Here is a 72089-nt window from a genome sequence, read left to right on the forward strand (position 1 = left end):
CTCATTCTCGTCCATCCTTGTGGTCGTACTCGTATCAGGACAGCAACCTATCCAGATGTTAGTTTCAATTATTTTATGGTCTGGTCGGGGTCCTTGTCCTGGCTTATTCAGACTTGTGTTTTCAGTCTAGTAGAGGCTTCACAGAGTGGTGGAATACGATATTTGAAGTGTTGTATTGTCTTATCTTGTTTACATATTTTGGATTATAAGTTTTCATTGAACACTGTAATATTTTCTGCACTTTAATTTATGTATTGATTATGCTTATGATTACATGCTAAGGGGTCTCTTAGGACTTGATGGTTCAAGATGCCTATTGCGGTCAGGGTCTCGGCTCATGTCGTGACATGCATATGTAGTTCTAAAAGAAGTTTTTGATCGCAATTGACCTCAGCACATGCAGAAGCTACTGCATGATACTATACTTCAGTGGAGGAGCGTGCAATAGTCCGTTGTTTCTTGGAATACCAGCTAGTAGGATTTGCACCGAGGTGAATGACAGATATTGGCCTAAACTGACAATTAAACACTCCACCTTACATTATGATCATCTAAACTCCTTCCAAATTTATGTGACTGTCAAAACCCAAACCGAGGCCTTGGTCGTGACGACCATCCCGAACCATGAAGGCCTGGACACCCTTCTAACTTGAAATCATATACACCATTCATACATAAATAAGGAAATGTAGAAATTTCAACAAAACGGAATCATGGTAATAATTCTGTTATAATTTCGATGATAGAAAATGACAATCCAAAACCATCTAACAATATCTAAAACCATCTGTGAAATCTCTACTATATGATCACTAACACAATTTGAAAACTGGGACAAGGCCACCAGTAGACCAAAACTATAACTAATAATAATTGTCTGAAAGTAAACAGGCTTTCTGAAATATAGAAGGCTCACCAACTGGACACTGCAAATCCATCTGATGAAATCTACTACTTATTAGACCCCTAGACTGAGCCTCAAAACCTGAGAGGTAGGGGGAGGGGGGTCAATACAGTTGTACTGGTACACAAAGTAATCCAAAATAAAGCGTTTATATAAATAAAATAATGGAGAGCAATTTTTCAAAACATCATACATAAAATAGTTGTCAAAATACATGGGCACTTTTCTGAAAAATCATAAATCATTCTTGACAATACAGTTTCTGATCTTCGTATTAGTTCTGACCTAGGTGGTACACCCCTACAAGTCTAAAATCCCACGAGCTATATGGAATCCACCATTGACTCGGTAGGGAAGCCCCCAACCCAAGTGTTCCGCAACGGTTAGAGTGTCTAAGTCTAATATGCCATAGGGCACTAGGCCAGCGTATAATAATATATCCGGATCAACAAATCACGGTTTTGGGCAATGAGTTGTCTGAAACTCGTGCCTTCTTCGGGGGACCACCTAACATCTCTTTGTGACCAATTTTTTTATCCATTTCTAACATATATCATTCTGAAATCTTAAGTCATGAAAATTTGGTTTCTAAGCTTGTCTGAGTCTATTATGGGATTGTCTATTTTGGTATCATCATAACAAGACTTGGAAGTTGAAATTCTAAACCATAATGCATTAAGCATAATTCCTTCATTAAAACTCAATTCAGACCACCAACATTTCAATTAGTATAAGAGATATCACGTTCCGAAACATAAGTCAAAACTATGCAAGAATCCTTCAAACATATGGGGATCTTGTGCTTTTGGCAAAATCATGCACTCTTTCATTATATGAATATTTTCAACATTTATCAACACAACTACCCTCCCTTTTGAAATTCAAATCTTAATCCAATCAAAACATAATTCAAGACATTTTAAACCATGTTTTTCAACGATTCATTCAAAACAATCTATATCATATGATAAGTAAAGGAAAATCAAAACAAGAGAGGGATTTTACATAAGTCATGCTCTCAATTAAATCATCAACCTTAAAACACAAGCATACATATATATACAATTTAGAATCAATGTGGGGGAAGGTCAAAAGACCAAAGCAATACCGTCAAGATTTCTAAAACATGAATGTATTCATAAATCTGAAAACCCCTTTCTTTAAATCATGATTTCTATGCCCATGAGATTTTAGGAAAACCCCGCGTACCTTAATCTCGCAAGATAATAGGTGATTCTTGAAGCTTACGTATTGGGGACTCCAAATCTTCAATCGCTTTTGAAAATCCATGGTTGAATCTGGATCTATATGGGTTTTTAGTTTGAAACCCTTGGGAGTGTTCTTGGATGAATTTGATGTAAGTGGGTTTATTATGGTGTATTTGGGATTAAATCCCGTGTTTAAGTTGATATGGTTTGGAAAATACCCAAAACACCCTTAAAAATTCGAGACAAAAATTGAAATTGGCCCAAGGCATCCCCAAGGCACCGCCTTGGGTTGAGAACCGCGATAGTCAAGGCGTCGCCTCTCCTATCTCCTTGCTCACTCCCAGGTGAGGTGATCAGCGAGGTACCCGGGCTAATTTCCCTGGCTCACTATTTTGTCAACCTAAAATTTCCCTTAAGCTCATCTAAAAATTTCGGAACTCACCCGAGACGTACTCTTGACTTGCCTCATCGTAATGCAATAAAAATTTCAAGAAATGGAGGTCGGGAAGGTTGAAAATAAATTCCCTGAAGATTGAAAGCTAAAAATGATTCTAAGTCCCCTTTTACACTTAGAAAATTTTCAAGCTTTTAACTCAACAAAAACACTACTACGATATAACACATGAAGGATTTTACGGGGTGTTACATTATCCCTCCTTGGGATCATTCGTCCCCGAATGATGATGTGGAAACACTGAAAAGAACAGTTTTTGCGCATACTAAGGCATAAGAAAGAATAAGACAAGTATTGTACCTTTTATTTCGTCACTTGCCGGATCAAATATTTGGGTCTCTATCTCTCATGTCATCTTCTGATTCCCAAGTTGCTTCTTTAACTTTCTGATTCCTACACAACACTTTAACTGAGGCTATCTCTTTTCTCCTCAATTTTCTAACTTGACGATCTAAGATTGTTATAGGCTCTTCTTTATAAGATATGGAGTCTGTTACCTTGACCTCCTCTATAGGCAATACTAAAGAATGGTCTCCAATACATTTCTTCAACATGGACACATGGAATATCAGATGAATGGAACTCAAACTAACAAGCAACTCTAACTCATACACAATTGCACCTACCTTTCTCAAAATCTGATATGGTCCTATATAGCGAGGACTCAACTTAACTTTCTTCCTGAATCGCATGACATGGGAGAAACTTTTAGAAATACCCAATCACCAACCTCGAATTCCAACTCCCTTCTTCTAACATTGGCATAGGATTTTTGTCTACTCTGAGCTGTCTTAAGTCGTTCTCTAATAAGTTTCACATCTTCCATTGCCTGATGAACAAGATTAGGCCCAAACATATGTGTCTCGCCCAATTCATACCACCCTATAAGTGACCTATATCTTCTTCATACAGTGCTTCAAAAGGATCCATCTTGATACTAGCATGGTAACTATTATTATATGCAAACTCTATTAGTGGAAAGTGATCCACCTAACTATGTTGAAATCAATTACACAGGCTCTCAACATGTCCTCAAAGGTCTGAATGGTGAGCTTAGCTTGCCCATCCGTCTGATGGTGAAATGCAGTACTTAGGTTCACTTGGGTCCTAAACCCCTCTGAAAAGACCTGCAAAACTGTGAAGAAAATTGTGTACCTCCATCAGATATGATGGATACCGGTGCTCTATGTAAACAAACTATCTCTTCAATGTACAGTTTAGCATAGTCATCTCCCGAATAGTTAGTCCTAACAGGCAGAAAGTGGGCTGACTTAGTCAGCTGATCAACAATCACCCAAATAGAATCATTCTGGTTTCAGGACCTTAAAAGTCCCATAATGAAGTCTATATTGATCATCTCTCACTTCCACAAAGGCAAAGCTATCTCTTGAGAAGAACCACCTGGCCTCATATGTTCCACTTTAAGTTGTTGACAATTCAAACACTTGGCAACATAGTTAGCCACATCACGCTTCATATTATTCCACCAATAAATGGTGTTCAAATCATGATACATTTTTATAGAGCCTGGGTGAACAACATACCTCGAAGTATGAGCTTCATCAAGGATTATCTTCCTCAGACCATCTATATCTGGCACACACAATCTACCCTGGTACCTCAAAATACCATCACCACCAATCTTAAACGACATCTCCTTTTTCTGACCCACATCATTCTTAATTTGCATCAAGATGGGATCTTCAGTCTGCTTTTCTTTAACTTCTGCACAAAGGGATTATTTATCTATCTCATGCATGACCACCCCTCCATCTTTGGAATCTAAGAGTCGCACTCCAAGGTTTGCAAGTCGGTGAATATCCCTCAATATTTCTCTCTTCCCTTCCTCAACATGAGAAAGACTTCCCATAGACAATCTGCTGAGGGCGTTGGCTATAATACTTGCCTTACTCGGATGTTAGTGTAGGCTTATGTCATAATCCTTCAAAAGCTCCATCCAACATCTCTGCCTGAGGTTTAATTCCTTCTGTGAGAAAACATACTGCAAACTTTTATGGTCAGTGAAAATATCAACATGCACCACATAAAGATAATGCCGCCAAATTCTCAGCGCAAACACCACAGCTGCTAGTTCCAAGTCATGGGTAAGGTAATTGCACTCATGCGCTTTCAACTGCCTAGATGCATAAGCCACCACTTTACCATGCTGCATAAGAACACACCTAAGTCCCCCTCGGGATGCATCACAATATACAAAAAAACCTTCTGTACCTTCTGGAAGAGTCAGCACAGGTGCAATAGTCAATTTGTTTTTCAACTTCTCAAAACTATTCTCTCAAGAGCCTGACCACACAAATTTCACTTTTTTCTGAGTCAACTTAGTAAGTGGAGCATCTATGGAAGAAAAACTCTCTACAAATCTTCTGTAATACCCTGCCAAACCCAAGAAGCTCCAAATGTCAGTTGGAGTCGTGGGTCTGGGCATTTTCTCACTGCCTCAATCTTTTAGGGATCAACCTTAATTCCCTCACTAGACATAATATGCCCCAAGAAAGAAATAACATTCAACCAGAATTCATATTTGGAGAATTTTTCATACAACTTATGATCCTTGAGAGTCTGAAGGATAATTCAGAGATGATTGGCATGGTCCTCTTCACTCTTAGAATAGACCAAAATGTCATCAATAAAAACTATGAAAAACAGATCTAGAAATTGATGGAAGACCCTATTCATTAGATCCATAAAAGCTGCAGGGGCGTTAGTCAACCCAAAGTACATGACTAAGAATCCATAATGACCATATCTAGTTTAGAAAGTTGTTTTGGGAATATCCGACTCTTTAACTTTTAACTGATGGTATCCCGAACGAAGGTCTATCTTTGAAAAACATTTAGCACCCTGGATTTGATCAAATAGATCATCAATCCTAGGCAGAGGATACTTATTTTTAATGGTGACCTTATTCAGCTGGCGGTAATCTATGCACATACACAGGGAGCCATCTTTCTTTCGCACGAAAAGTACAGGCACACCTAGAGAGAAACACTATGATAGATAAAACCTTTATCCAGAAGATCTTCTAACTGCTCTTTCAAATCTTTCAACTCTGCTGGAGGCATTCTATATGGCAGAATAGAGATGGGACGGGTATCTGGCAATAAATCAATGCCGAAATCTATCTCCCTATCAGGTAGTATTCTAGGAGATCATCAGGAAAGACTTCTGGAAACCCATTTACCATAGGGACTAACTAAAGAGGTGGACTCTCAACATTAGAATCTTTCACTCGAATCAGATGATATAGACAACCCTTGGAAATGAGCTTACGAGCTCTAAGATAAGATATAAAGTTCCCTCTAGGTGATAAAAAATGCCCCTCCCATTCTACCACTGGTTCATTAGGAAAGGAAAAAGCAACCTTTTGGGTTATACAGTCTAGTGTGGCATAACATGAATGGAGCTAGTCCACCCGATTCAGCAATCACATCGGGCTTAAACCTAAAACCAACAACCACATAAGGGGTCACATAGGATAAGGTAGACCCGGGATCTAGTAACACATAAACATCATGAGAAAATATTTGCAACATACCAGTGACTACATCAGGTAAGGCCTCTGCCTCCTGATAGTTGGACAAAACATACAGCCGGTTGCGACCACTCCCGACAGCTGAAGTGGCACCTTTTTAAGGCGGTGGTGGTGCGAAAGAATTTACCTGTGAATTAGCTCCACGAACATTCCTCCTAGTAGAGGGACAATCTCTCTGAAAATGACCCAACTGACCACATGAATAACACACCTGCCTTCCCAACTGACACCTCCCTGGGTATTGCTTTTCGCATGTCTCAAACTATGAAAAAGGACGGTACTGTTGAGCCACACTGCCCTATGACTTAGTATCCTGAGCTCTGGGACTATGACTAGTCTGATAAATTTAAGATCATCTATCAACTGGGGGTCTGGGTGCTGGGGCGCTAGCTGCAGACTGCACGTTACTCTAAAACTTCTTATTTAGCCAATTATTTCCCCAATTACCGCTCTGTGGCTGACCGTGGTTCTGATCTACTATTCTGGCTCTTTTTGCCTGTCTTTCCTTCTCTTTAGCTTTAACAATTTTCTTTTTCTTCTCTTCTACCTACTGCATGTGGACTGACAGCCTAGCAAAATCCATATCCCTATTTAGCATCTCCCCTTAGTATTCAAGCGCTAGATTATCTGAAAGGCCGAATGCAAATTTCCTCATCCGGGCTCTCATATTACCTGTCATTTCTGGTACATAACGAGCCAGTTGGTTAAACTTCAGAGTGTACTCCTGGACACTCATTTTCCCCTATTTAAGATTCATGAATTCTTCTGCTTTGGCTTTCCTCAACTCTAGAGGAAAGAATTGATCAAGAAAAGCTTCCACAAATTCGCCCCAAACTGTGGGCTCAACACTCTCACCCTTCACATTTTCCTACTCATTATACCATTGGTTCGCTACATCTTTAAGCTGGTACGCTGCTAACTCAACTCCTTCCACCTGATCCATATGCATTATTCTGAAAATCTTCTTCATTTTGTCTATGAACTCCTGGGGTCCTCTTCTATCTTAGTGCCAAAAAATTTGGGCGGGTTCATTCTCATGAACTGGCCCACCCTAGTAGCCTCAGAAGTAATAGATGCAGACCCAATATCTTCCAACCTCTGAGTCTATGCAGCTACCAGTTATGCAAGCATGTGAATGGACTATCTGAATTCTTCTTTCGATATGTCCCTCTAAGAAGACTGGGGAAGATTAACATTTGCTCTTGAAGCTCGAAGAGGACTAGTCGGGACTGGAGGTACTCCCGGAGTAGGAACAGGTTTTGGAGCATGCGCTCTATTATGGGTATACATCCCATGGGTGTGGCGGACTTCATCATCTTGAATATCCTAGTTGTTGGGACAACGAGGAGGCATGACTATTTTCTGAAATACAATAGAACACTGATTAGGGGACAATTCTAATTCAGACTCTAAAACATGAACGAAATCACAAAGAGGGGAAAAACTTTCCTAAACACCTAGTAGCCTCCTACTTATAAGTGTGGCGCGCTACACACCCATACTCTACCCAACGTGATTTCGCAGACACCTTGAGATCATGAATCATGCTTTGATACCAAGTTTGTCATGACCCGAACTGAGGCCCTAGCCATGATGAGCATCCCGAACCATAAAGGCCCGGACACCCTTTTAACTTGAAATCATATACACCATTCATACACAAATAAGGAAATGCGGAAATTTCAACAAAATGGAATCATTGTCATAATTCTGTTATAAATTCGATGATAGAAAATAACAATCCAAAACCATCTAACAATATCTAGAAACCGTCTGAAAAATCTCTACTATATGATCACTAACACAATCTGAAAACTGGGACAAGGCCCCAGTAGAACAAAACCATAACTAATAATAATTGTCTGAAAGTAAACAGGCCTTCTGAAATATTGAAGGCTCACCAACTGGACACTGCAACTCTGTTTGATGAAATCTACTACTTATCTGGATACCTAGACTGAGACTCAGAACCTAAGAAGTAGGGGTAGGGGGTCAATACAGCTGTATTAGTACGCAAAGTAATCCAAAATAAAGATTTTATATAAATAAAATAATGGAGAGCAATTTGTCAAAACTTCATAGATAAAATAGTTTCCAAAACACATGTGCACCTTTCTGAAAAATCATAAATCATTCTTGACAATGCAGTTTCTGATCTTCGTATTAATTCTGCGTTAGGTGGTACACCTCTACAAGTCTAAAATCCCACGGGTTGTATGGAATCCACCATTGACTCGGAGGGGAAGCTCACAAACCAAGTATGCCACAATGGTTGGAGTTTCTAAGTCTAATACACCACAGGGCACTAGGCCAACATATAATAATATATTCGGATTGGCAAATCACGGTTTTGGGCAATGAGTTGTCTGAAACTCGTGCCTTCTTCGAGGGAACACCTAACATCTCTTTGTGACCAATTTTTTATTCCATTTCTAACACATATCATTCTGAAATCTTAAGTCATGAAAATCTTCTTTCTAAGCTTGTCTGAGTCTATTATGGCATTGTCTATTTTGGTATCGTCATAACAAGACTTGCAAGTTGAAATTCTAAGACAATGCATTAAGCATAATCCTTTCATTAAAACTCAATTCATACCACCAACATTTCAATTAGTATAAGAGATTTCATGTTCCAAAACATAAGTCAAAACTATGCAAGAATCCTTCAAACATATAGTGGTCATGTGCTTTTGGCAAAATCATGCACTCTTTCATTATATGAATATTTTCAACATTTATCAACACAACTACACTCCCTTTTGAAATCCAAATCTTAATCCAATCAAAACACAATTCAAGACATTTTAAACCACGTTTTTCAAGGATTCATTTAAAACAATCTATAGCATATGATAAGTAAAGGAAAATAAAAACAAGAGAGGGATTTTACATAAGTCAGGCCCTCAATTAAATCATCAACCTTAAAACACAATCATACATATACATATAATTTAGAATCAATGTGGGGGAAGGTCAAAAGACCAAAGCAATACCATCAAGATTTCTAAAACATAAATGTATTCATAAATCTGAAAACCCCTTTCTTTAAATCATGATTTCTATGCCCATGAGATTTTAGAAAAACCCGCGTACCTTAATCTCGCAAGATAATAGGTGATTCTTGAATCTTACGGATTGGGGATTCCAAATCTTCAATCGCTTTTGAAAAATCATGGTTGAATCTGGATCTATTTGGGTTTTTAGTTTGAAACCCTTGGGAGTGTTCTTGGATGAATTTGATGTGAGTGGGTTTATTATGGTGTATTTGGGATTAAATCCCGTGTTTAAGTTGATAAGGGGTTGGAAAATACCCAAAACACGTTTAAAAATTTGGGACAAAAACTGAAATTGGCCCAAGGCGATCCCCAAAGTGCTGTCCTGGGTTGAGAACCGCGAGAGCCAAGGCGTCGCCTCACCTATCACCTTGCTCACTCCCAGGTGAGGCGATCAGCGAGGCGCCACGGGATAATCGCCCCGGCTCACTATTTCATCAACTCAAACTTGCCCTTAAGCTCGTCTAAAAACTCTAAAACTCAGCTGAGACGTACTCTTTACTTGCCCCATCGTAACGCAACAAAAATTTCAAGAAACGGAGGTTAGGAAGGTCGGAAATAAATTCCCTAAAGATTGAAAGCTAAAAATGATTCTAAGTCCCCTTTTACACTTAGAAAATTTTCAATATTTTAACTCAACAAGCACACTACTACGATATAACACATGAAGGATTTTACAGGGTGTTACAGTGACACATCAGCATCGGGTGTTGACAAGTCACAATATGGATGAGTTGAGGTGTCTAGATGTACATTCTCGAAGTTGAAGTATTTAGCGGTCAGCTGAGGACCAAGTTAGTTAAGTTGTCCGTTCTTCGTATTATGCTTATAATAATGGTAGTCAGTATTTGAAAATGCCAATTTGGGAATGAAGGAAGAGGGAACATAACTGAACATGGATTTCAGTTGTCACAAAGTTTCAATTATAACTTATTGATTGAGGATCAGCATGTGTTGTTTATATATGTTGAAAACAGTCATATATTTGCCTGGAACCCTTAAGATCAAAAGTTTGATGGGGCACTAGTTCAGAAGTTTGATGTTAGTAGCATTTTAGGATAAGATAATCTGGCGATTTACTAATACCTCGAACCAAACATGACACGGTTTTAATCTCAAATTTTATGCTGGAACCAAACATGACACGGGTTTAATCTCAAATTTTATGCTGAAATCCTTATACTTATCTGGCGTATCAAACGACCCCATGTGACCAAATAAGAATCCCTCTTAATAAGGCTTTAATTTCTACTTTCTGTGACTGTGTAGTCTGATTAGGTAAGAGTCCTATTTGGTCTGATTGGTAAAGGTGTTAAAAAGGGAGAAAACTTATGTCTTTTCCCTTTAATCAATGGACATAATTAGTGAAATCTGGTGTATAAATAATTAATAATGTACTCACACTACTTTTCCTAATGCAATTTATAATAACATCAAATCATGTGAAGATTAAAGTAGTGCCTCTGTCCTGCACTATGTAGGACATTGTGTTCTATATAATCCAACTACGTATTATTAAAGTTGGTCATTTTTTTTTCACAATCTTCTTGATTAATAAAAATAATTTTATCCTTCACCTTTTTAATAGCTTTATGGCAAAGGAGTCTGGATTAATGAAACCCGAAAACGATACTGAACACCGGACCAAAGTCGGAAAAGAAAGAAATCAATAGGTATCATTCAAGGTAAGGTACAAGTGTTTTAATCTTGAAAATGGAAAAAAAACTTCCCCTTTATTGGGTACGAATAAATCTTAATTAGTTGAGCTTGAAACTAATCGATAAATAGAAAAGGAAAGGAAACAAAATAAGTAGGTACATGATACAAGAATAATCACGGATATGGGCTTATGAGAGTGCTCGTTGGACCCGAGACTTGGTGTGTGCAATTGAAGAGACAAATAGGACCTAATTATGCACCAAAAACCGTCCATACACTACACTTGGACTACACTCCATAGGCGCCTTTTGTCTTCCCTTCATTAAGGGCTTTTTGGATATTTCACTTATATTGTAATAAGTCTATAAATAGGATAGTATTAGGTCTTTATTTCTTTAGTTGTTAAATGAGATTGTAAGACTAACTTATAACACCATTCTTCTCTCATTGAGAGTGTAACACCTAAGTTTTAGGGCTTGGAAAATCCACCAAAACTGAAATGAGGGTGATGCTAGTGTGGAATCACTAGTATTGCAAAACATTGTTAGAAACCTTGGTGCTTAAGTGGTTAACACCCTATTGTGTCATTGTAAGAGTCTTGGTGTTACTATTACATGTATTAAAGGTCTTAGTGTTTAACATACACTTTGGTTCTTAGTTTTTGTAAGAGTTGATGTCTCACTGCCTATCTTTATCTTCTTGTAATCGTTTGTAGTGTTTCTTTCTTGTTTAGTGAAAACCATTTGGTTATTTTTATCCTTGTTTGGTTCTTCATCTTTTTGTTGTAGTTGTTACTATTTTGGTGTTATTAAACCTTGTTCATCTTGTCATTGTGTTGTATTCTCAGTTTGTGACTTGTGGTCGAGAGTGTGTTGTGGCGCTCTCGGTTTCCTCTTGTGTTTTGAGTCTTGTTTTCGTGTTTTGGGTTGATTCCGTTATCATTTGGTATCAAAGCAAGGCTGGGTTTTTTCCTACACTACCAATCTTGGGCTCTCTTAGTCGAAAAATCCAAAAAAAAAAAAATAGTTGAAGTGTTCTTGTTCTTGGCCGAAACATCTTTGTTGTTGTTGTTGTGTTTGGCCGAGGATATTGTTTAGAATTAGGTGTTTTTTTTTGTCTTAGTAGTTTCTTGTGTTAGTTTCTTGTTCACTAACACTTGTTGAGTCAAAGTCCAAGATTTGAGCTCTTGACAAGATTGTTGTTGAAGGTTGTGGCCAACTAGAGTTGTTGAAGTTCTTATTGTTCTAGGAAGTGTAGTGTGTTGTTGGTTAAAGGTTTGAACGTGTATTGTGGATATTGTGATGTGGTTTTAATCTTGAAAAGGTGTTGTTGTTTTTTGGTAGGTCCAACTTGAACCTTAGGACTCCAAGATTCAAAAGTGTGTTCTTAGTGTTCTTCACCATCTTCATGTTTTGTTCAAGAAAAAGTCTTCAGAGGTGGTTGTTTGATCTAAGTGAGTGAAGAAAGAGAGTGTGGTCTTGTTAGTCTTGAAACTTATTCCAAGACTCTTACAAGAAATGAAAGGGACCAAAAGACTTTCAAAAAGTCTTGTTACCAAAAGGGAGAAAGGGCACTTTCCAAGACTAACAAAAGAGGAAAGAGCCAAAAAGCTTTCAAAAGGGTGTTTTGCCAAAAGGGTGCAAGGAAAGTCAAAGCCCTTTTGAATTTGAAAAGGCTCCAAATCTTCTTGTTTTCCTCCCAAAACTGAAACTCCTCTCCTCCAAATTGAATTGACAAATCCAAATTGAAGACATGAAAAAAAACTCATATTTCCACAATATTCCACAATCATTCCAAAGCTGCCACATCACTATCCGCAACCAATCAAAGGCTTTCACGTCACCCCTTTGTACAACTAACTTATTTTCTGTTTTTTAGGTAACTTCTTGGGCATAATGGAAGCCATTTTGGCCCACCTTGATGCTATTTCTCGAGACATGGCTAAGGCGAATGCGGGCCTTGAAAAAATTAGCTCAGATATGTCTACTATACTTCAGGTGATGGAAGGAGTGGAGAGTCTATTATTAGTTGCTTTAGGACTGCAGTATTTATTTATTTTATTTCCTATATTTCTTTTTTAAGTTATTAGGAGATAGTTAGCATAGTTAGCACCGTGACTTTAAAGTAGGGCCATTATCTATTTCAGTTTTTTTTTAAGAACACTTTATGTAACTTCTTTTTTTAAAGAATGAATATCTCTCTCTACACAAGTTTCTCTCACACAGTGATCTTCTTTCATGCTCCTGCTTCTTTTTTGTAGCAATCTAGACATCGTTTACATAGTGTTATGTGCGATTTGTCTATTTAAAACTAACATTTGGTATCATAGCTTTCATCTTACGGGATCTGTGATTGAGTTGGAGAAGTCATGGATGCAGAAACCAGTTTCTCACCAATTGCTCCGCCGGTCTTTAATGGAGATAACTATCAGGTTTGGGCAGTACGAATGGAGACATACTTGGATTCTTTAGATCTATGGGAAGTTGTGGAAGAGGATTATAATGTTCCAACCCTACCGAATAATCCCACCATGGCTCAGATTAAAGCACACAAGGAAAAGAAGAAAAAGTCTGTCTGCTTAGAAAGGCTCTTTATGGCTTGAAACAAGCCCCAAGAGCTTGGTATAGCAGTATTGATGATCACTTGTTGAGTTTGGGGTTTGTTCGAAGTTTTTCTGAAGTTACTCTTTATGTCAAACATAAAGGGAAACAATGAGCAGATCAGTTCCCTTATGTTTGACATAAAGAGTACCTTCAGACAAACTTCGAACAAATCCTAAACTCAACAAGTGATCATCAATCCTTCTATAACAAGCTCTTGGGGCTTGTTTTAAGCCATAAAGAGCCTTTCTAAGCCGCAGGTTAAAAGAGACAAACTTGATAAAAGGGTCGTCCCGAGAATCTTTGTGGGTTATAGCTCATCCTCCAAAGCCTACAAAATTTATGATCCACAAATAGGAAAGATGATTATTAGTCGGGATGTGCACTTCAATGAGGAAGAGAAATAGGATTGGGAAAATAATCAACTTTCAGTCAAAGCTTCGGAGAAGCAGACATCTGATAAATGGCAAAATGAGTTAGTAGATGATCCTCCAGTTAGAGGTACAAAATTACTTTCTGACATCTACCAACAAAGTAATGTGGCAGTTTGTGAGCCAAAGAAGAGCGTCAAGATGAAAAATGGAGAAACACTATGGAGCAAGAGATGCTAATGATCAAGAAAAATAACACTTGGGAGTTACTTGAGAGACCGGAAGATAGAAAGGTCATTGGAGTAAAATGGGTATTTAGAACCAAGCTTAATTCTGACGGTTATATCAATAATACAAGGCTAGGATTGTCGTCATGGGATATGCGCAAATATTCGGTGTTGATTACTTGGATACCTTTGCTCCATTAGCCCAACTAGATACCATCAGAATGTTGCTAGCAATAGCATCACAAAAGGGTTAGAAAGTGTTCCAACTAGATATCAAATCTGTTTTTCTAAATGGTGTATTGCAGAAAGAAATCTATACAGAGTAGCCTGAGGGTTTCATTGAGCTAGGAAAAGAAGAAAAAGTTTGTCCGCTTAGAAAGGCTCTTTATGGCTTAAAACAAGCCCCCTTCGTGGGTTGGTAAGAAGTCAGTCTTGTTTGGTAAGATGGAATTGGACAAACAAAAGAGAGTGCTCGACTGGAACAACGGCCAAAAAAGACCGTAATTACATAGATACCTGCTCTTCCCCTTCTCCTTAAGGCTTTAAGGAGAACCGTATGGCGGATGGAAAGAAAGACGACCTCACCTTCTCTGGTGTCAGTAAGAGCAATTTGAGTATCAAGAGCTTGGTATAGAAGGATTGATCATCAGTTGTTGAGTTTGGAGTTTGTTCAAAGTTTTTCTGAAGTTACTCTTTATGTCAAACACAAAGGAATTGATCTGCTCATTGTTTCCCTTTATGTTGATGATCTCTTGGTGACAGGAACAATGTGCGGCTGGTTGAAGAGTTTAAGAAGAAAATGTTGCAAGTATTTGAGATGACAGACCTAGGACTAATGACATACTTTCTAGGGATGGAAATCAAGCAAAGTTGCAATGAAATCTTTATCTGCCAAAAGAAGTATGCTAGGGAGATACTAAAGAAATTCCATATGGAAAATTGCAAGGTAACAAGCACACCTATGAATCCAAAAGAGAAGTTGAGCAAAGAGGATGGAACTGATAGAGTTGATGAAGGAAACTTCAGAAGCTTGATTGGATGCTTGATGTATCTCACTACTACACGACCCGATATTCCATTTGTTGTAAGTTTTTTGTCTAGGTTTATGCATTGTTCTACTAAAATGCATTTCCAAGTAGCAAAAAGAATTATAAGATACATCAAAGGTACTGTCGAGTATGGGGACAAATTCAAAAAGTGTGAGAATTTTAAGTTGTATGGATTCTCAGATAGTGATTTGGCCAGATCGACTGATGACATGAAAAGTATATCAGGATATTGCTTCAGTCTGGGATCAGGGATTTTCTCTTGGTGTTCCAAGAAGAAGGAAACTATGGCACAGTCCACGATAGAGGCTGAATTCATTGCAGCAATAACAGCAATAAATCAAAGCAGTAAATCAAACCTTATGGCTAAGAAAAATATTTTCTGATTTGCATATGGAACAAAAGGTTAATACTGAGATTCTTGTTCATAATCAAGCTGCAATAGCTATTTCACATAATTCAATGTTTCACGGGAAGACTAAGCACTTCAACATTAAGCTTTTTTTCTTGAGGGATGTGCAGAAAAAAGGAGAAGTGGTTCTTGTTTATTGGAAATCTGAAGATCAGCTTGCAGATGCATTTACGAAATCCCTTCCTGTCAGCAAGTTTAAGTTCCTAAGGCAACAACTTGGAATTTGCAGCTCCTAATTCAAGGAGGAGTATTATTAGTTTCTTTAGGACTGCAGTATTTATTTATTTTATTTCCTATATTTCTTTTTTAAGTTATTAGGAGGTAGTTAGCATGGTTAGCACCATGACTTAAAGTAGGGCCATTATCTATTTTAGTTTTTTTTTAAGAACACTTTATGTAACTTCTTTTTTTAAAGAATGAATATCTCTCTCTGCACAAGATTCTCTCACTCAGTGATCTTCTTTCATTCTCCTGCTTCTTTTCTGTAGCAATCTAGACATCGTTTGCATAGTGTTATGTGCGATTTGTCTATTTAAAACTAACAGAATCAAAGGAACTCTAGTGTTTCTGCTCCTGAAACCTTACCTCAAACGATCAATCCTCCAAGACCAGCACCAAGTGACATAGACATAAGCCAAGCCACCAAATTCCCTCCAACCCGAGACCTAAATAGGTCACTTCCCTCTCATTTTGATCAAGTCCAACAAGAGGGACTTGGAAGCCAATTTCCACCCATCCCAAGCTCTACAACCGAAGCTCCACATTACCAAAAAAATCCTCTCAACCAAAACTCCACTTCCCCAAAATCGATATGGTAGAAAGGAACACGAGGGACATGGAGTCTACAATGATGCTTATATGATGGAAGGAAAGTTGAGGAGGAGACGTAGGGAACCACAAGGAACCCGCCAATAAGAAAGAAGTTGGGATGTGTTTTGGATGAGATTGAAGAAAAGTCTCAAGATGGAGAGGAAGTCGAGGTTCAAAATGAAGATGTTGGCTGAGACTTGTGTTATTGAGCCCTCGGCTTTCTCATGTTTTTTGCGGACTATTTTGTGCCATCTTCATGTTTTGTAGACTGTTTTGAGTGATTTCCTTGAAGTGGCTAATTGCACGAAGTGAATCCGAGAATTTGTGGGCAAATTCCTCTCAAGATGGAGAGGATGATACAAGAATAATCACGGCTATGGGCTTATGAGAGTAAGCGTTGGACCCGATACTTGGTGTGTGCAATTGAAGAGACAAATAGGACTTAATTATGCACCAAAAACTGTCCATACACTACACTTGGACTACACTCCATAGGCGTCTTTTGTCTTCCCTTCATTAAGGGTTTTTTGGACATTTCACTTATGTTGTAATAAGTCTATAAATAGGCTAGTATTAGGTCTTTATTTCTTTAGTTGTTAAATGAGATTGTAAGACATAACTTGTAACACCATTCTTCTCTCATGGAGAGTGTAACACCTTAGTTGTAGGGCTTGGAAAAGCCACCAAAACCGAAATTAGGGTGATGCTAGTGTGGAATCACTAGTATTTCAAAACATTGTTAGAAACCTTGGTGCTTGAGTGGTTAATGCCCTCTTGTGTCATTGTAAGATTGTTGGTGTTACTTTTACATGTATTAAGGGTTTTAGTGTTTAACATACACTTAGGTTCTTAGTTCTTGTAAGATTTAATGTCTCACTACCTATCTTTATCTTCTATCTTTATCTTCTTGTAATCGCTTGTAGTGTTTCTTTCTCTTTTAGTGAAAACCGTTTGGTTCTTCTTATCCTTGCATTGTTCTTCATCTTGCTGTTGTAGTTGTTGCTGTTTTGGTGTGATTACACCTTGTTCATCTTGTCCTTGTGTTGTATTCTCGGTTTGTGACTTGTGGCCGAGAGAGTGTACGTGTTATGGCCCTCTCGGTTTCCTCTTGTGTTTTGAGTCTTGTTTCCGTATTGTGGGTTGATTCTGTTATCAATACACTATAATTAATTTAATAATAAAAAAAGGAATCCAAAGTAATCAATCCACCTTTTGGATCCTCTCAAAAACTTAATTATGTTGGAATATTGTGAATGTGTCTTTGATTTTTCTTTTGTTGTTGAAGTTCCTGTTTAGTCATTTATTTCAACTTCTCCCTCAATTCCATCTTTTTTATTGTTGAAGTTCTTGTCTGCTGAAGTTTAAAGGTATGATTACATATTATTCAACCTATTTTGTTTTGAAATCAATTCTTGCACCAAGTTGAAATATGATTCAATTTTTTGTCTCTTGAACTTTAATTATCAGGATTTAAATAGATGGATAAACAAATTAGTAGTACAATCAAATCTCTATATGACTGCGACATTTGTCTCAATAATTTTGGGCTGCTATAGTTAAATTGTGTTGTAGAGAACATAAAATCGGAGTTACATAATATATATAATTAAAACGGTTTCAAAAAGCTTTTTTGGCCGTTATAGTGAAATGTTGTTATAAAAGATGGTGATATATTCTGACTATAGTAACATATGCAACATCCAACATGAAGAACAATACTGCTATTTCTATTGTTTTGTAGCCAGATTTAGGTAATCAGGTGTGGGTTTGGGGAACACGGTAACTTTTACGTTGACTTTGTATTTATGTTGAAAAAATAGTTAATATATAATAAGAAATATTTGTCGGGATCCCAATAACAAAGTAGAAATGGAACCTGTTCAAGCTTTGTTAGCATGGCTATCATCCAGATATTGTTTTGGCAAATTTGTTTTATTTGCTATGTTTACATCACTTCTGTTTTCACCACTCACCACAGGTGTGTTAGCATTACAAAAAAAAAAAAAAAATCACTTCTGTTTTCTCCTTCTAAATATGCTTTGAACTGCTTTACTTGAGCCGAGGGTCTTAGAGATGTGTTTTATGGGTACATCCCAACAACTTTATTATGATGATATTATGGATGTGTTTTATTGTTGAGCCAATTAACAATCAAAAAAAGACGAACAAAAGTAATCAATCCACCTTAGTGGGATCATTTTATCACCTCCACAATTTTATTATAGTAGTGTGTAAATGACTAGTTGTTAAAGTTCCTATTTATCCATTTTACTTCAACTTCTCCCTGGATCTCATCTTTTATTATTTCACACACCTAATCTTGGCTGGTTTTTCTGAAGTTTAAAGGTATGGTTATCTATTCTTCTTAATTCTTGCACCAAGTATTCTTAAATCTTAAATTTTAATTATAAACCTTTAAATAGATGCAAAAACAAAGTAGTGCAATCAAATCTCTTTATAACGGTGTTGTTTGTCTGAATAATTTTGGTCTGCTACAGCAATATTGTGTTACAGGGAACATATAATATAGCAGATGTCTGGCTATATCTACAGTTAATTGTTTCCTATTATATGCTTTATGCTTTTTTCTTGAGTTTCTTGTGTTCTTTTTTCTACTTTTCTTCTGATAAAGATTATGTACTTTTTATACATGATCAGATCTTGACAACTTGAATGAAAAAACTAGTTTGGTTTGACTAGTGAAAACAAACTACATACATGGAAAGAGGAAAAGAAAATGGACAAAAAGAAGGTGGGGAAGCAAAAAGCTCATCGGTATGTCATAAAACATTTATTTATATTGAGATAATACTATATTACTCCCTGAACTATACCCAAAACAGCAAAGATACACCTCAACTTAAAGGGGGTCCTATTACTCCCCCGAACTAATTAAAAGTGTAATTTTGATACCCTAAGTGATACGTGGCACAACACACTGAAGTGTCCATTTAGGCACACGTGTGTGCAGCACGTATATGCCACGCAGGTACTAAGGGTGTCAATATTACACTTTTAATTAGTTCATGGGTAATAGTGTCAAGAAATGGACCTTGGGCCTAACTTAACCTCAAAAGCTAGCTCAAGAGGGGAGGATTGTCCAAGTCCATATAAGCAAACCACCAGTCCATTCCCCAACCAATGTGGAACTTTTACCCACTCTAACACCCACTCTCACGCCCAGGCCCAACTGGCACTGGCGCGTGGACCGGAAGCCCAAAACGGGAATGGACCTGGCTCTGATACCATGTCAAGAAATAGATCTTGGACCTAACTCAACCTCAAAAGCTAGATCAAGTGAGGAGGATTGTCCAAGTCCATATAAGCAAACCACCAATCTATTCCCCAACCAATATGAGACTTTTACCCACTCTAACAAATAGGACCCCTTTAAGTTGAGGTGTGTCACAGCTGTTTTTGGTATAGATCGGGGGGTAATAGGGTATTTTCTCATTTATATTTGTTTTCATTTTGACATGATTAATTTAGACTTATAGGTATGTTCTTTTCATGCTAATGTTCTTCTTGAGGTTTCTCAGTTTTTGAACAGAAACTCTCATGTGATTTAGTAAAGGCATTTGATTCAACAATAGTTTAGGACTGTCGATCATATACCAGTAGTAGACTCGTACTTACCCCAAAATTTTGATGGAACAGCTGCCTTATTGAGTGGACAATATCATCAATAGGATTAAGCAACTTAAATACTACCTGATGTGTAGAATAACTTTGTATGTGAAATGGAAAAATTAGAGTGATTTTTCTGTTACAAAACAAAGAAAAATGACTTTCGAACAACTTTTATCTTTTGAATGACCTTTTAAGAAATCTAACTCTTGCCTTTTGATATAAATAGCAAGTACAGGACAAACATTTTGCTTATGAAATAGAATATTTTGAAGAAGGACCTCTAAATTTTACGTTAGTTGCCTATTAAATTAGGGTAAAATTTGTCACGGAAAATATGTGGAACTGAAAATTTTAATACATTTCTGGTCTCATAGCAGGTATCATTTGCTGTTCTTCGTGAGGACATTGTAAATCTTCGTGATTTCATAAAGAGGTTAAAAATTGAAGAGGATCAAACTGTTCTTGAAACGGATCAAATTGAACAGCTGAAATTGGAGCTGACATTTTTGTCGGCATGTTTACAGATTTGTTATTACATTTCGGATGGTTCTAATGCCGAAATGTCTTGCATTTCATATGAGGTTCATGATCTGGTTCGGTCACTTTTTCATCAGAGTGGAGATGACATGCTGGTTAAATTAAAAGATCATGTTGTCCCTCGTCTTCTTGAAAGTATCAAACGTTCTGTCATCTCAAATCATCAATCTGAATCAAGTGCCACCATGACAGAGGATGAGTTGATTGATTTTTTGGATGTGCTCCTTGTGAATCTCCATTATCTACCCAAGGTTCGTGCTGAGTTGATTTTCCCATCAATGACTCAATATGAGCTTCTTCAGAATGTATTTGGCAATTTAAGAGATTTCCTTGGGCTGAAAGTAAATGGTTGCATTGAGCATAAGGCAATTGAATATGTCGTACCACAGTTTCAACTTATGGCTGAGAGAGTAGGACACTTCTGTTTCAGCCTTTTAGCTTTTCATCTTGATGAATCTGATGAAGATGAAACAAATGAAGATGTATCTCTTTTATGGAACTATATAATGATGAAGAAGAGACGCATAAAAGAGCTGAATATGAATCTGAAGAGGAAGACACTGATGAAGATCAATTCTATGCTCGTCCATCTACTTTTGAAGATAATTCCAGTTTCACTGGAGGTGTTTCACAAATTTGAAAACTTCAAAGTCAGCTGAAGTTGGACGCTTCATTAAGCAGCTCCTAGAAGTCTCTCCAGACATTCTTAGAGAATATATGATTCATCTACAACAGCACATGGTTAATTCTATTACTCCTAGCAACTCAGCTCGAAACATTCATCTAATGATAGAGTTCCTATTAGTTATTCTTTCTGATGTGCCCAAGGACGTTATTCTTCATGACAAATATTTTATTCTCATGGAACGTGTTGGAGCACTTACCAAGGAGGTATTCGTTCTCGTTCAAAACTTAAGAGAACACAAGGAATGAGGAGAATATGAAGGAAACAAGCAGTGCAAGTCTAAACTTGCTGGAAAATATTGAACTTCTGAAGGAAGATCTCAAGAATGTTTTCTTGAAAGCCCCTGAAGAGCCATCTCAGCTCTGTTACCCCTTGACTCTTTTACTCAGAAACTTGAATGACTTTCTCAATTCCAATGCTTATTCAGTTGTTTTGATAAAAGAAGAAATCCATCGGGTGAAGAAGGACTTAGAAGACATAAGGTCGTTCTTTGGGAAAGTTTAGCTAGAATTGCATAGAGATCTTTGGACTCGTGTTATAGATGTGGCATATGAGGCGGAACATGCCATTAACTCAATTCTTGCTAGAGATCATGGTCTCTTTCAGCTTATCTTCTTACTTCCTGATACCATGGAAAAGATCACTCAAGTCAAAAAAGAGGTACAAGAGAAGATCTCCAAGAACATGAGAATCATTTTTGCAAACTCTCCCAACAAACCAGTTATAAACAAGTCATCAATAGCTGGGAAAATAATTGTAGGTTTTGAGGAGGAAACAAGGTGAGGTAGATGTCATTTCCATAGTCGGCATGCCAGGGTTTGGAAAAACTACTTTGGCTTACAGAGTATATAATCAAAAGTCTGTTGTTGGTCATTTCGACGTTCGTGCTTGGTGCACAGTCGACCAGGAACGTAATGAGAAAAAGTTGTTGCAGAAAATTTTCAATCAAGTTATTGGTTTGAAGGAAAGTTTCAATGAGGACGGCATAGACAAAGACGTTGCTGATAAGCTACGGAAACATCTATTTGGAAAGAGGTACCTTAGTGTGTTGGATGACTTGTGGGATACTGCAACATGGGATGAGCTAACAAGAACTTTTCCAACTGAATTTCAGAAAGGGAGCCGAGTTATTTTAACAACTTGAAAAAAGGAAGTGGCTTTGCATGGAAAATGCCACAGTGATCCTCTTGATCTTTGACTGTTAAGACCAGAAGAAAGTTGGGAGTTATTAGAGAAAAGGGTATTCGGAGAAGAACGTTGCCCTGATGAACTAAGAGATGTTGGAGAAAAAATAGCCCGAAAGTGTGATGGACTTCCTTTGGTACTTGATTTGATCGGTGGAGTCATTTCAAGGAAGGAAAAGAAAGAGGCTTTGTGGCTTGAAGTTCTCAATAATTTGAGTTCCTTTATTTTTAGGGATGAAGAGGAAGTGATGAAAGTTGTACAATTAAGTTATGACCATTTGTCTGATCACATAAAGCTGTGCTTTCTGTACCTTGCAAGTTATCCAAAGGACAAAGATATTGCGATCTCTTCGTGAAAGATTTATGGAGTGATGAAAGACTTGTGGAACCAACTGATTTGAAGAGTGTGGATGAAGTAATGGAGGTTTATGTGGATGAATTAATTTCTAGTAGCTTGGTAATAGTGAGAGGTGGTAGGAAACAGAGATGCCAAATTCATGAACTTGTGCATGAATTTTGTTCTATAAAAGCTAGAACAGATAAGTTATTTGACTTGACGAGTTCAATTATTCTGTCTTCCTCCTCTTCTTCAGATCTGATGCTGCGCAGCCGGACCATTATTATTGATGAGGACCCTCATTCAGATGATTCTTCCTTGTTCAGTCCAGAAAAGAGAAATCCTTATGTTAAACACCTCCTCTCTTTGCAACATGATTATCAGTGGCGCATTTTGAGGTTTCCCAACAATGGTCACCTAAGACACTTGAGGCTTCTTAAAAGGTTGGAGCTGCCATGTGTAATGGTGATAGATACTTTGCTGGATGAAATAGGCATGCTTGTTCATTTGAGGTGCTTAAGTATTCAGACGAAGGTGATAGATACTTTGCTGGATGAAATAGGCATGCTTGTTCATTTGAGGTGCTTAAGTATTCAGACGAAGGCAGAAGCTCTCCATCCGTCGTTTTCAAACCTCTGCAATCTAGAAACTCTGGAGGTGGAGGACAGTGGATCAAACCTGGTATTATCCCCTACTATCTGGAATCTTGCAAAGTTATGACATGTGTCCATCTATGATTGTTCTGTATTTGATTCAGCCATTGACAAACCAGTAAAGTTAGAGAATCTGCTATCATTAAAGCGTCCCAAGCTTTCTTCTTCAGTAGACTCGGAGGATATTTTCAAATGGTTTCCCAATCTTCAAAGACTTAAATTCTTCATGTTTTGTTGGAGAGGAAAGCAGATTTATTTTCCAAGGTTGGATGTCCTTAATAAACGTGAAAAAGTTAAAGCAGAATTATTGTGCTGTGGGCCTAAACATGTACATCAGTTTGATTTTCACTTCCCTTCAAGCTTGAAAGAAGTGGAATTGGATGGGTTCGATCTGACATCAGATTCACTTTCAAGAATTGGGACATCACTACCCAACCTTAAAAATCTGGTACTATATAGAGCAACCATCGAAGGGGGAAAAGAATGGAACATGGAACAACTCACCTTCCACAATCTCAAATCTCTAACATTGAATTGGGTGTCTTTTTGTGAGTGGAAGGTTATTGCAGATGAATCTTTTCCTGTACTCGAGGACTTAGAAATAATATATTGTAATGAGCTTATAGAGATCCCAGATAGTTTTGGGGATATTGCTTCATTAAAGTCCATCGTAGTGCGGAGAAGCTTTCAGCTTAAAGAGTCGGCATTCAAGATTAAGGAATATGTTGAAAAAATGACTGGAGAAGACAAGCTTGATATACTGTTTGGATACTTGTGAGATATACTGGACTGACCATGAATTCTTTTTTTCCTTTTTTATTTAGCATTACTGAATCACAATACAGAGTTACAACTAAGCAGCGAGGCTTAAGAAAAGTTACTGTTTACAACTTTGGCTCATTCTGTTGATTGTCAATATGATTGATAAAATGTACAGGATTAAGTAGTAAAGCTGCAGAGTAATTACTTCACTGTTACATTAGTGTTGTTACTTTTTCATTGAGTCGGTTACTAAGAGTTGATATTGTTACATTGTGGTCAGTCACAACATATAGAGAGAGTTAGTTTGTTAAAAAGATTAGAAGCTTCTAGAACATATTGTACTTGTCTACAATACTCAGCTATAACACATTATAATGTAATCAACGCATTCAATACAACAACAGCTATGGCAGTTTCAATTCATCTTCATTGTCGATGGATCCTTGAGCAAACTTTACGTGGTATCAGAGATCCAGCTCAATTCTGGAGTTGAAAGGAAATCTATGGAGTTTAGATCTCCATTGTGATAGAGGTTCTTTCGATCAATTGTGATTGAGGTTCTTTCGATCCTTGTTCTCAGCTAACATTTGTAGTAGAAATTCCTTTTCTTCTTTCTATCTATGTTCTGAGTTTGTTCTTCTTAAACTCTGAAATATTGGAGTGATTTCTGGTTTGTAGCTGAACTACTGATAACTGTAGAAAAGTGAGATACTGAGTTTTGTTTCTATATCTAATCACTTAATTACTGAAGTTTTGACATTAAGAATGTCACCTAAGATAGATCCTACTGATCCCTTGTTCAGAGGAGCATCAAATGTATCTGGTGCAGCCTTGATACCAATCAAACTTTTAGGATCTGAGAACTATGGAGTTTGGAGTAGGTTGATACAAGTCAAATGGCTGTCTTAGCTTTTGATGACATCATTCAAAGTCACTACGTGAAGAATCAAGCTTTGGTCGCACGAAGGGCACGGGATCATACTTGGAGGGGTCGTCTTAAGCATGCTATTAAGCAAACCGAGTGTGGAAGATTGCTTGGAGCCTTGATGACTTGAGGACTCTCGGGTTTGGGCCATATTTGGTGGTTCATGATTTTGGTTCCCTTTATTAAGGGCATTTTGATCACTTAGCCTTGAGGGTATTTCGGTCATTTAGACTTGTCTAAATGATACTCCATGGTCACCCCACCTCATTAAGGGAATTGGAGTCATTCTGTCTTTCTTTTGTAATATACTATATATAGTCTCTTTTAAGTCTTTTCTCATTAGTTTTGAATGATGAATGTATGAAACACTTGAAAATCAGAGTAGACCACCTTAGTGTAGTCTTAGTAAGGCTTGAAAAAATCATCCTTAGTATAGGGCTTGGAAAGCCAATATTGACCTTTGCTTGGAAACGGTGGATCTTGAGGTGAGTTGATTCCCTTGGCGGTCACCGTAATAGTGTGGTTTTGACTATTACATTCATTAGGGGTTAGTGTTCAAATACACTTAGTTTTTAATTTTGTAATAATCTTGGTCTCACTATCTATCTTTATTTTCTATGCAATTTGTCTTGTATTTGTGTTGAATCCGTGTCTTGTTTCATCTTGTGCCATTGTTATCATCATCATATTCTTTCTTTAGTTACAGTTTTGGTTTCTATCTTTGTTTTCCGTATCATTTGGTATCAAAGCGTGGCTTGATCTTATTCCTACAAGATCAAATCTTGGGCTTGCTTGTTAGAAAATTCAAAAAAAAAAATAAAGTGTTCTTGAAGATCTTCTTCTTGGCCGAGGAAAATTATTGTTCTTGTGAAGTTGTCATGGCCAAGATTTGTACTAGATCTAGTAGTCTTTTACTTGTTTAGTGTGTTTCTAGTGTTGGTTTCTTTCTTACCAACACTAAAAGTGTCTAGATCTAAAGTTGAGCTTATAAAATTGACCATTGTTGTGGTGACTTGAAGATGGTCGTATGTTGTACCTTGTTGTTGACACTTGGTGGTGTTGTGTTGTGTTCTTGAAGAAGTTGTTATTGTGTTCTTGAAAGTTTTTTTGATGTTCATCTTGTTCTTCATTTATTATTACAACTTAAGACAACAAAAAGTATAAAATAGATCCAAAAAGTTGTAAGACAAAAGTTGTAAAATTGTTTGTGAGAAGACTTGCATACATCACTTTCTAGACTTGACAACCACTTTTCCTTAAATCAAGAGACCTTGTCTTGTGGGGTTAGTAAAGTCAAATAACACCTTTTTGAGTTTGAAAAGTTAAAAAAGACTACAAGACTTTTACTTTCCCTCCAAAACCAATTGTCATCCATTCCAAGTTGTGTGAATATTGAAAGTTCAAATTTGTGACTAAAATTCGTGTGGGACCAAGACCAATGCATGTTGCCATGTCACCATTGCTACTGTACACATCACTAATAAGCTCAAATTTGAAATTTTCTAGTTTCTAATTTTTGATTCTTGGTTTCATTACTTGGTTCTAGAACTAATTAATAAACTAATACACTCCTACTAGGTTGCCAATTAGTCGTTTGTATCCATTTCTTTCGTGTCTTCATTATTTGTGTGTTTTTCTCATTTTTAACTCGTAGTAATTTCTTTGTTTCAAGTTTGTAAGTAAATTTTATTTTTGTGTCTTGATTCGATCAAGCAAGAATTCATTTCGGCCGCCTAGTAGAATTGACATCTTATTAACTACCGGAGTGTAAGAAACTTTCAATATTCTCCGCTCCAATTGTGAAGATCGCAAAAATGAGTGTCTACGAGTGTTGGTGAGGAGCTTTTACTACTAATATCTTTTGTTCATTTTGTAGGTTTATTTCTTTGTTTGTTTTAGGTACAATTGCAATAGAACCCGAGGCTTGCACCTCTCAAACCATGGACAACAATGTCACCAATGTCATTTTGGCCTACCTTGACACTATTTCCCGAGACATGGCTATGGTGAATGAAAGATTGGATCGTATGGTAGGTCCGAGGGAGAAAGTGGGCTGCCTGGACATACCTCAAGATGAAGACTATGGCTCATGTGAGATTCAAGGTAAAATAGCTAACTCTTAGACTTTGGTGTTTGTGAATGATAATTGTGTGGCTAGTAGCCTATTGAGTATGAGTTGTATCTTACTTACTTGTGAGTCTAATGAGTGTTTGCCTGATGATGTCCATGTTGTGGGTGTGGATACACTAGTTGATCCTATTGATGACGAAATTGACTTTTCTTGTAAGATCAATTTATATCCACCTAGTGTTGAAGACAACATGTTGAACGAAAGTACATCGTCTTGTGTAATTAGTGTTGATCAACTTATATATGAAACTTGCCCGCCACTTGAGTTTATGTTTGATATGCTTAATAGAACTCAAGTGAGTGAAGTATTTGTAAATGTTGGTCAACAAAATGGGAGTGAATCCGAGAGCTATTCTTGGGATAATCTTGTACTTGAAATCTCTTTGAAACTTGATATTGATCTTTTAGAGAGTGATGAACGTGTTTATTCCAAATCTGCCCGTGAAATAGATCTTGCTCTCTTTAGGTATAATGTCTTGTTTAAAGATGATATAAACACTCCTAATAGACCTAGTGGTAAAAATGATGGTATATCTTGCCTTGGAAGCTATAGCCAATATGCTTACCCACTATGGTGTGACAACATTCCTCCTAAAGATGAAAATCTCTTCTTGGAAGATGAGAGTACTTTTAAGGATAAGGGATGTGTAGTCTTGGAAACTACTTCTCCTTCTACATTGTGTGACTTTATTGTTGAGACTACTCATGGGGATGATTGGGAAACTAGTTGTGAGTACACACATGAGGGAACTTTAGTAGAAGTCAACTTGAGTGATACCTTTCTCCACTCGATTTGCTTTGGATGATATGTATGTTATTGTAGAGGTATGTGTCACGACCCGAACTAGGGCCTGGCCATGATGAACATCTAAAGGCCCGGACGTCCTACTCTATCTGATCTGATAATCATGCACAAAATTCATATAATAAAAGAAAATACACAATTATAATCTGATACGAAAACATGGTCATTAACTCTGAGGTTTTAGACATAAAAATGAAAGTCACAATTCAAAAAATCTGAATAAGATCTGACTCAGTCTGCAAAATCTCTACTACATCTCAAAACTGTTCTTAAAACTGGGACAAGGCCCCCAGTAGACCAAAACAAAGAAATAACATAATCTGAAATGACAGGCCTTCTAGAACAAAGAAGGTTCACTACTGCACGGATCACTTCTCTCTGGGTACTCTACTGATTAGTCGGACCCCTAGACTGAGCCTTCGAACCTGGAAGGTAGTGGGTCAATATAATTGTACTAGTACGCAGATAAAATCCAAAATAATAACTTTATATTCAACAAATATGTGAGCAATTTAAAACATTTCATAAATATATCATATAGTAAGAAATCTCATGGGCATTTCTGAAAGACTCTGAAAGAAAATCATCTGAACTCTGAGACATTCTTTGTTTCACTTCTATGCTAGGTGGTGTACCCTAAAACTCTGAAATTTCATGGTCTATATGGAATCCTCCATTGACTCGGCGGGGAAGCCTCCAACCCAAGTGTGCCGCAAGGGTTGGAGTCTCTGACTCTGCTACGCCACACGGCCGTCGCTAGCATAAAAATAATATACCTGGATCGGAAAATCACGGTTTTAGGTTAAGATTTACTTGAACTCAAGCCTTCTTCGGGTAACCACGTAACCCTCTTTAATCCCAATTTTAACTCTTTAAAATATGCATTCGCTGAAATTATATTCTGAAAACATACTCTGTTATAGCATACATACTTATGGTGTCGTTATATCATTGACTTGCAAGTCACATCTCCGAGCCATTATTAGCATATAATAATCTCTGTTTCAAAACATAAATCTGGGACCACCATATCGATAAGTCATTTCAAGAAACTCTTCTTTAAAGCTCATGTAAACATATGCGAGAAACTCTCTTTTTCAACATTTCAAATACACGAGGTGGACATGTCAAAATACATCAATCACATGCAATTCTTTCTTTTTAAGACAAGAACGAAATCACACTAAGAAACTCCCTCTCCTCATCATAAAAATCATGTTAAATACTTAAATATTGAAAAGATTCCGTTCAAAACATTACACAAGCATCTCAAATCATTCCCAACAAATTCAGCAACTCTAAATCATTAAAGAGAGGGATTTCGATAATAATCCTCTCAATCAAATTTTTCAACATCATACATATTCATATAGGTTTAAATCAATTTAAGGGGGGGAAAGTCTAAAGACCAAATTAACAATACAATTAAACATTCATAGTGCATAATAAAATCATGTATTTCAAAACCCCTTTCTAAATTCATGCTTGATAACCTTTAAATCATGTTCTAGTGTTTACAAGCCCATGTAGTTTTTAAGATAAAACCTACGTACCTTAAATTAGAAGCTTTTGAATGAACTCTAGCTTTTGGGATGCTATACGTATGATTGATGGGTGCTTCTTGAAGCCCTAGAAATGGGGATTTCGAATCTTAAAGAATTAAGGAAAACCCACGGTTAAATCTTGAGATTATTGAGTTTTTAGTTTGAAACCCTAGAGAGTGTTCTTGAGTAATTTGAATGATTGTGAATGTATTCTGGTGTCTTTGGGATTAAATCCCATATTTAAGATGATAAGAGTGTGAAAAATACCCAATATACCCTTAATGGGACGGAATAAAATACAATCGCGGTGGTTCACTGGAAATTGACGAATGGGATTCTTAGGGTCACCGCGATGCGGAGCCATCTCATTGTCCCACTGGTTGGAACCTGGAGCTTCAGCTCGATGGACCCGTTTGACCCCGATGCCAAATATAGAAATAGTGATGTTGGTGCATCCAGCTTGTTGCTTGGTCTACATGACAAGCAAAGTATCACTCTTGGTGAATCCCATAACCAAATCCTTTGTACATCTTTCATTGAGTTTTTAATATTTTATTCAAAGGATCCTTGGTTTACTTCAAGTATGCGCCGCCATGGCATGATGATGTTTATTATTGTGCTAACCCTAACCCTCATGCCATGAGGATGTTGTTCTTGTTTGTCCTTTCTCTAGTTTTGCAAGGTGTGGATTCGAGGTCGAATCCTTTTCAAAAAGGAGACGGTTGCCTTAGCTTTTGATGACATCATTCAAAGTCACTACGTGAAGAATCAAGCTTTGGTCGCATGGAGGGCATAGGATCATACATGGAGGGGTCGTCTTAAACATGCTATTAAACAAACCCGAGTGTGGAAGATTGCTTGGAGCCTTGATGACTTTAGGACTCTCGGGTTTGGGCCATACTTGGTGGTTCACAATTTTGGTTTCCTTTATTAAGGGTATTTTGGTCACCTAGCCTTGAGGGCATTTTGGTTATTTAGACTTGTCTAAATGACACTCCATGGTCACCCCACCTCATTAAGGGCATTGGAGTCATTTTTTCTTTCTTTTGTAATATACTATCTATAGTCTCTTTTAGGTCTTTTCTCATTAGTTTTGAATGATGAATGTATGAAACACTTGAAAATCCTCGCTCTTGAGAGTAGACCACTTTAGTGTAGTCTTAGTTAGGGATTGGAAAAGTCATCCTTAGTATAGGGCTTGGAAAAGCCAATATTGACCTTTTCTTGGAAACAGTGGATCTTGAGATGAGTTGATTCCCATGGCGGTCACCGTAAGAGTGTGGTTTTGGTTATTACATTCATTAGGGGTTAGTGTTGAAATACACTTGGTTCTTAATCTTGTAATAATCTTGGTCTCACTATCTATTTTTATTTTCTATGTAATTTCTCTTGTGTTGTGTTGAATCCATGTCTTTTTTCATCTTGTGTCGTTGTTATCATCTTCATCTCCTTTATTTAGTTATAGTTTCGGTTTCTAGCTTTGTTTTTTGCATCACAGGTCAATGAGAATCGCACTTCCAGGAAAGAGGAAATATAGATTTGTGATAGGGACATGCAGCAAGGATACATACAGAGAAGAGTTACATGATCAATGGGAAATATGTAATGCTATAATACTATCATGGATTATAAGTTCTGTTAGTGCAGATTTGCTCAGTGGGATCGGATATGCAACAAGTGAATTTAAAGTATGGGAGACCTAAAAGATAGGTATGATAAGATGAATCGTATAAGGCTGTATCATCTGCATAGAGAGATCAATACCTTGTCACAGGGTACAAATTCAGTGTCAGCTTATTTCACAAAATTAAAGAGTTTATGGAGTAAATATGATGCAATAGTTCTTTCTCCATTATGTGTTTTTCCAAAGTCCTAAGACTATGTAAATCACTTGTCTAAATTAAGACTGATAAATTTTTTGAGTGGCCTGAGTGAGTCATATGATCAGGCGAGAAGAAAGATCCTATTAAAAGGAATCACACCTACACTTAATCAAGCTTATGCAATGATAACTGAGGATGAAATTCAGCAACTGGCTTGTGCAAATGTCATTGGTGAAAATACTGATCCAATTACAATACAAATGAGTAGAAATTCAGTAAGCAACTATGGAGCACAAAACAATAGAGAAAAAATATGTGATTACTACATTTTAGTGGTCACACTAGAGATAATTGCTATAAGTTGATAGGCTACCCTAATGATTGGAGGCAGAAAAGAAGAGGAAGTTGCAACAGTAAATCAAAAGGGTTACATCAAGGCTTTAATTCTGGAGGAGGAAGCAATCAATTCTATGGAAAACATGGTGGATATGGTTTTCATGGAGGACAGATGCATACTAAACATTCCACCAACAATATAACAAGTGATAAGATCTATGAAGGTGCAGGAAAGGTTGCTTCAACAAGTCATGTAAACAACATAAAGGTTCACAGTGCTATTCTACCTACGGGGAAAACCTTCACAGACTTCAAACAAATCATGGATATGCTGAACAAGGATACATCTGATACCAGTCACAACAATATGATAGTTAAAGTTGTTTGTTCACTATTTTATTAGATGTCATAAGAATGAATAGTGGAATCTGGTGCAACACATCATGTTACAGCAAGTAAGAATGTTTTGTCAAAGTATTACAAAGTAAATAGATCAGAAAAAGATAAGGTACATCTTCCTACTGGTGCTAAGGTGGATATACATCATAATGGAGAGGCACACATGTTTAGAGATGGAAATGTAAGAGATGTGTTGTTTATGCCTGACTTCAAACTTAATTTGTTGTTAGTGTCCAAAATGACTAGGCATCTCATACTTCGTTTTCTTTTACCCTGACTTCTATGTCTTTCAGGATCTTCATGGTAAAGGGGATTGGTAAGGAAATAGGTGGACTATATGTTCTCAAATAACAGCAAGCAAAGCACAAAGTACAAAGCTCTCAGGCTTAGGTGCACAAGTGTATAGCAGAGGCAGAAGTAGTTATGCAAGATTGAAAACTCTAGCATAAAAGACTTGGTCATCCATCAACTTAAGTGTTGAAGTTATTGTACATCTTGAAGCATGACAAGTATGTAGAAGGTTTGAATAATTGTCATATTTGCCCCTTAGCTAAGCAAACTATGCTAAGCTTTCCTATAAGTAAAACTAGAGTTGATAAGTATTTTGATATTGTACATATGGATCTTTGGGGGGCCTATAAGATACCAATATATGAAGAAATATTATTTTCTAACAAAGTTTGATGATCACAGTGGATACATATGGGTTCATTCGTTGCAATTAAAGTCTAAAATAATTGTGTTTCTCAAGACCTTGGTTTGCATGATACAGACACAATTTGATGCACATATTAAAATTGTGAGATATGATAATGGCATAGAGTTTTGTAACTCACAGTGCAGTGACTAATTTAGGTCTCTCGGCGTTATACGTCAGAGTAGCTTTCCATATACACCTCAATAAAATGGTGTGGTTGAGAGGAAGCATAGATATATTCTGAATATAGCTAGAGCCATTAAATTTCAATCACTAATGCCTGTTAGATTTTGGGGTCTGAATGTTAAGGCTGCAGTCTATATAATTAATAGACTACCCTATCCTATTATTGAAGGAAGAAGTCCTTATGATTTTTTCTTTTCTAATCCTCTATCCTTAACATATTTGAAAGTTATTGGTTGTCTATGTTATGCATCTGTACTACCAAGGGTGACAAGTTATCAGAAAGAGCCAAACCAGCAGTCCTGATGGGCTATTTTCCTACTCAAGGGCCATTTGCTAATAGACTAAGCCACTAACAAGTTATATGTAACTAGAGATGTGTTCCAGGAACATGTGTTCCCCTTTGCAACTGGAAACACAGTTGAATTCTCTCTAGATTTTCTGCAAGAACAACTAGGAGTGGCTGATTATACAGATGCAACCTTTTATGAAGAAGACCTTTCCTTACACTCTGATATGCCAAGTTTAGTTCCTAAATATGTTCCTCATATCTCACCTATAGATTCTATGCCTTCAAATTCTACCAGTGATGTTGAGTTGATGTCTGCTTCATTCACCCCAAGTGTTGTGCCAAGAAGAACTCCCAGGTTGATCAAAAAATCTCTTGGATGAATGATTATGCAATGCCAGGGAAGGGAAAAGGGACAAGATATCCTATTACCAACTATCTTTCCTACCATAATATTACTCCTAGTTGCCTGAAGTATATATCAGTCTTGTCTGTATTGGTTGAACCACAATATTATAGCCAAGCTGCTGAAGATGAAAGATGGATTGAGGCTATGAAGTTAGAGATCAAAGCACTATAAGACAATAACACTTGGGAGATTGTTGACTTGCCTCAATACAAACATACTATTGGTTCAAAATGGGTGTACAAAATCAAGTTTAAGGCAAATGGAAATGTAGAGAGATTCAAGGCAAGACTAGTAGCCAAGGGTTGTAGTCAACAAAAATGATTGGATTTCCATAATATATTTTCTCCAGTTGCAAAGATGGTTACTGTAAGGTATGTGATTGCATTGGCAGTCTCAAAAGGTTGGTGTATGTATCAAATGGATATGTATAATGCATTATTACAGGGAGATCTAGATGAAGAAGTATACATGGAATTGCCATAAAGTTTCCAAAAGAAAGGACCACACAAAGTATGCAGATTGATCAAGTCACTATATGGACTCAAATAGGCTTCAAGGCAGTGGAATATCAAACTCATTGCTACACTAATCAAAGCAGGTTTTAGCCAAAGCACTTATGATTACTCTCTTTTTACCTTGAAGAAAGATGTAGGAATGGTTGTCATACTAGTGTATGTGGATGATTTTCTCATCACTTGGGACAATGCAACCATGATAAGTGAAGTTAAAGAGACCTTACACAAATATTTTAAGCTAAAGGATTTAGGAAATCTTAAATACTTCCTAGATATTGAAGTATTATGGTCTGCAAAAGGGGTTATGTTAAATCAAAGTAAGTACATTCTGGAGCTTATATCTGAGACATGACTTGTTGGTGCAAGACCTGTTGTTACACCATTGGAATCAAATGTAAATCTTACCTTAGTGGAGTTTTATAAAGTTGTTGGTGCTAGTGGAGATGTTGTTCTTAAGGATGAAACATCCTATCAAAGGTTGGTTAGCAAGCTCATGTATACAACTATCACTAGGCCAGATATCAGTTTTGATGTACAAACCTTGAGTTAGTTCAATGCAGCAACCAAAGAGGTCTCATATGGAAGCGAAAGTTGCTAATAGAGTAGTAGTCAGGTATCTAAGGGTACTACAGGTCAAGGCGTACAAATGAAGACACAGACTACTGCTAAACTAACTTGCTGGTGTGACTCAGACTGGGCTACATGCCCCAACACATTGAGATCAGTCATTGGGTGTGTCATACTTTTTGGAGAATCCTTGGTTTCCTGGAAATCTAAAAAGCAACATATAGTGTCAAGAAGTTCAGATGAGGCAGAGTATATAAGTATGGCCACAGCATTGGTAGAAGTTACATGGTTAGAAGGGTTGTTTTCTGAATTGAATGTCCCTGTTGTGAAACCAATCAATAATTTGAGTGATATCAAGACTGCTATTCAATTAGCAGCTAATCCCATATTTCATGAAAAAATAAAACATATAGAGATTGATTTTCATTTCATCAGGGATAAGATTCAAATAGGATTGGTGAAAACTGTGTATTTTCCTACTCAACATCAAGTGGATGATAATAGTATTGGTGAAAACTGTGTATGTTCCTACTCAACGTCAGGTGGCTGATAGTCTCACTAAAGGTCTCAGTCAAGATCAACATTATCATTTGTTAAGCAAGCTTGGTGTGCTTAACATCTTGCATCCTTCAGCTTGAGGGGGAGTGATAAAATGTACAAGATTAAGTAGTTAAGCTGCAGAGTAGTTACTTCACGGTTACATTAGTGTTGTTACTGTTTCATTGAGTCGGTTACTAAGACTTGATATTGTTACATTGTGGTCAGTCACAACATATAGAGTTAGTTAGTTTGTTAGGAAGATTAGAATCTTCTAGAACATATTGTAATTGTCTATAAGTACTCAGCTATAACACATTGTAATGTAATCAACTCATTCAATTCAACAATATCTATAGTAGTTTCAATTCATCTTCATTGAAGATGGATCCTTGAGCAAACTTTACAATGATCTTATGATACTTAAAATCAGTTACTAGGATGGGCAAGTTTTGTACCTCTGCGTCCTTAAAATCATGGTTTATTTGAAGGTTTTATAGGATGGTAAAAAATTTTATACACATTTTGTCAAATTCCATGGAAAAATATAGAGAGTTCATGGATGCAGAGAAAATTGTGGAAAGGACATTCATCAGATCACTTAAAGTGGTGCTTTCTGTACATTGCAAGTTATCCAAAGGACAATCTTATATGGATCTCTAAGTTAAGATTATGAATCGGTGAGGTACTTGTGGAACCAAGTGATTTGAAGAGTGTGGAAGAAGTAATGGAGGGTTATGTGGATTAATTTCTAGTAGCTTGGTAATAGTGAGGGATGATGGGAAAAATATCTACCAAATTCATGATCTTGTGCATGATTTTTGTTCGATAAAAGCTAGAAAGGAAAAGTTGTTTGACTTGACGAGTTCAATTGTTCCTTCTTCCTCCTCTTCTTCTTCAGATCTGATGCTGTGTAGACGAACCATTCTTATTAATGGCGCTCTTCCTTTGGATGACATTTCTTCCTTTGTCAATCCAGAAAAGAGAAATCCTTATGCTAAACACCTCCTCTCATTGGAACTTAAACATCTTCCCTACAACAGTCACTTCAAACACCTGAGGCTGCTTAAAACTTTGAAGCTTCTAGAAATAACTTTGAATGAATCTTTGCTGAATGAAATAGGAATGCTCTTTCATTTGAGGTGCTTAAGCATTCGGATGAAGTCAATAGCTTTCCCTCTGTCATTTTCAAACCCCTGCAATTTAGGAACTCTGGTGGTGAATAACAGTGAATCAAATATGGTATTGTCACCTAGTATCTGGAGGCTTGCAAAGCTACGACACGTGAACATCCCTTGTTGTTCTGTGTTTGGTTCGGATATTGATAAGCCAACAAAGTTAGAGAATCTGACAACATTAACGTTTCTCATGCTTTCCTGTTCGGTAGACTCAGAAGATATTTTCAAATGGTTTCCCAATCTTCGAACCCTTGAATTTGGCATGGATTGTTCTGCAGCAGAGAAGATTTATTTTCCAAGATTGGATGTCCTTAATAAACTTGAAAAAGTTCTCTCTATTTTTGAGTGCAATGATTGTAAACATGTACATCAGTTTAATTTGCACTTCCCTTTGAGCTTGAAAATATACTGGAATTGTATGGTTCTATCTGACATCTGATGCACTGTCAAGAATAGGGAGATCACTACTCAACCTCCAAGAGCTGGAACTAGTAGACGCAAGCATCCAGGGGGGGGAAAGAATGTAACATGGAACAAGTGATCTTCCAGAATCTCAAATTGCTGACAATGGATAGTGTATCTTTTTCTAAATGGCAAGTTATTGCGGATGAATCCTTTTCCGTGCTCGAGGAATTAAATATAGAGTATTGTACTAAGCTTATAGAGATCCCAGAGAGTTTTGCCGATATTGCTTCATTAAAGTCCATCTCAGTGTTGGAAAGCCCTCAACTTGAATAGTCGGCCCTCAAGATTAAGGAATTTTTTGGAGAAATGATGGGAGAAGACAAGCTTAAGGTCTGTTGCTACAGGTGTGTTTAATTTACGTCAAAATGGAGTCATTGTAGGTCCTTATCCCCAGGCACAAATATTCTAGATATATATATGTTCATATATGTTGTAAACAATCATATATTTTACTTGCAATTAACTCTTAAGATCAAAAGTTAGATGGTGTACTGATTGAGAATTCCACTCATGTGCCCTCGTCACTAATTTGAATCTTGAACCCGCTTCTGCACTCTATCCCCGCCCCTATATTCATAGTCCCCACCCCACCACACATAATTTTCTAAATACCTTTAACAGCTCAGACCACCTAATGAGACTTCTTATTACTATTAGTGGGCTTATCTTTACACCTTTAGAGGCTCTAATTACAGCTTTAGTTCCTTTCTTTCTGTGTTTCTATTGGAATTGAAAATTCATTTTTCTGTATGTAAAAAAATTCTTCTTTGATTCTAGTTTTATGTAAATTGTTTTTCTTCTTTTTGAGAAGTTGAAAGAAAGGGAAGGAAAAGTCATTTTTGGTTTGATTACTGAGAAATGGAAAGAGGAAAAAAAAATGATGAAGGGGAGCCAAACAATTCATTCGTGTGTCATACAATTTCTTTTTTCATTCACATAGTTAATTTACTCTTTTTAACTATGTTTCTTGCTTTATGGTACTTAAAATTTTAATCTTCTAGAAAAAAAAGTGTGTTCTTGAACATTTTGGTCAAAAATTGGTTGTAGATCTACAAAAGTTTTACTTCTTTAGTTTGTTTATTGTGTTGGTTTCTTTCTCAGCAACACAAAAGGTGTCTAAATCTAAAGTTGAGCTTAATTAGAAAGAGAATTGTGTTGTGAAAAAAGAAACTTGGAAGTGACCATTGTGGTGTATTGTTGCTATGTTCTTGAAGGTTTTGATGTTGTGTTCATCCTAAACTTCTCCTCATTTTATGTCTTAACTTCTATAAAGAGAAATAGATCCAAAAAGGTTGTAAGACAAAATTGAAAATTATTTGTTAGAAGACTTGCCAACATCACCTTTTCAAGACTTAACAACCACTTTTCCTTAAAACAAGGAACCTTGTCTTGTGGAACCAGTGAGGTCAAACATCACCTTTTGAGTTTGAAAAAAAAAAGGGTTGAAAAAGGTTACAAGACTATGTTTTCAATCCCAGTAATAAGTCATCCATTACAAAAGATCTAAGGGACTAAAACTTCAAGATGATGAACTATTTATGTGACTTCAAGATGATGAACTATTTATGTGGACCTGCGGCCATTGACATGCTGCCACGTCACCCTAGTTACTGTTCACGTGATAATTAAGTTCAAATTTAGATGTTCTAGTTTCTAATTATTGATTCCTAGTTTCCTCTAATTGACTTGAGAACTAATTAACAAACTAGTACATTCCTACTAGCTTGTCAATTAGTCCCTTGAAGCCTTGTGTTCGTGTCAACGTTTGTTTGTGTGCTTTTGTCATTTGAATATGTTGTAACTCTTGGGTCTAGTCCGACGAGAATTCTTTGAGTTTCAAACAAGAATCCACTCAGGACAAGATCATACTCATACCTTAAGGATTCACGGGTTACTAGCCAATCTACAACACTTGTGGAGCTCAAGTGTGAGTAAATCGAAAGAGTGTGAGTGAGGAGAGGGATTTTAACTAACTTGTTTGTTGTTTGTGTAAATGATACCTTGACAATGGAGGGAACCACATCTCAAACCGTGGATTCTAATAAAATGGAGAATATGAGGGTTACTCTTGAGACTATGACCCAAACTCTTGAAAGGTTGAGTACGGAGGTGGGAGCCATAAGGGGGGAAGTGACGACTATTAGTGGGAGGTTAGAACAAGTGGAGATTCAAAGGAAATATCTCCCTTCTACTCCTCGACATATTTCATCAAGTGGGCATGATAGAAATTCCTCTGCTACCGTTAATCCCGAAACATGGCCTCAATTACCAAATCCTTCCCTAACTCCATTGAAAGTCGCAAGCCAAACCACCCCTAACCCCCTAACCCGAGACTCCAATAGAAAAGCCCATTCCCAAAATCCTTAAGTTCTGCAAGATTGACTTGGATGCCCAATACCTCCACTAAATCCAAATCCTCCCTTCCAAGCTCCACTAAATCGAAGACCACCACCTCCACAAAATCCAATTCCTCTAAATCAAGTTCCAAATGTCCAAAACTGTCCCGTCCACTTTGAGGAATATGTTAGAGATTATTATGAAGGGTATGGAGCCTTTAATGATGCTTACATGAGGGAGGAGGAGATAAGATAAGGACGTGGAGATCCAAGGAGATTTCGAGGGTATAGAGAAAGGGGAAACCGACACCAAGAGAGAGACGTAGGCATCAATACCATCAAATTGAGCCTACCTATCTTTAAGGGTAAAGTAACCCCAAGGTGTATCTTGCTTGGGAGTCGGCGTGCGATAAAGTTTTCCAAGTGAATGATATCTCAGAAGAAAAGAAGAGTTGTTACGCCATAGCTCACTTTGAAGGCTATGCTAACACATGGTGGGAATACGTCAAACGGTTTGGAAATGAGTTGATTGATGGACAACCACCACCTTGGTTTTGGTTGAGGTACCTAATAAGACAACTGCACCTTCCCGAGAGTTATCAAAATTAGTTGCTTACTAGATTGTACAACTTGCGGCAAGGGAATCGAAGTGTAATGGCATATTATGATGAGTTTAAACAACTTATGTTGAAGCTTGATCATCGTGGAGAACACATTAGTCATGAAATCATTCGGTTCAAGTGTGGGTTGAACAAATAGAACTACACTCATTTGACACTTCACAAATTTGATACCGTCGAAGGTATTTTCCAAACGGCTCTTGAGATTGAAAGGGAACTTAAAGAGAGGTCGTCATTCAAAGCAAAGGGACAATCAACCTCGGGTTGGCTGAGGGGAAAGGATATGGTTCAATCCTCTTTGGGTTGCCCCAAAAACAAGGACCAAACCACCACTACTAGGCTACTCGAGCCTAAAATAGCCCACAAAATCCCTCCGAGGCAAGAAATTCACAAATATCCTAATCCTAAAAGGTTCCAATGCTTCAAGTTCCAAGGTTGGGGGCATAAAGCCAATGAATGCCGTAACCAATGCAATGTAATTCTAAGGGAAGGTAGATTGTATTTTCTTGGTGAAGAAGTGGGTATTGAGGGTGATGAGAGTGAGGCCTATCCTCAATATGGAGAGATGGTCGAGAGGGAGCCATATGATGATAATGATGATTGTGAGGATGCTTATCCACAAGAAGGGGAGTGTGTAGTTCCAAACTTTGTAGTAAGGTGTGCCATGATTAGTAAGGCGATAGATGATCCTAGCCAATGGGAGAATTTATTCCATACTAAATGTCTTGTGAAGGGAAGTGTGTGCACTATGGTGATAGATAGTAGAAGTTGTACGAATGTAGTTAGTGTTGCAATGGTGAACTTCTTAAAATTACCGACTACACCTCACACTAGTCCTTACAAGTTTCAATGGTTGAATGAATGTGGTAAGTTAAAGGTCACAAGGTAATGTATGATACATTTTAAGGTAGCCAATTACCATAACGAGGTGCTTTGTGATGTGATACCAATGCAAGCTTGTCACTTATTGTTAGAAAGGCCTTGACAATACGATAGGTCGACCAAACACGATGGAAGGTCCAATTGGTATACACTTAAGAAGGATGGCCGAAAGGTCGCTCTTCATCCATTATTGCCTTCCCAAGTGAATGAATTTGACCAAAAGATGCGAAAATTAAGGAAAAAGGGAAAGAAGGCCGAGAGTGAGGGCAAAAAGGGGGAATCCAAGAGTGAGGGGGTAGGAGAAGCTGAAAGGCTTCTAAATTCTAAGGGGCACGGGAGCATGGTGATGATGGCTAAGAGGAAGGAACTATTTGTGGATCATGACAAGGACACTCCGATGCTTCTTTTGGCTCATTATTTTAATACTAACCCCGCTAATGTTTCTGTTTCTCCTCCTATTTCTCATGTTTTATAGGATTATGGGGATGTTTTCCCTAAGGAATTTCCGAAAGGATTACCTCCACTTTGGGTTATTGAGCACCAAATTGATTTTATGCTGGGCTCACAATTGCCCAACAAACTGACTTATAGAAGTAACCCGATGGACACCAAGGAATTGCAATGCCAAGTTGAGGAACTTCTCAACAAAGGGTACATCAAGGAGAGTATGAGACCTTTTGCAGTTTCGGTGCTACTAGTTCCCAAGAAAGATGGGACTTGGCGTATGTATGTTGATTGTCGAGCCATCAATAAGATAACGGTAAAATATCATCACTCTATGCCTAGGCTAGATGATATGCTTGATGAATTGAGTGGTTCATGGTTGTTTTCTAAAACTAATTTGAGGAGTGGCTATCACCAAATCCATATGCAATCGGGTGATGAATGGAAAAACTCCTTCAAGACCAAATTCGGTCTCTATGAATGGATGGTTATGCCATTCGGACTAACAAATGCTCCAAGTACTTTCTTGAGGCTAATGAATCATGTGATGAAGCCATTTATTGGAAGATTTGGTGCTGCTTACTTTGATGATTTGTTGGTGTATAGTAAGTCCCTTGATGAGCACGTAAAGCATTTGCAATGTGTGTTTGATGTCCTCCGAAAGGAGAAGTTAAATGTTAATCTAGAAAAGTGTTCTTTTGGTGTCTATAAGGTTGTATTTCTTTGATTTGGTGTGAGCTCAAGAGGGGTCAAAGTGGATGAATCTAAGATTGACGCTATTAAAAATTGGCCAACTCCCAAAATCGTAGGAGAAGTGAGAAGCTTCCATGGGTTGGCTAGTTTTTATAGACGTTTTGTCAAATGATTTAGCACCATTGATGACTCATTGACCGAAGTGATTAAAAAAGATCTTCCTTTCAAGTTGGGAGATGAACAAGCTAAGGCCTTCGAGGACTTGAAAGCTATGCTCATCTCGGCCCCTTTGCTACAATTTCCAAATTTTGACAAGATTTTTTAGGTCGAATGTGATGCTAGAATAGTTGTCATAGGCATGGTTTTAATGCAAGAATTAAATCCTATTGCCTACTTTAGCGAAAAGCTCAAAGGAGAAACTCTAAACTACTCTACGTACGATTTAGAGTTGTATGCCTTGATTAGAGCCTTGGCCACTTGGCAACATTATTTGTGGCCTAAAGAATTTGTGATCCAAACAGATCATGAATCCTTGAAGCATCTATGGGAACAAGATAAGCTTAACTGGCAGCATGCCAAATGGATTGAATTTCTTGAAACTTTCCCTTATGTTATTCATTACAAGAATGGTAAAGACAATGTAGTTGCCGATGCTTTATCCCAAAAATATGTGCTTTTGTCTACTTTGTCGTCTACGTTGATAGGGTTTGAAAGCCTCAAGTCTTTATATCCTGAGGACCCTCATTTCTCTCCTATTTATAGGGAAAGTAAAGAGTTGGATAGGGATAGGTGGGTTACAGATAGGGGTTCCCATCCCTATACCAAATTTGATGGATACTTGTTTGAGGGTAGATGATTGTGTGTTCCCTCAAGTTCGTGGAGAGAATTTTTTGTGAGGGAAGCACACAATGGCGGTCTAATGGGCCATTTTGGGGTCGAGAAGACCCTTGGAATTTTGGAAGAATAATTTTATAGGCCTAGAATTCACAAGGATGTGTCCCGTATTTGCGGCCAATATGTTGAGTGCAAAGGAGCCAAGTCACGGCTCCAACCCCACGGGTTGTACACCACATTGTCCATGCCTTTGCATCCTTGGCTTGACATATCAATGCCTTTGTTTTGGGATTGGCTTATAATCGTGTTATACACTCAAGCACGGGGATGACACCCTTTGAGTGTGTATAAGGCATCAACCCCCTCACCTCTTTGGATTTAACCCCTTTTCCAAGTGATCTTGTGACAAGCTTAGATGGAAGCAAATGGGCCGAGGCCATGAAGAAGCTACATGAGAAGGTGAGGTTGCGGTTGGAGAAGAAAAACCAAGAAGTTGCGAGGCGAGCTAACAAAGAAAAAAGAAAGCTCATTCTTGAACCAGGAGATTGGGTGTGGGTGCACTTAAGGAAGGATATATTCCCATCTCAAAGGAATGCTAAGTTGATGCTGCGGGGTGATGGCCCATTCCAAGTATTAGAAAGGATCAACGACAACGCCTACAAGATTGATCTACCCCCGGAATATCAAGTGCACAACACTTTTAACGTGTGTGACCTCTCTTGGGTGGAAACGGTGGAGGATGGAAATGATCCGAATTTAAGGAAAAATTCCCTTCAAGATGGAGAGGATGATATGGACATTTCACACGAAGCCAAGAACGTGAGTTGCAACGACTCCAATCCTTGTTCACATCCTTGGACGTGTGTGAGGCCCTTATGAGCCCATGTAAGGGCCTATACTTATTAAACTGTGAAGATGCCCATCAAGATACCCCTAACCCACCCAATTAAATGACAAGGGTATTTAGGTATTTTGTCCTTCCTTTGTAATTGACTATATAAGTCATGTAATAGGGATAGTCTTGCTTTAGTTCATTCATATCATAGAAGACAACAAAACTTGTAATATTTTGACTTCTCTTCTCATTTGGAGAGGCCGAAATCAAAATTCTCACTAGTAGAGTGATACTAGTGTTGTATCTTAGCTATAAACTAAGTTCTTGGGGTTCTTTGACTTCCTCTTGATCCAAGTAAGAGCTTGGTATTAATATTCATTAGTCTTAGGGTCCTTTCTCTTGTTAGGGTTCTTAGATCAATGAATATTGTGTGTCAAGTTTCTATCCCTTTTTTTTGTAAATCTTGTTAGCATTGTGTTGTTTAATCTAAAAATCTAGTGAAGCCATGTGGGGCTCTTTCGATTCACTAGCAATATTGTCTTTGCTATTGTTGTTGTTAAACTCACTTTTTTAGTTCAAACAAATATTGCAAGCCTAGTGAAGTCGTGTGTGGCCATTTTCAATTCACTAGCACTTTGTTGCTCATCTTATTGTTCTTGTGTTGGTTGGAATCTCTTGATACACACTTAGCTTTGTATCAGGAATTAAGAAGGTAGAATCAATGTGATATTCACTTGTGGAACTTGTTTTCCATACTTTTACAAGGGAAGTCAGTTTTACTCATTTTTTCTTTTTTTGGAAAATCCACAACCTCTGTCACAGTTTCTGCTTTCGTGTGAGCACTTTGTGGTAACTTGTGCTCACTGTGTAATGAATCGCAAACCATACAAAACATGTAAACCGCACTAGGCAAGCCCCATGTGACGAGCTTATGAAGATCACAGGCTTAGGATAACATATATGCAGCCTTAACCCTACTTTGATAAGGTAGAGAGTTTGTTTTCAATTGATCACCATTAAAGATAATACTCTAGAACTTCAATACTCTAGACTCCTTCGAATGCGGTCCTAGACCTGACATCTCATATGGGATCCAAACACTAAGTCAATTTCTATAGTATCCAAAGAAATCACACATGGAAGTAACAATGAGAATAGTAGGAATATAAAAGGACAACCAGGTCAAGTTATTTTGATATCTAGCAATCAGAAACACACAATAACAGCATTTTGTGGTGCAGACTGGGCAGCTTGTCCACATTCAAGGAAATCAGTCACAAGATTTTTTGTGCAAGTTGGAGATTCACCTATGACTTGGAAATCTAAAAAACAATCAGTTATTTCAAGGAGTTCAGCTGAGGCGGAATACAAAAGTATAGCCACCACTGTAACAATAATTGTATGGTTGATGGGATTGTTAAAGGATCTAGGCATTGAAGTTCAAAAACCAGGGCTCATTTACACTGACAGCAAAGCAGCAATTCGACTTGTAGCAAATCCTATTTATCATGAATGAACAAAGCACATTGAAATAGATTGTCACTTCATAAGTAGAAGATTGTTCAAGGTCTAGTGGCAACTAAGTATATACCGACACAAGAAGAGCCTGCTGATCTTTTAACAAACGGACTATGCAAGGTGCAGCATCACTATCTTAGCTCCAAGCTAGGATTTCCGAATATTTTTTCACTTTCTAGCTTGAGGGGGAGTGTAGAAATAAGTGATCATAGAGCTAGTTAATAATCATTAGGGTAAAACTGTCTTTAGTTCATATTCACTACTAGGAAACAGTTATTTTCCGATGGCCAGTGTAGTCGAAAAGTGGTCGGAAAATAAGGTATTTCCGATTACTTTCCAACCGTTTCATGGTAGTCGGAATATCGCTTGTCGGAAAAATATTTTCGACTACTGTAGTCGAAAATTTCCGACTACCATAGTCGGAAGTTTAATATATAATTATTTAATAATTATAATTATTCCGACTACTGTAGTCGAAAAATTAATAAATAATTATTTAATATATTTATTTTGCCAACTACCATAGTCAAAAATGTAATAAATAATTATTTAGTAATTATAATTATTCCTACTAGAGTAGTCGGAAAGTTAATAAATAATTATTTAATATTTATATTTATTTCGACTACTGTAGTCGAAAATGTAATAAATAATTATTTAATAATTTTATTTTTATTTACTAATGTAGTCAGAAAATTAATAAATAATTATTTAATAATAATTATTTTCCGACTACCATAGTTGAAAAGATAATAAATAATTATTTAATAATTATAATTTTTTCGACTACTGTAGTCGGAAATGTAATAAATAATTATTTAATAATTATAATTTTCCAACTACTATAGTCGAAACCTTAATATATATTAGTAATAAAAATATTCAGCTAATAATTATATAATTAAATCTTGCATTAGCTTACACTCCTCTCAGATTATAAATAACATAACTAATGTATTTTTCACAATAGGATCAAACACGACAAAAATTTATAAATACAACCACTTTAAAACATCCAAAACAAACATCAAATCAAATAGTTTAAACATCTAAATGTCACAACCAAAAACATGAACAATAACTACAATCTAATTATCATCAGATTCACTATCTTCCTCATCATGAAATACTTGAGGCATGTGCTTCTTAACCAACTCCTCAAATTTAGCAAATTTAGCATCGTTAGCTGCACATTTCTGCATCAATTCCACAATTTGCTTTTTCATCGTATCCATTTCTTCCACAGTTTGCAAAGTAGAAGAGAAACTGGGAAACAACGAAGGACTACTCGAAGTTTGGAGATCTCCTATCCTGTAGGTTCTGCCTTTCTTTGGACCACCTACCACATTTGTCCACATCTTATTTATATCTGCACGTGATGGTTGGACCATGGTACCATCCTCTGAAGTAGGTTGGATTTGACGCCACTCTTCTATACTTTTTTGAAATTCTTCCTGAAAGAAAAATTATTTGTCAGTATGTAAACAAGCAAAGTTGAGTAATAATAAAACAATGTATGTAAGAGTTATTATCTTACATATGCCTCCTTAGCGCGCGTTTCGACCCAATCTCCTCTTGTACCATCCTCCATTTTCTTCCTATGAGTCTCTCCGTAGACCTCAAGAAAATCGGGCTCTTTTTCCCCATTTTCATATTCCTCAAGAAAATCGAGCTCTTTTTCCCCATTTTCATATCCCTGCAAAATTTTATAAAAAGAGATGTTTATTGTGGCACTATATATTTGAAGGAGCCTTTCAGGTATATGTATCCTTATATCAACAAACGCTGTCCTTCTATCTGTTGAATCCAGTATCAAACCAAAGAGATTGTTAACCAATTAGGTAGTCAAGAAAATGAAATGATAAAGCAGTAAGTCATTTGATAGTTATTGCTTGTGGAGATTAAAGTTAAACAAAGACTTAAGATAATCTTTACACCTATATGCATATATCAGTATGCACTTATTTTCCTTTCTTCTTTTGGTTGGTGGGAGAGGGAGGGTCGGGGTGGATGGTGGAGTTCATTTGTTTTGTTCTTAAGCTACTAAGATAAGATCTTATGTCAACCAACATTTGAAATGATGCAAGTATTTTATACTTAATCGCGATCCTAAGAGGAGGTACACTTGAAGGATTAATCAGAGGATTCTTTCATTTTCATAGGTTTAAATTGAGAAGATTGCTTTCCTTCTTATCGGTTAGTATATTTTCTTGAAGTATAAAATGCAGAAATCAGATGTCAAAAGCTTATCAGAAGAGCTTGAGCGAAGTTACTCATATGTTCCCAAAATCATGTAATTTTACATCCACTCTCAATAATACAAATCACTGGAACAATGGTAGAAGCAATTGCATATTAAAAGAAGAGGAATCCTATCACTGACCAGATCTACTCAGGCTATAGAAGCAATTGCATATTAAAATATCTAATTCATACTATAGATATTTTTATTAAGAGTAACTTCCAAGAAACCTTGCTTCATGCAAGTTGAAACCTTTGTGAGACAATTAGTGAAGTAACTTTTGTCTAGATTATTTTTTGTGGGCCAATTCTTCAAGTATCATTGATGGGGATAAAACCTTCCCAATCAACAAAAGTTGCACAAAATATAGATCTTTTTGACGAAATAAACATTTCCTTTCATTTCAATGTGGTTGTCTTACTTTCTTTTTAATTTCTCTACACCTCAGTCCTCCCAAAGACATCACCAAAAATGTATGTTCTATGATTAACCAAACAATTCACAAGATCCTCCCCACTGCCCAACTCTATTTGTACAGATAGTAGCCCAACTTTTATCACTCCTTGCTATATAAATCTGTAGTAGTAATCATTACTTGAGTAATACAAATTTATGAAGCTATTTCCCCTCAATTTTTCCCTTTCCTTTTGCTAAGAGAAGGCATTTTATTGAACATAAAGACTAATACATTTACAAGGAAAGAAGAACTGAATGTAGAAGTAAAGGATAAAGGGGTCTCAAAAAGAATAGCGTAGGTCACGCCATTGCCCTCCCAGTAAGATCGGAGTGAAAGATTTATGGCGTGATCGAGTAACTTAGTCTCACAATCAACTTGTATGTGGACTAACACACCAACAATTGCAAGAAAACTTTGCTTCTCCCTTGTGGGCTAGGCCTTGCAAATAGAAAAAGATGTTTAATATAGTTGGACTTAGTGAATCAGTGGTATTGAATATATGAAGAACATGACGCCATGTCTGGACTCCAGCATTGCCCTCCATCAGCAGGTAAATTCGCGTGCAAAATTCGCTCGAGCTAGAACACTATGTAAGGCACTGTATGCATACTAGATTTCCATACTAACCTTAATGCATTAGCAAAATGATGTCCTGACGTCCTATTCCTTATATGTAAAGCTATAAACAAACCACACAGATTCAAAAGTACAGTAGAGTTGGCACACTTGTAATGTTACAAGGTCTATACACCAAGTAACACTCTTATCCTAACCAAGTAAATTTGTGTGGTATGTCCTATTCCTGATAGTGGCAGAGATGGAACTTTTAACTTGGGAGATTTGGAAAATAATAATACAAACATAGAGAAATTAATCAAGGGGATTCAATACCTATTCAACTTTCCTTACATAAAATCAAAGTCATCAGCTAGAGTTCAGGGGAATGAAGAATGATGCCCTTTTACCAAACTTCACGTTCAAGCATGGCTCGAAAGCAGAACAAGAAAAACACATTTTACGTACTTGATGAAACACCACCAAAAAAAGGATCAGTGTCGAAGAAGAAAAAAGACATTTTATTAACACAGTTATCATATCTTCCTCTTTGATGTTCCTGAAGATGAAACAAAACTGGACATACCACACAAACTTACTTGGTTAGCAGCACTACTCTCTCCATGAGCTGTCCTCATAGTATAATTCAACATAAAACCCTTCTTATAAAGATGTAATGTAACAATATCTGGACTCAATAACTTGCAACACTTGCAATTCCAACAAGGACACCTAATTGTCCCTTCAATAAGAAAATCATTAAAGTTTCTTTGCTTTAGCAATAAATCCAGCTACCCCAGCTTTATATTCCTCCCTCAATCCCACACGGTTAGGATAAAGTCTATTATACATCCATGTACGATCTTCATTTTCCATCTACAAAAGAACGACAACAATAATAATAGAGAAGAGAAACAAAACAAATAGCAGGTTTGTTTAAAAATGGTACTACGCAGTGGACGCAAGAAGAAAACTAAGAGATTCAATACAACATAGTAAAGCAGCCAGCAACAATAAAATATTTTAATTAAAAGAAAAATTTTATTATCAGTGAAAGGAATCTTCATTATACTAGAGTGGGGTTTAACTATGCGCATCCAAAGAGTAGTGTCTGTGGTTCCCTTGTCATAACAAAAAAGTTTATTGGTCAAGAAGGCTTCTTTAAGACTTTAACAAGGGAAAACCATTTCAAAAGGAGTATTTTTTTCAGAAAAAGCTATATGCACATTTTACGGAGAGGAAAGAATGTGCTAAGCTTAAGCTTACCTCTAAGAATAGTTTACTAGTTAAAAGCATAACATACAATATAAACAGTCATAACAGAAAGAAGAAAATATATATAAACAGTCAACAAGTGAATCACAATATACATCCAGAACCGCAAGTCATCATCACTAGAAAGTCAAATAACCCTTCCCCTCAGGGGCAAATACAGCTTCATTTTACCGAGTTCATCCGAACCTGATATTTCCGAGGAGCATGAATTATATGTAAAAATCAACTGTACAAGGAATAGTAGATATGAATCCATAATCTTGAAAATACAGTGGATTTCATGATAAGAAACTTAAAAGTTGAACCCGTAAAGCGCCTAAACAGAGATTCAACCCTGCTTCTCCCGACCCAACCCGAGAAAATTCTAAATATTAACGACAGAGACAATTAGGAAAAGTTCGATGAAGAACATTAGAACATCAGATACATTAGATTTCAACATTGCTACATAATTTGTCTTTTAAGATAGAAGCAAATCCGAGCCCCAACCTAAAAACACATACCCGATGTAAACCCACCAAGTGAGGTCTGAGAGATACTTTGGACAAAGATACTTGATACAAATTTCCCTTTTGTACACAGACAAGTAAACACCCACAAAACCATTTAACTTGAAAGCACAGTATACCGTTCAGTGAAATTGATCTTCAATACCGCCGTTCACTGCCGTCGTTACCACTCCACGGTCATCAATTTTTTAGAGAGAACGATGAACATCGTCAAGTTCAAGAACCTAGCTTAGAGAGAGAGAGCTGTTGTTGTTTAGCTTATATTTTTTATATAAATGTATTCATTAATAAGTAAATATAAGTTTCCGACTACTTCCGTCGGATAGTAATTTAATATATTTAATTATTTAAACTTTTTGACTACGGTAGTTGCAAATACATATTTAATAATTTATTAAAATAATATTTTAATTTTTGTATTATACTTTTAATAATATATTTAATTAATTATTTATATTTTCGATTATAGTAGTCGGAATTCTTTAATTTTTGTATAAGGGTCTGATTATATATTTAGTAATATATTTATTTAATTATTTATATTTCCGACTACCGTAGTCGGAAATATATATTTAATAATTTATTTAAATAATTTTAAATTTTTTTATAAGGTTCTGATTATATTTAGTAATACATTTATTTAATTATTTATATTTCCGACTACAGTAGTTGGAAAAATAAATTTAATAATTTATTTAAATAATTATTTAATTTTTATATAAGAAAATAATTATATATTTAATAATATATTTATTTAATTATGTATTTTTTCGACTACAGTAATCGAAATATTCATTTCCCGCAATTTACCGCTAAAGATCTGACTATTGTAGTCACAAATGCTATCGGAATAATATTTTTTTAAAAAATAGAAAATAAATAAACTAAATTTCCGACCGAATTTTTCAGTCGGAAATTTCCGGATTTCTGGTAGTGATATTGTTAGTTAGTTAAGATTCCAAAAGTTAGTTATTAACAGATACTTGGCTAGTTGACTGATCAACATTCTAGTGATCAATATGCAATCTAGTGATCAATATAATGTACAATATTGTATGGTTAATGCCCTCATTTGCGGCAAGCTTTTCAGTGGATAAACAACATTCCTCCTCTTCTTCTTCTCTTAATCTCTCTTAATCTCTCTTAATCTCTTCTTCTCATAACTCTTAGGGAGGAAAGTTTATTGTTCTTAGTCATAATTGACAAATTACTACATTGCCAGTTGTTAGACTATGAGATTTTTCTAGATAGTCTTTGGTTTAAGAGTTTCTTTTAAATATTATGTTTAGTTTTTTTTAAAATAAATGGTAGTCCTTATTTTGTGAAGTGTGTCTTGTAAGATATTATGTGGTGTGTCTTGTAAGACTTATGTAGCTATAAGTGTAGTCTTTTGTAAGATGTTGGAATGTATGTATGTATGAATGAAAAGCTACTGCTGAAACTTATCTTCTCCTTTCTCTTCAGTTCCAAATTCTAACATCAGTCACTAATGGTTTGTTACATTTTGCTTCATCCAGTTTTCCCCGGGTCTATACCTCTTTCTGCTAAATCTTTTCCTTCTACATCATGAGCTCCTCAAGTAGAAGACTGAGGATGAATTTTTAGCCATAAAGAAATATGAGCTCTCCAAGTGAAAGAAAAGATACCGTAGTTTTGCAAAGCATTGTGAGGATTAAGAAGCGCAAATATTGATGATTTTCTGATAAGCAGATTTTTAAATAGCACTAGTATGATGTCATCCACTTTGGGCTAAGCCCTCACGGATTTATTTTTGGGCACCTTCCAAAAGGCCTCATACTAGTGGAGTTGGGTGACACTTTAAATATTGGACATGTTTCCTTTATTTTTTCGATGTGGAATTGTGTTTGCTACTCAAACCAAGACCACATCACTTGTGACCTCCCCTTACTGCCACAAGCAACCAGTGGGACACGCCGCTTGACCATCACTTGTCAATAAGACTTTCGACACGAGGCATCAACCATAGATCTCAACTACTAGGTCACTTCACATGATTTGTCAAATATCTTGTACCGCCGTTGTCACTTCACATGATATGCCAAACATCTAGTACTACCGTTATTACCCAACGGGACACGCTTTCTGACCATCTCTCACCAGGAAGACTTTCGACACAAGGCACCACCTACAGATCACCAGTCTTGTTGTTACACCGGGAACTTTTCACCAATCGCAGTCACCACTCCGACACACCCGAACTTGGTCTCTGATACCACTTGTTAGGACCGCGTGTAACTCCGCACTAGTATGATATTGTCCGCTTTGGGCCAAGTCCTCACGGATTTGTTTTTGGGCACCTCCCAAAAGGCCTCATACTAGTGGAGTTGGGTGACACTTTAAATATTGGACATGTTCCCTTTATTTTTCCTATGTGGAATTGTGTTTGCTACTCAACATGTGTTACCTGAGCTAGGAGTCTTTTGGAAACAGTCTTTCTACCTCCATAAGGTAGGGTTAAGGTCAGCGTACACTCTACCCTTCCGGACCCCAGTTATGAGATTTCACTTGGTATGTTATTGTCATTGTTGTTGAACTATCCTTTCAGGATGAATCTTTTGTTCACAAAACAACTGTGTCAACTAATTTGGATTCATTACACTGTTAGCGCACAAAACATCATCTCTTTTGAATATCCGCCAATGCAAACTTCTTTGTTTTTCTTGTGAGAAATCAGCAAAAGGGTGAAGATTTTTAGTTAGTTCAAACTAAAAAGGGAAAAGGCTCAAATATATCACTGAACTATCAGAAATTGCTCATTTATGTCATCCGTTAAAAGTTGGGCTCATTCATGTCATCTCCGTTACAAAACCGGCTCATTCATGCCATTACTTTTAACAGATGGTTTTTAAAAACAGTCTTGCCACGTGGCAACTTATTAGAGGGTCATGTCATTTTTTAATTTAAAAAAAAAATAAAAAAAATTAATTTTTTTTTTTTTGATCCATTAAAAAGAATCCATGCAACTTTTTGATCCATTGAAGATTAGTATGATCTATGCTTTTAAAATTTGATTAATTTTTCATGAATATATTCTTAAAACATTCTCGTTCGATTCATTTTTTTGTCACTTTTGACATATTAAGATTGTTTTCATATTTTACCTTTAATATTAATTATTTTTTTCTTCAAATTAATTTCAAATACAATAGTAAACATCATTTAATAAATATATTATAATAAAATAGCTATTTTAATTGACGGGCGAGTAACTAAAAGGGAACGGAGAGAGTATACACTCCACGCTTTTTATCACTTTTTTTTTTTAAAGATTCACGTTAACTAAAGCTTTTGTCATTTTTTAATTTAGACTGAAGGGATATATAAACATCAAATATTATTATTATATTATTAATAGTTAGCTTCTCACTTTGCCAACTCTACGTATACTATATATGTCGGCATATTGTCGCCTTCTTGTTTTTGCAATGATAAATGATGATGCATAAAGTGTTACGTACAAATGTTGAATGCTGATCAGAGGCGGCTCAACCCTTTAGGAGAAAAGGCGGCCGCCTAAGACCTCAAAGTTTGAGGGGCCTATTTTTGTTTAGTAATAATAAATTACAAATTTTAAGAAATATATTAAATACTATTTATAGAAAAAAGAAAAATTTTATATAAAAAAATAAAACGCAAGGCCTCCGTTTGATTTTTGCCTTAGGCCATAAATTTGCTTGAGCCGCCCCTAATGCTGATGATGTCATTCTATGCTTAGTAAAAAAATTAAAAAATAAAAAGTTACTTACATTCGGATGACAAAATATTTCATGTATGCTAAGACATACTATATGCTTAATTAGAATAGCGTTTGGTTATAAATTTTAGTAGTAGATTTTTTTAAAAAAAATTCTTTAAATATTTGTTTGATCATGAAAAATTAATCAAATTTTAAAAGTATAAATCAAATTAATTTTTAATTGATCAAAAAATTCTTTTTAATGGATCAAAAAAAATTAAAAAGAAAATTAAATTTTTTAAAAAAATAAAATAAAAAATGACGTGGCCCTCTAATAAGCTGTCACGTGGCAAGGTTGTTTTTAAAAATCGACTGTTAAAAAGTAATGGCATGGATGAGCCAGTTTTGTAACGGCGATGGCATGAATGAGCCCAACTTTTAACGGATAACATAAATGAGTCATTTCTGATAGTTCAGTGGCATATTTGAGCCTTTTCCCAACTTAAAAAAGTAATGAAAGTTATATATCTTTCCGATACTTCCTAGACTTGATTTTTTTGTTGTTGTAAGAGATGCAATGTTTGAACAAAATGGCAAGATTGGAGTTGTAAATATTTGGTTTAACTCAACTCCAAAAGTTATTTGGTGTTCATATAAGTAGATCACCAGTCCATTTTTCAACTGATGTGGGACTCTAACACCCATTCACATCTAGGCCTGACTAGAGCATGGATGTGAAGGGAGATCTTAGGTCCTAATCTCCAGGCAAATCACTGTAGTCTGTTGCATCTCACATGACATGCCCATAATCTGGAAGATAGTCCAGATAATGAGTTAGTTTTAAATAAAAGGGTCAAATATATCCTTGAACTACTTAAAATGAGTTTTTTTTTATATATATATATTTAAAATGAGTTAGTTTTACCCTTTGTCACGTTTTATCTCAAAAATATCATCGTCGTTAATGTTTTTGACTCAAATATGTCCTTCAACTAGTAGAACAGCTCAAAAGTGACCTTTCTTACTCACGGTTGCATCAAACAAGGAAACTGGTCTTATTTTACCTTTTAACTATTCGAAATGTGAAAATTTTGCCCTCCATTTGAAATCTTGGACAAATGCTCTATAAAAACTTGCGTTTGAAATTAGTTTGACAATTTTAAGCGACATTTTTATACAATGTCAATTTTATGTTTTATATAAAGTTTCATTACCTGCATTAATTTTTCAACTAAAAATTTATTCTACTGCTTTCTTTTAAAATTATTATAACAGCATCGACTGAAACATAGGACGACTTAAAGCCCGTAAGACACAATTGTCAAACACGGAATGTTGAAAAGCTAAAAGTGTCACATCAATTGTCTGATAACAAAGGAAGTATTAAAAAAGATTTAAGAGCTTAATTTCAAAAGTCAATGAATTACTATTCAAGTCTTCTTCTTGTTTCTATTGGGTGGCTCAAGTTTGTCATTAGCCAATTAATTACTTCAATTTCTTTCTTTAAACGGCTTATTCTTTCTGTCACACAACTATTTTTCGGATTCCTGGCGAAGCTTAATCCTAAACCTTAAGGTATGATGATTATGTTGGAACAATATTTGGGTGTTATACTTTCTTCCTTACTAATTAATTAATTTTTCTCTAAATATTTGCTATATTGACATTTCTGGTGTTAATTAGAGACTAGTAGAATTTTTTATGTACTTTTTATACATCAGATATTGAGAATTGCGTACATGGAAAGAGAAAAAGAAAATGAAGGAGAAATAGAGAAATTAGCAAGCAACTCAGTGGTATGTCATTCAATATTAGTATTTATACTAATATTGACTAGGATGAATTTTTGTTTAGTTTATCTTGCTATTCTGCTATAGTTATTTTTCTTTATACATCCCAGATCCCCCAGTGTAATCACACTGGATACGTTGTTTGTACTAAAGTGGATGATTTTTCGCTAAAAACTTTTGAAACTTGTGGCCCTAAACATGTCAGCGCATATAAAAGCATGTCATTAAGGGTGTGAACAAGAAGTTTCAAGTTATATTGTTTTCAAAATGGAAAAAGATTTTGACCAGTCATCCAGCCTACTTAATTAACAAAAATGGGACCCGTTTTATACATAATTTGAAAGAAAATTTCAAGCCTAAGCTATATTGGTCGGAAGATGGTGGCTAGTGGTGGTCGTGGTTCTGTGGAGGAGGCTAATATAGTGATGTTAGAGATTAGTTGTGCGCGGATGGCAGTTGTACATGTTTATAATTGATGAGAAATGGTGAAGATGGTTGACGGTAGTGGTTAGTAGTGGAAGTAGGTTTCATTATATAAATGCAATTAGTCTCCTTTTGTACATCCTACCCTCCTCATACCCGCCAGTGGGATTACATGGCTATGCTGTTGTACTAACCGGGATGATTATTTGCTTTGTTTATCTTGCTACTCTCCTTACTCCCTTTATACATCTAACCCTTCCCAGCAAGGGTGGAGCTACATTTGGGATAGGAGGTTCGTCCGAACCCCCTTCGAAAATTATACTAAATATATATGGTTAAAATTATTTTTTATATATATATATATAGATATAGTAGATATCGAATCCCCTTCGATTAGTTCATATATTTACTTGTGAACCCCTTTGGTGAAAATCCTGGTTCCGCCACTGCTCCCTAGACCCCACCAAATTGGGTTACAGTGGCTATGTTATTGTACTGATTTGTATGTTTTTTCGAGTAATCCTTGAGACAATATAAGATTATTGATAAGGTGTAAAATGGCAGTTATCAGGTGAACATCCAGAGTAAGAACAAGTTTTAAAAGCTAGATAACATTTAGGTGGCTTTTGACCGTGAATTTCTTTTACTTTTTTTGGAGTATGTAATTTAAGAAGTTAATAGTGGAAGTGAGTTTAATTATACAACTAGACACAACTCAGGTAGTGAAGTAGTAACTGCTAAACATTACTGATTCACAATACAGAGAGATGTTACAATTAAGCAGCAACAATTAACAAAAGTTATTGTTTACAACTTGGCTCGTTTTGTTGTTTGTCAATATGATCTTGTGATACTTAAAATCATGTTCTTGAACACGAAACCTTTTCAGTTACTAGGATGGGCAAGTTTTCTGCCTCTGCATCCTTAAAACCATGTTTTATTTGAAGGTTTTATAGGATGGTAAAAATGTGGCACTGAAAATTTTGAAACACATTTGATCTATTAGCAGGTACCATCTGATGTGCTTCGCGAGGACATTCTCGATCTGCTTGATTTCATAGAGAGGTTAAAGAATGAAGAAGATCAAACTGTTCTTGACACAGATCAAATTGAAAAGCTGACATTTTTGTCTGCATGTTTACAACTTTGTCATTACATTTTGGATGGTTCTAATGCTGAAACGTCTTTCTTATCATATGAAGCTCATGATATGGTTCAGTCACTTTTTCATAAATGTGGAGATGACATGCTGGTTAAATTAAAGGATCATATTGCTCCTCACCTCCGTGAAAATATCCACAGTTCTATCATCTCAGATCATCATTCTGAATCAAGTGCCACCATAACTGAGGATCAGCTCGTTGAACTCTTGCATGCACTCTTTGTGAATCTCCATTATCTACCCAAGGTTCGTGCTGAGTTGATTTTGTCATCAGTGACTCAATATGAGCTTCTTCAGAATGTATTTGGGAATTTAAGAGATTTCCATGGGCTGAAAGTAAATGGTTACATTGAGCATAAGACAATTGAATACATCTTACCGCAGTTTCAACTTATGGCTGGGAGAGTAGGACACTTCTGTTTTGTCCTTTTGTCGTATCAACTTGATAATAAAGATGAAGAAGATGAAAATGAAGTCTCCTTTCGAATCAATTCCATGCTAGTAAACCTACTTTTGAATATAATTCCGGTTTCACTGGAGGTATGCACATATGTTCTACAAATTTGGAAGCTTCAAAGTCAGCAGAAGTTGGATGCTTCATTAAGAAGCTCCTAGAAGCCTCTCCAGACATTCTTGGAGAATATCTGATTCAGCTACGACAACACATGGTTAATGCTATTACTCCTAGCACCTCTGCTCGAAATATTCATATCATGATAGAGTTCCTGTTGATTATTATTACTGATGTGCCCAAGGACTTTATTCATTATGAAAAATTATTTGTTCTATTGGCACGTGTTGGAGCACTTATCAGGGAGGTATCCGTTCTTGTTCGAAACTTGGAAGAGAATACCATGGAAACAAGCAGTGGAAGTATAAACTTGCTGGAAAATATTGAACTCCTGAGGAAAGATCTCAAGAATGTTTTCTTGAATGTCCTTGCAGACTCATCTCAGCTCTAATTTCCCATGAGTGATGGACTGCTATTCATGACTCTTCTACTCAGAAACTTAAATTACTTGCTCAACTCCAATGCTTATTCAGTTGTTTTGATAAAAGAAGAAATTGGCCGGGTGAAAGAACACCTTGAACACATAAGATCATTCTTCGGGAATGTGGAACAAGAATTGTATAGAGATCTTTGGATTGGTGTTCTAGATGTGGCATATGAGGCGAAACATGCCATTAAATCAATTCTTGCCAGAGATCATGGTCTCTTGCAGCTTATTTTCTTACTTCCTGATGCCGTAGAAAAGATCAAGCTTGTCAAAAAAGAGGTACAAGAGAAGATCTCCCAAAAGACGAGTATCACTTTTACAAACTCTCCTAACAAGCCAGTTGAAAGCAAGTCATCAACTGCTGGTAAAATATTTGTAAGTTTTGAGGAGGAGACACAGTGGATAATTAGGAAGCTCACCAGCGGACCAACAGAGATAGATATCATTTCCATAGTTGGTATGCCAGGGATTAGAAAAACTACTTTGGCTTATAGAGTATATAATGATATGTCTGTTGTTGGTCATTTCGACGTTCGTGCTTGGTGCACAGTCGACCAGGAGCATAATGAGAAAAAGTTGTTGTAGAAAATTTTCAATCAAGTTATTGGTTTGCAATGAAGTTTCAATGATGATGGCATAGATGATGATGTTGCTGATAAGCTAAGGAAACAACTGTTTGGAAAGAGGTACTGTAAGACCCCACGTCCTCCATGTGTTACCTTGGGTAGTATGGTCTTAGGTTGAAGGACTAGAATAGTGTCTAAGAGACTTAGACTCATTTCTTTTGACTTCCAAAGTGAGTAAAGTTTAAACAATGCATAATTTCCCTAATTTCAACTTTTTGTCATGTGGAAAATTGAATGAGCTTTCCCTCGATATAAGATTCGCCCAAATCCAATACCAGGGCAAGAAGTTATGGTTAATTTAAGTCTTAGTCGTAAAACACCGTCATTCTTGCCCTTGGCAGGTCGTGAAGAGGGTGTAAATGACGATGGTCAATTTCCAATGAGACTCCGCGATGGAGGCATGTTGCGGAGTGGGCCAAATTCCCATTTGTCAATTTTCAGTGAGCCACCGCGATTGTGGCACGTCACGGTGGCCCATGAAATCGGGATCCCAGTTATATTTTAATACCCGTTTCATTAAGGGTATTTGGGGGTATTTTCCAACCCCTTAACATCTTGAACGCGGGATTTAATCCCTATTACACCAAAATACACCTACTCTCACCAAAATCCATCAAGAACTCTCCCTTGGGGTTCAAACAAGAATCCTAAATAACTCAAGATTCAACAGTAGGTTTTCGAAACAAATTGGAGATTTGGAATCCCTAAGCCGTAGGCATCAAGGAGCATCCTTCAATTTCTTAAATAGAGGTACGTGGGGTTGTCCTAAATTTCATGGGCATGCTTTCGAAAAGAATTTATACAAGATGTTAAATTTATACAAGTATATATATATATATTATTACAAGTGAGGTTTTCGTTTTAATACCAATAACATGTTTTGGGATATGGTTTTGAAAGAAATATTGAAATATCATGGGGTTGTCTGTTTGAATATATATCAATGGTTGAATTGTGAACATGTGATTGGAATTTCAAAATGATGCAATGTGTATGGATTGTGAATTCTTTAATATCCCCATGATAATGTTTTATACCCCATATTATACTTGTGTTAAACTATTGAGTGCATGAGTTTTTGAAATTGATATGATACTACTCATAAATGATAAAACTTCTTGAACTATTACATGTTGAGAACCATTGTGCCTGTGTTTGATATTTGTGAAAGTCTTATATATGTGCATGGTGTAAATGGCATGAGAAGTTGGATAATTGATGTGATACTGATGACTTGCAAGTCAGGTATGACGATACCCTGCAGAGTATGATATGTGATTGATTGAATTGAGCTTAAAGCTTGACTTTATGTGAGTTAGGTGGTTACCTGAAGAAAGCTCGGGTCAAGTGACTCTATGCTGGAAATCGTGAATTGTCGACACGAGAAACTTGGTACCATGCTGTGTGATCTTGTGTACCTAATTATATGTCCTCCCTATTCGGGACAAATGGTTAGGAGACCTTCTTTGTGATCTTGAGCCCAACCCTGACACATGGACTTGATTGAGATGAAGACACCCCACTGTGTGATCTTGTGTGTCTTTCTCTCCTCACTAATACTCAGATCTTGGTGGCAATCGGGATTTGACAGTTGATGAAAATTGTAGGGTGTACCACCTATCTCAGTAGTGTTACATTGTTGTTGAAAAATCATTATACTATGCCCATATGTTTTCGAACTATTTTGCAACAAAGGGTTTTATAGCAGCTCTCATTTATATTATATAAAAATCTTTTATTTTGTTTTTGGATTACTCCGCGTACCAGTACAGCTGTATTGACCCCCCCTCCCTCCCTCCAAGTTTCGAGGCTCGGTCTAGTGGTCCAAAAAAGTAGAGATTTTATCAGACAGAGTTGCAGTATCTAGTTGGTAAGCCTTCTTTATTCCAAAAGGCCTGTTTACTTTTAGACAACTATTTTTAGATATGGTTTTGATCCACTGGGGGGCCTTGTCCCAGTTTTCAGACCCGTAACAGAACTCACACCCCAGAACCTGTCCCTACTCCGGAGTATCTCCAGTCTCGACCAGTCCTCCTCGAACTCCAAAAGCAAATGTTAATCATACCCAATATTCTCAGAGGGAAATATCGAATGCAGAATTCAGACAATCCATTCACATACTTGCATAGCTGATAGCCGCACAGACTCAGAGGTCAGAGGATAGTGGGTCTGCATCTGTTACTTCTGAGGAAATTAGGGTGGACCAGTTCATGAGAATGGACCCGCCCAAATTCTCTGGCACTAAAGTAGAAGAGGACCCACAGGAGTTCGTAAATGAAATGGAGAAGATTTTCAAAGTAATGCATGTGGATCAGGTGGAAGGGGTTGATTTAACAGCATACTAGCTTAAGGATGTAGCGAACCAATGGTACAATGAGTGGGAGGATGCCAAAGGGGAGAGTACTGAGCCCATAATTTGGGATGAGTTCGTCGAAGCTTTTCTTGATCGATTCTTTCCTCTAGAGTTGAGGGAAGCCAAAGCAAAGGAATTAATAAATCTTAAACAGGGGAAGATGAGTGTCCAGAAGTACACTCTGAAGTTTAATCAGCTGGCTCGTTATGCATTAGAAGTACCAAGAAATATGAGAGCCCGGATGAGGAAATTTGTATCCAGCCTTTTCGATGACCTAGCGCTTGAATGCCAAGGGGAGATGCTAAATAGAGATATAGACCTTGCTAGGCTATCAGTCCACAGCAGGTGAAAGAGAGGAAAAAGAAAATTGCCGAGTCTAGGGAGAGGGACAGGCAGGCAAAGAGAGCTAAAATAGCAGATCAGAACTCCAGTCAACAGCAGATCAGTAATTGGGGAAACAAATGGCAAAAGAAGAAGTTTTGGGGCAAGGCGCAGTCTGCAGCTAGCGCCCTAGCGCCCAAACCCCCAGTGGATAGGCGATCTCAGATTTTTTAGACTAGTCATGGACCCAGAGCTCAAGATACATAGTCACAGGGCAGTGTGGCGCAGCCCACCAGATCTTTTCCCTATTGTAACATCTGCGGGAAGAATCATCCTAGAAAGTGTTACTTCGATAAGAGAAATTGTTATTCCTACAGTCAGGTAGGACACCTTCAGAGAGATTGCCCTGTTAAAGGAGATAATGTTGGTGGAGCCAAGTCCCAGGCAAATTCTTTCGCACCAGCATCTTAAAAGGGAGCCACTTCAACTGCCAGGAGCGATCGGAACCAGTTGTATGCTTTGACCAACTTCCAGGAGACGGAGGCCTCACTATATGTGGTTACAGGTATATTAAAAATCTTTCCCTATGACATTTAGGTGTTGCTTGATCCTGGGTCTACCTTATCTTATGTGACCCCGTATATGGCTGTTGGTTTCGAGTGTGAGCCTGGTGTTCCACTCCAGTGGGTGATTTTGTTGCGGCTAGGAGGGTGTATAAAATTGTGTTGTGTCAATTCTTAGTAGGGATACTAAGGAAGACCTCATAAAACTTGATATGGCTGCTTTTGATGCTATCCTAGGGGTGGACTGGCTCCATCGGTGTTATGCCATACTAGACTGTAGAACTCGAAGGGTTACCTTTTCTTTTCTGAATAAGCCAGTAATAGAGTAGGAAGGGCACTCTTTAGCACCTAGAGGTCACTTCATATCTTATCTCAGAGCCCGTAAACTTATTTCCTAGGGTTGCCTATATCATCTAATTTGGGTTAAAGATTCGAACGCCAAAAGCCTTTCTCTTCAGTCTGTCCCCGTAGTAAATGAATTCCCAAAAGTTTTTCCTGATGATCTCCTAGGAATTCCACCGGATAGGGAGATAGATTTTGGCATTGATGTGTTGCCATATACCTATCCTATTTCTATTCCGCCATATAGAATGGCTCCTGCAGAGGTAAAAGAGTTAAAAGAACGGCTAGCAGATCTCCTAGATAAAGGTTTTATCAGACCTAGTGTTTCTCCTTGGGGTGCACCTGTACTCTTCATGCGAAAGAAAGATGGTTCCTTGCGTATGTGCATAGATTACCGTCAACTGAATAAGGTCACTGTTAAAAATAAATATCATCTCCCTAGGATTGATGACCTCTTTGATCAACTTCAAGGTGCTAAGTATTTTTTTAAAATAGACCTTCGTTTGGGATATCATCATTTGAAAGTTAGGGAGTCAGACATTCCAAAAATAGCCTTATAAACCAGATGTGGTCATTATGAATTCTTAGTCATGTCTTTCGGGTTGATTAATGCTCTTATATCTTTCATGGTCTTCCATCAGTTCCTAGACTTGTTTGTCATAGTTTTTATTGATGACATCTTGATTTACTCCAAAAGTGAGGAGGACCATGCCAGTCATCTCTGAATTATCCTCCAGACTCTCAAAGATCATAGGTTGTATGCAAAGTTCTCCAAGTGTGAATTCTGGTTAAATGCCATTGTTTTCTTGGGGCATATTGTGTCTAGTGAGGAGATTAAGGTTGATCACCAAAAGGTTGAGGCAGTGAGGAAATGGCCTAGACATATACCTCTAACTGACATTCAGAGCTTCTTGGATTTGACGGGTTATTATAGAAGGTTCGTAGAGATTTTCTCTTCCATAGCTGCACCACTTACTAAGTTGACTCAGAAAAAGGTGAAGTTTTTATGGTCTGACTCTTGTGAGAATAGTTTTGAGAAGTTGAAAGACAAGTTGACTACTGCTCCTATTTTGACTCTACCGAAAGGTACAGAGTGTTTTTAAGCATCTCGGCAGTTGAAGGAGCACGAGCGGAACTACCCCACTCATGACTTGGAGTTAGCTGCTGTAATTTTTGTACTTAAGATCTGGCAGCACTATTTGTATGGTGTACATGTTGATATGTTTACTGACCACAAGAGTTTATAGTATGTTTTCTCGCTGAAAGAACTGAACCTTAGGCAGAGGCGCTGGATGGAATTGCTAAAGGATTATGACATGAGCCTGCACTATCATCCAGGGAAGGTAAATATGGTAGCCGATGCCCTCAGCAGGTTGTCTATGGGCAGTCTTTCTCATGTTGAGAAAGAGAAAAGGGAGATAGTGAGGGATATTCACCGACTTTCTAATCTAGGAGTGCGACTCTTGGATTTCAAAGATGGGGGAATGCTTGTTCACGAGATATCTAAATCTTCCTTTTGTGCAGAAGTTAAAGAGAAGCAGGTTGAAGACCCCATCTTGATGCAAATCAAGAAAGATATGGGTCAACAGAAGGTGATGTCCTTCATAATTGGTGAGGATGGTATTTTGATCTATCAGGGTAGATTATGTGTACCAGATATTGATGGTTTGTAGGAGAGAATCCTTGTTGAAGCTCACACTTCAAGGTATGTTGCTCACCCTGGCTCTACAAATATGTATCATGATTTGAAAACTATTTATTGGTGGAACAATATGAAGCATGATGTGGCTAACTTTGTTGCCAAGTGTTTGAATTATCAGCAAGTTAAAGTAGAGAATTTGAGGCCAGGTGGTGCATCCCAAGAGATAGCTTTACCTCTGTGGAAGTGGGAGATGATCAATATGGATTTCATTACAGCACTTTCGAGGTCCCAAAACCAATATGATCCTATTTGGGTGATTGTTGATCAGCTAACCAAGTTAGCCCATTTTCTTCCTGTTAAGACCAACTATTCGGGAGATGACTATGCCAAATTGTACATCGAATGCAGAATTCAGAATTCAGATAGTCCATTCACATACTTGCATAACTTGTAGCCGCACAAACTCAAAGGTCGGAGGATAGTGGGTCTACATTTGTTACTTTTGAGGCAATTAGGGTGGGCCAGTTCATGAAAATAGACCCGCCCAAATTCTCTGGCACTAAAGTAGAAGAGGACCCACAGGAGTTCGTAAATGAAATGGAGAAGATTTTTAAAGTAATGCATGTGGATCATATGGAAGGGGTTGAGTTAACAGCATACCAGCTTAAGGATGTAGCGAACCAATGGTACAATGAGTGGAAGGATGCCAAAGGGGAGAGTACTGAGCCCACAGTTTGGGATGAGTTCGTAGAAGTTTTTCTTGATCAATTCTTTCCTCTAGAGTTGAGGGAAGCCAAAGCAGAGGAATTCATAAATCTTAAACAGGGGAAGATGAGTGTCCAGGAGTACACTCTGAAGTTTAATCAGCTGGCTCATTATGCACTAGAAGTGGCAAGTAATATGAGAGCCTGGATGCGAAAATTTGTATCCGGCCTTTTCGATAATCTAGCGTTTAAATGCCAAGGAGCAATGCTAAATAGATACATGGACCGTGCTAGGCTATCAATCCACATTAGGTGGATGAGAAGAAAAAGAAAATTTCCATGTCTAAGGAGAAGGACAGGCAGGCAAATAGAGCCAGAACAACGGATCAGAACCCCAGTCAGCAGCAGAGCGGTAATTGAGGTAACAAATGGAAAAAGAAGAAATTTTAGGGCAAGGCGCAGTCTGCAGCTAGCTCCCCAGCGCCCATACCCCTAGTGGATAGGCAATCTCAGAGTTTTTAGACTAGTCATGGACCCAGAGCTCAGGATATATAGTCACAGGGCAGTGTAGCGCCGCCCGCCAGATCTTTTCCCCGTTATAATATCTGCGGGAAGAATCATGTTGGAAAGTGTTACTTTGAAAGGAGAAATTGTTATTCCTGCGGTCAGGTGGGACACCTTCAAAGAGATTGCCCTATTACAGGAGGTAATGTTGGGGGAGCCAATTCCCAGGCGAATTCTTCTACACTAGCACCTCAGAAGGGAGCCACTTCAGCTGCCGGGGGTGGTCGCAACCTGCTGTATGCTTTGACCAACTGCTATGGTTACCAGTATGTTAAAAATATTTCCTCGTGACATTTATGTGTTGCTTGATCCCGTTCTAAATTATCTTATGTGACCCAATATGTGGCTGTTAGTTTCTGGTGTGAGCTCGATGTGATTGCTAAATCTTTCTCTGTTTCCACTCTGGTGGATGATTCTATTGTGGCTAGGAGGGTGTATAAAAATTTTATTGTGTCTATTCTTAGTAGGGATACTATGGCAGACCTCATAGAACTTAATATGGTTCCTTTTGATGCTATCCTAGGGATGGACTAGCTCCATCGGTGTTATGCAACACTAGAATGTAGAAACTGAAGGGTTACCTTTTCTTTTTTGAATGATCCAGCAATAGAGTGGGAAGGGCACTCTTTAGCACCTAGAGGGAACTTCATATCTTATCTCAGAGCCCGTAAACTTATTTCCAAGGGTTGCTTGTATTATCTTATTTAGTTAAAGATTCTAATGTTGAAAGTCTTTCTCTTCATTCTATCCTCGTAGTAAATGAATTCCCAAAAGGTTTTCCTGATGATCTCCCAGGAATTCCACCTGATAGGGAGATAGATTTTGGCATTGATGTGTTGCCAGATACCCATCCTATTTCTATTTCTCCATATAGAATGGATCCTACAGACGTAAAAGAGTTGAAAGAACAGCTAGCACATCTCCTAGGTAAAGGTTTTATCAGACCTAGTGTTTCTCCCTAGGGTGCACCTGTACTCTTCGTGTGAAAGAAAGATGATTTCCTGCGTTTGTGCATATATTACCGTCAACTGAATAAGGTCACTATTAATAATAAATATCCTCTCTGGATTGATGACCTCTTTGACCAACTTCAGGGTGCTAAGTGTTTTTCTAAAATAGACCTTCATTCGGGATATAATCAGTTGAAAGTTAGGGAGTCGAACATTCCAAAAATAGCCTTCTGACCCAGATATGGTCATTATGAATTCTTAGTCATGTTTTTCAGGTTGACTAATGCTCCTATAGCTTTCATGGACCTAATGAATAGGGTCTTCCATCTGTTCCTAGACCTGTTTGTTATAGTTTTTATTGAGGTCATCTTAATTTACTCTAAAAGTAAGAAGGACCATGCCACTTACCTCCGAATTATCCTCCAGACTCTCAAAGATCATAGATTGTATGCAAAGTTCTCCAAGTGTGAATTCTGGTTAAATGTTATTGCTTTCTTAGGGCATATTATGTCTAGCGAGGGGATTAAGGTTGATCACCAAAAGGTTGAGGCAGTGAGGAAATGGCCTAGACCCACGACTCCAACCGACATTCGAAGCTTCTTGGGTTTGGAAGGTTATTACAGAAGATTCGTAGAGAGTTTTTCTTCCATAGCTGCACCACTTACTAAGTTGACTCAGAAAAAGGTGAAGTTTTTGTGGTCTGACTCTTATGAGAATAGTTTTGAGAAGTTGAAAGACAAGTTGACTACTGCTCCTATTTTGACTCTTCCGAAAGGTACAGAGTGTTTTGTTATGTATTTTGATACGTCCCAAGTAGGAATTGGTTGTGTACTTATGCAGCATGGTATGGTAGTGGCTTATGCATCTCGGCAGTTGAAGGTGCACGAGTGGAACTACCCCACTCATGACTTGGAGTTAGTGGCTGTGGTTTTTGTACTTAAGATCTGGTGACACTATTTGTGTACATGTTGTTATGTTCACTGACCATAAGAGTTTACAGTATGTTTTCTCGCAGAAATAACTAAACCTCAGCCAGAGGCGCTGGATGGAATTGCTAAAGGATTACGACATGAGCCTGTACTATCATCCGAACAAGGAAAATATGGTAGCCGACGCCCTCAGCAGGTTGTCTATGGTCATTCTTTCTTATGTTTAGGAAGAGAAAAGGGAGATGGTGAGGGATATTCACCGGTTTGCTAATCTAGGAGCGCGAATCTTGGATTCTGAAGATGGGAGAATGGTTGTTCATGAGATAGCTAAATCTTCTTTTTATGCAGAAGTTAAAGAGAACTAGGTTGAAGACCCCATCTTGATGTAGATCAAGAAAGATATGGGTCAACAGAAGGTGATGTCCTTCATAATTGGTAGGGATGGTATTTTGAGGTATCAGGGTAGATTATGTGTACCAGATGTTGATGGTTTGCCGGATAGAATCCTTGTCGAAGCTCACACTTTGAGGTATGTTGTTCACCCTGGATCTACAAAAATGTATCATGATCTGAAAACCATTTATTGGTGGAACAATATAAATTGTGATATGGCTAACTTTGTTGCCAAGTGTTTGAATTGTTAGCAAGTTAAAGTAGAGCATTTGAGGCCAGGTGGTGCATCCCAAGATATAGATTTACCTCTGTGGAAGTGGGAGATGATCAATATGGATTTCATTACAGGACTTCCGAGGTCCTGAAACCAATATGATTCTATTTGGGTGATTGTTGATTGGCTGACTAAGTTAGCCTATTTTCTGCCTGTTAGGACCAACTTTTCAGGAGATGACTATGCCAGGCACATTGAGGAGATAGTTCACTTGCATAGGGCTCCGATATCCATCATATACGATAGAGGTACGTAATTTTCTTCATAGTTTTGGAGGTTGTTTTAGAGGATTTAGGTACCCAAGTGAACCTAAGTACTACATTCCACCCTCAGATGGATGGGAAAGCTGAGCGCACCATTTAGACCCTTGAGGATATGATGAGAGCCTGTGTGATTAATTTCAAGGGTAGTTGGATGGATCAATTGCCACTAATAGAGTTTGCATATAATAATAACTACTATGCTAGTATTAAGATGGCTCCTTTTGAAGCATTGTACTGAAGAACATGTAGGTCGCCTATAGGGTAATATGAGGTGGGCGAGATTCAATCGTACGGGCCTGATCTTGTTCATCAGTCAATGGAAGATGTGAAACTTATTAGGTAATGACTTAAGATAGCGCAAAGTAGATAGAAATCCTATGCCGATGTTAGAAGGACGGTGTTAGAATTCGAGGTTGGTGATTGGGTATTCCTAAAAGTTTCCCCTATGAAGGGAGTCATGTGGTTTGGGAAGAAAGGTAAGTTGAGTCCTCGCTATATAGGACCATATCAAATCTTGAAAAGGATAGGAGTAGTTGCGTATGAGTTAGAGTTGCCTGCTAGTTTAGGTTCCGTTCATCCAGTATTTCATGTGTCCATGTTGAAGAAATGTATTGGAGACCATTCTATAGTGTTGCCTATAGAGGAGATCAAGGTAACGGACTCTTTGTCTTATGAAGAAGAGCCTATAGCAATCTTAGATCGTCAACTTAGAAAATTTAGGAGCAAAGAGATAGCCTCAGCTAAAGTGTTGTGGAGAAACCAGAAAATTGAAGAGGCAACTTGGGAATCTGAAGATGACATGCGAACTAGATACCCATTCTTATTTGATCCAGTGGGTGGTGAATATGGAAGGTAAAATCCTTGTCCTATATTTTTCCTTTCCTATGCCTTAGTATACTTGAAATCGTGCTTGTCTGTGTTCCGCGTCATCATTCAGGGATGAATGATCTCAAGGGGGGGATAATGTAACACCCTGCATCATCTATATGTTACCTTGGGGTAGTACGCTCCTAGGTTGAAGGACTAGAATAGTGTCTAAGAGACTTAGCCTCATTTCTTTTGACTTTCAAAGTGATTAAAGTTTAAACCATGCATAATTTCCCTAATTTCGACTTTTTGTCATGTGGGAAATTGAATAAGATTTCTGTCGATATAAGATTCATCTCCAATACCCGGGCAAGAAGTTATGGTTAATTTAAGTCTTAGTCGTAAAACACCGTCATTCCTGCCTTTGGTGCATCGTGGAGAGGGTGTAAATGACGATGGTCAATTTTCAGTAAGACTCCGCGATGGTGGCGTGTTGTGGAGTGGGCCAAATTCCCATTTGTCAATTTCCAGTGAGCCACCGCGATTGTGGCGCATCGCGGTGACCCATGAAATCGGGCTCCCAATTATATTTTAATACCCGTTTAATTAAGGGTATTTGGAGGTATTTTCAAACCCCTTAGCACCTTCAACATAGGATTTAATCCCTATTACACCAAAATTCACCTACTCTCACCAAAATCCATCAAGAACTCTCCCTAGGGGTTCAAATAAGAATCCCAAATAACTCAAGATTCAACCGTGGGTTTTTGAAACAAATTGGAGATTTAGAATTCCTAAGCCATAGGCGTCAAGGAGCATTCTTCAATTTCTTAAATAGAGGTATGTGGGGTTGTCCTAAATTTCATGGGCATGCTTTCGAAAAGAATTCATACAAGCTGTTAAATTTGTACAAGTATATATATATATATATATATATATATATATATATATATATATTTGAAAGAAATATTAAAATATCATGGGGTTGTCTGTTTGAATATATATCAATAGTTGAATTGTGAACATGTGATTGGAATTTCTAAAGGATGCAATGTGTATAGATTGTGAGTTCTTTAATATCCCCCATGATAATGTTTTATACCCCATATTATTCTTTTGTTAAACTATTGAGTGCATGAGTTTTTGAAATTGATATGATACTACTCATAAATGATAAAACTTCTTGAACTATTACATGTTGAGAACCATGGTGCCTGTGTTTGATGTGTGTGAAAGTCTTATATATGTGCATGGTGTAAATAGCATGAGAAGTTGGAGAATTGATGTGATTCTGATGACTTGCAAGTCGGGTATGACGATACCCTGCAGAGTGTGATATGTGATTGATTGAATTGAGCTTAATACTTGACTTTATGTGAGTTAGGTGGTTACCCGAAGAAAGCTCGGGTCAAATGACTCTATGCTGGAAATCGTGAATTGCCGACACGGGAAACTCGGTACCATGCTGTGTGATCTTGTGTACCTAATAATGTGTCCTCCCTATTCGGGATAAATGGTTAGGAGCCCTGCTTTGTTATCTTGAGCCCAACCCTGACACATGGACTTGATTGGGATGAAGACACCCCACTGTGTGATCTTGTGTCTCTCTCTCCTCACTAATACTCAGATCTTGGCGACAATCGGGATTTGCCAGTTGGTGTAAATTATAGGGTGTACCACCTAGCTCAGTAGTGTTACATTGTTGTTTAAAAATCGTTATACTATGCCCATGTGTTTTCGAACTATTTTGCAATAAGGGGTTTCATAGCAGCTCTCATTTATGTTATATAAAAACCTTTTATTTCATTTTTGGATTACTCCGTATACCAGTACAGTTGTATTGACCCCTTCCTCTCTCCAAGTTCTGAGGCTCAGTCTAGGGGTCCAGAAAAGCAGTAGATTTTATTAGACAGAGTTGCAGTATCTAGTTGGTGAGCCTTCTTTGTTCCAGAAAGCCTATTTACTTTCAGACAACTGTTTTTAGATATGGTTTTGGTCTAATGGGGGCCTTGTCCCAGTTTTTAGATTGTGTTAGTGATCATGTAGTAGAGATTTCGCAAACGGTTTTCCAGGCATTGTTAGATGGTTTTGGATTGTCATTCTCTACTGTCGAACTTTTATCAGATTTATGACCATGGTTCCGTTTTGTTATAAGTTTCGTCACTTCCTTATTGTGTATGAATAGTGTATATGATTTCAAGTTAGAAGGGTGTCCGGGCCTTCATGGTTCGGGATGCTCGTCACGGCCAGGGCCTCGATTTGGGTTGTAATAGGTACCTTATTGTCTTGGATGATTTTTGGGACACTGAAACATGGGATGAGCTAACAAGACCTTTTCCAACTGAATTTCAGAAAGGAAGAGAGTTATTTTAACAAGTCAAAAAAAGGAAGTGTCTTTGCATGGAAAATGCCACAGTGATCCTCTTGATCTTCGATTGCTAAGACCAGAAGAAAGTTGGGAGTTGTTAGAGAAAAGGGTTTTCGGAGAAGAACATTGCCCTGATGAACTAAAGTATGTTGGAGAAAAAATAGCCCAAAAGTGTGATGGGCTTTCTTTGGTACTTGATTTGATCGGCGGAGTCATTTCAAGGATGGAAAAGAAAGAGGCTTTGTAGCTTGAAGCTCTCAATAATTTGAGTTCCTTTATTTTTAAGGATGAAGAGGAAGTGATGAAGGTGATGCAATTAAGTTATTACCAATTGTCAGATCACCTAAAGCCATGTGTTCTGTACCTTGCAAGTTATCCAAAGGACAAAGATATTATGATCTCTCAATTGGAGATTTATGGGGTGGTGAAGGACTTGTGGAACCAACTGATTTGAAGAGTGTGGAAGAAGTAATGGACGTTTATGTGGATGAGTTAATTTCTAGTAGCTTGTTAACCATGAGAGGTGTTAGGGAACAGATCTGCCAAATTCATGATCTTGTGCATGATTTTTGTTTGATAAAAGATAGAAAGGAAAAGTTGTTTGACTTGATGAGTTCAACTGTTCTGTCTTCCTCTTCTTCTTCAGATCCGATGCTACGTGGAATGATCATTCATTATGATGAACATCTTCATACGAACGAAATTCCTTTCCTTTCCAATCCAGAAAAGAAAAATACTTGTGCTAAACACCTCCTCTCTTTGTAGATACACTTAAAACATGAATTTTGGTATACCTATGTTCTTCACTTAAGACACCTGAGGCTTCTTAAA

At 37.2% G+C, this 72089-nt stretch overlaps 3 protein-coding genes and 1 pseudogene across 4 annotated transcripts; 3 read left to right on the forward strand and 1 right to left on the reverse strand.

Annotated features, from left to right (window-relative positions):
* Positions 1–13201: 13201 nt before the first annotated feature.
* LOC107872148 (uncharacterized mitochondrial protein AtMg00810-like) lies at positions 13202–15463 on the forward strand. The gene is made up of 2 exons (XM_016718930.1): positions 13202–13401; positions 14794–15463. Exons 1-2 carry the CDS (start codon positions 13202–13204, stop codon positions 15461–15463), a joined length of 870 nt encoding a protein of 289 aa, XP_016574416.1.
* A 3554-nt stretch (positions 15464–19017) lies between these two features.
* On the forward strand, positions 19018–24137 carry LOC107872149 (annotated as a pseudogene).
* Positions 24138–46043: 21906 nt separating this feature from the next.
* Positions 46044–48943, reverse strand: LOC107872678. The gene is made up of 3 exons (XM_016719303.2): positions 48905–48943; positions 46589–46747; positions 46044–46505 (listed from the first exon to the last, which is right to left on the reverse strand). The coding sequence occupies exons 1-3, from the start codon at positions 48941–48943 to the stop codon at positions 46140–46142; spliced, it is 564 nt and encodes a 187-aa protein (XP_016574789.2). The 3' UTR covers positions 46044–46139.
* A 6293-nt stretch (positions 48944–55236) lies between these two features.
* Positions 55237–58981, forward strand: LOC107872679. Of its 2 annotated transcripts, none has more exons than XM_047412732.1 (3): positions 55237–55361; positions 55508–55582; positions 57006–58981. In XM_047412732.1, the coding sequence occupies exons 2-3, from the start codon at positions 55526–55528 to the stop codon at positions 57774–57776; spliced, it is 828 nt and encodes a 275-aa protein (XP_047268688.1). In that variant the 5' UTR covers positions 55237–55361; positions 55508–55525; the 3' UTR covers positions 57777–58981. The 2 variants fall into 2 exon arrangements, with proteins under 2 accessions (XP_047268688.1, XP_047268689.1); XM_047412733.1 differs by having other exon boundaries at positions 55238–55361; positions 57009–58981.
* Positions 58982–72089: the final 13108 nt, after the last annotated feature.

This window comes from Capsicum annuum, chromosome 5, assembly GCF_002878395.1.
Source record: "Capsicum annuum cultivar UCD-10X-F1 chromosome 5, UCD10Xv1.1, whole genome shotgun sequence".
Classification (NCBI taxonomy): domain Eukaryota; kingdom Viridiplantae; phylum Streptophyta; class Magnoliopsida; order Solanales; family Solanaceae; genus Capsicum; species Capsicum annuum.

What these genes read in the sequence shown, in the direction of transcription:
- LOC107872148 (XM_016718930.1), top strand. Translation starts at nt 13,202, where the DNA reads ATGGATGCAGAAACCAGTTTCTCACCAATTGCTCCGCCGGTCTTTAAT. An exon ending in CACAAGGAAAAGAAGAAAAA is followed by an intron (nt 13,402 to 14,793) that starts GTCTGTCTGCTT and finishes TCTTGGTGACAG; the next exon opens with GAACAATGTGCGGCTGGTTG.
- LOC107872678 (XM_016719303.2), bottom strand. Translation starts at nt 48,943, where the DNA reads ATGAGGACAGCTCATGGAGAGAGTAGTGCTGCTAACCAA. An exon ending in AGAGTAGTGCTGCTAACCAA is followed by an intron (nt 46,748 to 48,904) that starts GTAAGTTTGTGT and finishes AAAATTTTGCAG; the next exon opens with GGATATGAAAATGGGGAAAA. An exon ending in CGCGCGCTAAGGAGGCATAT is followed by an intron (nt 46,506 to 46,588) that starts GTAAGATAATAA and finishes TTTTTCTTTCAG; the next exon opens with GAAGAATTTCAAAAAAGTAT.
- LOC107872679 (XM_047412732.1), top strand. Translation starts at nt 55,526, where the DNA reads ATGGAAAGAGAAAAAGAAAATGAAGGAGAAATAGAGAAATTAGCAAGC. An exon ending in AATTAGCAAGCAACTCAGTG is followed by an intron (nt 55,583 to 57,005) that starts GTATGTCATTCA and finishes TTGATCTATTAG; the next exon opens with CAGGTACCATCTGATGTGCT.